At 39.3% G+C, this 72,089-nt stretch overlaps 4 protein-coding genes and 1 long non-coding RNA gene across 6 annotated transcripts in view; 2 read left to right on the top strand and 3 right to left on the bottom strand.

Moving 5' to 3' along the window:
* Positions 1-2,952: 2,952 nt before the first annotated feature.
* On the bottom strand, positions 2,953-4,596 carry LOC148850868 (uncharacterized). The gene is made up of 3 exons (XM_088943372.1): positions 4,133-4,596; positions 3,923-4,017; positions 2,953-3,747 (listed from the first exon to the last, which is right to left on the bottom strand). Exons 1-3 carry the CDS (start codon positions 4,324-4,326, stop codon positions 3,167-3,169), a joined length of 870 nt encoding a protein of 289 aa, XP_088799498.1. The 5' UTR covers positions 4,327-4,596; the 3' UTR covers positions 2,953-3,166.
* A 13,360-nt stretch (positions 4,597-17,956) lies between these two features.
* LOC148850867 (uncharacterized) lies at positions 17,957-25,175 on the bottom strand. Its single transcript, XM_088947018.1, has 8 exons — positions 24,534-25,175; positions 24,326-24,421; positions 23,657-23,767; positions 22,931-23,240; positions 22,132-22,222; positions 21,161-21,503; positions 19,939-20,087; positions 17,957-18,861 (listed from the first exon to the last, which is right to left on the bottom strand). Exons 1-8 carry the CDS (start codon positions 24,810-24,812, stop codon positions 18,351-18,353), a joined length of 1,890 nt encoding a protein of 629 aa, XP_088803144.1. The 5' UTR covers positions 24,813-25,175; the 3' UTR covers positions 17,957-18,350.
* Positions 25,176-32,872: 7,697 nt separating this feature from the next.
* Positions 32,873-47,392, top strand: LOC148850865 (uncharacterized). Its single transcript, XR_016099068.1, has 2 exons — positions 32,873-32,962; positions 46,961-47,392. It is a non-coding gene; the product is annotated as an uncharacterized LOC148850865 (long non-coding RNA).
* On the bottom strand, positions 33,302-34,943 carry LOC148850866 (protein RADIALIS-like 3). The gene is made up of 2 exons (XM_088946190.1): positions 34,418-34,943; positions 33,302-33,637 (listed from the first exon to the last, which is right to left on the bottom strand). Exons 1-2 carry the CDS (start codon positions 34,687-34,689, stop codon positions 33,610-33,612), a joined length of 300 nt encoding a protein of 99 aa, XP_088802316.1. The 5' UTR covers positions 34,690-34,943; the 3' UTR covers positions 33,302-33,609.
* A 15,003-nt stretch (positions 47,393-62,395) lies between the features above and the next one.
* The window catches only part of LOC148850864 (U-box domain-containing protein 5-like), a 10,143-nt gene continuing 449 nt past the window's right edge, over positions 62,396-72,089 (top strand). The window contains exons 1-6 of one of the 2 annotated variants that reach the window (XM_088943242.1): positions 62,396-62,899; positions 63,602-63,676; positions 65,753-65,938; positions 67,785-67,892; positions 69,573-70,756; positions 71,290-72,089. The exon at positions 71,290-72,089 is cut by the window's right edge and continues 449 nt beyond it. In XM_088943242.1, coding sequence (XP_088799368.1) covers positions 63,623-63,676; positions 65,753-65,938; positions 67,785-67,892; positions 69,573-70,756; positions 71,290-72,058 — 2,301 coding nt within the window. In that variant the 5' untranslated portion in view covers positions 62,396-62,899; positions 63,602-63,622 and the 3' untranslated portion in view covers positions 72,059-72,089. The remainder of the gene's footprint in view (positions 62,900-63,601; positions 63,677-65,752; positions 65,939-67,784; positions 67,893-69,572; positions 70,757-71,289) is intronic. The other variant, XM_088943243.1, reaches the window with a different exon arrangement.

Below are 72,089 nucleotides of genomic sequence, written 5' to 3'. Positions count from 1 at the left end.
TTTGGTATATAATATGTAAATATATTATATATTATATAATATATAATATAATGAAATTTGATTTTATAATATAGTATATATTATTAAAATTCGGTTTTAACAAAAAAACTGAAACAAAATTTTGATTTCAGTTATTTTGTTCTTTATATAATTCGGTTCCAATTTGGTTTTTATTTTTTTAATTCAGTTTTTAAAATTCTGAATTATTCGGTTCAGTTTTTAATTGAATAAACCAAATGCTCACCCTTATACTATGGGTCATATAAATACTATATATAATATATTTTACAACTTTTGATATATTTAAATATGGTGGGCGGATAACAAGTTCCTTAATTTTTAAAGTAAATGACTAGGGTTCAAGTTTCTTAATTTACATTTTATTTAAAATACGTGCATAATAAAATAATATGTACAATAACACTCATTAATTAGCATAAGTAATGAAATGGATTAGTGGTAATTAAGCAATATCTGAAAATAAGACTTATGGGTTCAAAGTATTTTTATACACATTTTAAAATTTAATTATTTAAGGACCTAGATAGTTTCATGAAACAGGGACCGATTCATCAATTTTTTTGTTAAACCAGCCAATTGACCTATTTTCACTAGATTTTTAGCAAATACGATTATTGGGTGTAACCAAACCAGTCAAGGTCTTGGGTCACAAGTCAACTGGTCTGGTCCGATTTCTTAAACACTAGATAAGAGAGAGAGAGAGAGAGAGAGAGAGAGACCTTAGTTGTTATCTCTTATTTTGATCCCCATACTTGTGTTAAAACACTTGAATGTGGGGGCTTCCTTATATTTATCATCGCGCACTCCATTTTGACCGTTACACTCACTTTGCTCGGAGTTCAAATAGGCACCCCACAAAGCACACCCCACAAACCCCTCACATGCACATCTCAGGATGCATTAGGAACATCTCTGGCCCATACTTGTCATGGAAAGATATTCCTTGGTTGGAGCAGCAAATTAAGGTTGTGTTTAGTATCATTGTTGCTTCTTCTAGAAAAAAAAAAGTTTATCAATACATTTTTTTTTTATAAAATATGCCATTGTTTACATATAAAAAGTTCAATTTTTAGTATTAAATGCAATTACCATTGCCACTTCTCGATGAAATGCCACTTGATGTTTCTATGATAAATACCAAACATTAATCCATTGCATACATTTTTTTTTTCACTTTTTAGTGGAAATGGTTATCTAATATGATGTGACAAGTTAATCTGTACTATTATAAAAAGTAAGAATGAAGGTGTGGAATTCATTTTGGCTAAAATGTCCATAATTTGGTATTTAGTACATCTCCAATTATAAGGATTGAAAATATAGTTTCAATTAATTATTTTTACCCCATTTAATCAACTCTCATTAAGTCTTATATTTAAGGTATTAACTCTTATTCTCACTTATTAAATCCTATATTTAAGTTATTTTTTCACTAATAAATGCTACTTACTACATATATATATATAAACATTTTTGTAATTTATAACATATATAAAAAACACTTTAATATTTATAGGCCAGACAAAAAAGTAAAAAACCAATAAGTCCAATCAAATTCCAGTAGTTTTTCTTGGTGTTTTAAGAGAGATCAGTCCAAAAGGATTAATCAAGTTATTAGTTTCGTTTGGATAAATCAAGTGAGATTTTTCTTATTATTCTGAATGTAATGTCCCAATTTTGTTATTTTTCTCATTTCTTCTATCAATGGATCATTTTTCTAATTAATAATAATTTTATTATTATTAATTAATCAATATTACTATTATTGTTATCATAGATCAAATCAATTAAGTTGTTTCATTTCTTTTAAATTGGTTCTTTGCATGAAATGAAAAATGTTTATAATTGTTATTTGATTAGTTATTATTTTATCTAATGCTTAAATGCCAAAACTTATTGCTTAAAAACCTCTAGTTTATGGATATGTATACTTTTTATCATTTATATTAGGCATATTATATGTTATTTTCATTAATTTATAAAATTTAATTAATATTTTTTCCTAAACTTTTAGGCTTATACCTCGCCTTCTTAGGCCATTACACTTCAACTACACCTTTAACATTTTAAAACCTTGATAATGAAAAACAAAAATATAAAAAATACATGAATTTTATAGAAAAATTGGATATATTATTACTATCATTATCATCATCTAGAATTGTCATGTAATGAACACTTACTAATTTCTACAAAATTTGTATTGATAAACTCCAAACCTTTCTAGTAGAAACAACAATGATACCAAACAGAACCTCAGAATTCGAAAGCGAAGAACATGGATGTGGTACCGTGTTTGAACACTCAACATATCTCATTTGGTCTGAGTCGTAGTCCATAGGTCTTTTTTTTCTTTTTTGATAAAACCAGAAAAGGCTACACTGAGACTCAGGATTTGACTTGATCAAAGAGGTTAATTAAGGCTTCATTTGGCTTTCCTTATTTTAATTATCTATCTCCTTTTTATAGTTAAAAACTAAGTATTCATAGGAATGTTAACCAAGTGTTCATAGGAACATTTTAATTGCAAAAAGAAGATGAGTGCTTAAAATAAGGAATGACAAATGCAGCCTAAGAGGTTTTGCTTGGGCCCAGGTGAATGGCTCACACGCGTTAGTTCGGGTCAGGTAAGTGTGATGTTGTAAGCACGTTAAATAAACACTTGGAATTTTTGTTGATACTTGTTCCTTAAAAATACCTCTAACCTATTTTTGAAAAAGATTAATACCCACTTTTTTAACAGTTGTGTTCATTTAACGTGCTTACTAGATCCGGTCCCCACACTCGTCCCCGCCAACACCCACTACGCCGGCACCCTTATTATTTCGGCCAAGGCAAGCGGCAATTAATATTAATTAGTTCTAATCAAAATTTAAGAGCCGGACAGGACACAAGATTTTGAAAAATAATGATGAGAGAGGCTCCAAGAAATTATTAGAAATAATAGATTTATATTTATATCCAAATTAAATTGTTGGTTTTTGAACAAAACTAGAGCATCGCAACTCTAGAGATGATCAAGAAGAGCAACTACAAGAGATTGAATACAGAATGGAACGAATTAATTAAATAGAAAAGAGCTCCATCAGTAAAGTAGTTCCTCTTCGCAGTTGCAGGGTTGGATCAGAGGTCCTAATTAATTTAATTAATTGCCGGCTTTGTCTGAAGCCTTCTCCTTGGCATCTTCCACCTTGTCTTTTGCTTTATTGTAAGCATCAGCTGCCTTGTCTTTCATATCACCAGCCTTTCCCTTTGCGTCCTCCATGCTTCCTTTGGCTTTCTCTTTCAAATCGTCTGCCTTTCCCTTTGCGTCCTCCATGCTTCCTTTGACTTTCTCTTTCAAATCGTCTGCCTTTCCCTTTGCGTCCTCCATGCTTCCTTTGGCTTTCTCTTTCAATTCGTCAGCCTTTCCCTTTGCGTCCTCCATGCTTCCTTTGGTCTTCTCTTTCAATTCGTCAGCCTTTCCCTTTGCGTCCTCAAAGCTTCCTTTGGCTTTCTCTTTCATGTCGTCAGCCTTTTCCTTTGCTTCCTTAATTTTGTCTTTAACGACCTCCTTCACTTCCTCAGCTTTCTTCTTAATTTTCTCATGGTGTTCCTTTCCGTCCTTCATTTTTTCTGAAACTTCGTTTTTCATCTTCTCAACTTTCTCTTTAACATCTTTATCACCGTCTTCCTTTTCTTCCTTAGAGCCCTTTTTCTCATCCTCGTCTTTTTCCTCTTCATCGTCTGCAAACCCAGAATTATATTAATTAGGGGCATATATCAATTGTTTTTCTTTTTCTTAGTTAGTTGTGATTTCCATTCCAAAATCAATTAATGAAAAACCTGTACTTTGAATTTTGAAAGACATGACCATGCCAGACCAATTAGCAGTGTGTAAATGGAGATGAAGATTAATTACCGGTAGCAGCAATGCGTTGCACAGTGTTCAAATGTTCTACTGCACCCGCTGGTGGCACCTCCTTGTCTTCCTCCTTGTCTTTACCAAACCACGAACTGAAATTTAAAGGTGAAAGCGCCACCAAAATATATCAACCAAAAAAACTTCAAACAAATTATAAAAGAAATTAAGGAAGAAGAGGAGGGATGGATGGATTGATCAATGTCATACTCGGAAGAGAAAATTTTATCTTTAGCCCATTGGGTCCATGTGTCGCCCTTCTCCTTTGCCTCTTCCACTTTGTCTGCCGCTTCCTTCTCAGCATCCTCCACCGTGGTCGGCGCTGTCTCCTCGCCCAAACAAATATTAGTCACCGCCAGCATGACTGCCATCCATATAATCACGATTGCAATTCTTTTCGCCATATTTTCTTTTTCTCTGTATCTCGATCCCTTGCAAGTATGAATGAATCAATGAGAACCACGACCAAACTGTTTCTGCTCTCTCCTATATATACATTTGCAAGTGAAAGATGGGAAGAACGGAACCACGAAAAAGGCCGGACAGTTAGTGCAGAAGCTTGCCACGTGGACATTTCAGACTCCAGAGGTATAGGAAGAGTTTTGACCAATCAAAATTCATGGGTGAATTTTGATAAATAACACTGATTGAAGTTTTTCAAATATCATATTTTTTCCATATCATAGTCATACCCTCTTTCAAATAGTTTTGTTTGTCCGTTTTTTTTGCACACGAAATAACGAATACGATACGACTTCTTCTTTCCCCACCAATTTTGGCAAATCGCGGTTTCGGTTTGTATTATATTAATAATAATAATAAAATCTTTGACCAATAAGAAGCCCATGTATATAACATTGAATGAATACCGGTTGGATGGTTATTAGTTTCTACTTACTACGCTATTTATCTTTTCAATAATTTCACTTATATTGATGAATTTGCTTGCTAAGACGATGCAGATTTATTACGATGATTGATACATATTTATCGATCAAAAATCAAGGATCAAAGTATCGATATCGTGTATTATATTGGATAAATCAGATATGGATAAAAATGTTTGAATGTGTTAAAAAATACATGTGAATCTCACAAATATAATAATAATAATAATAATAATAATAATAATAATAATAACAACATTAAATTTAAGGTCAAGTAACATGTATAAATACATAGGGAATATATATTTAATGATACATATGAAAATATATTGCAGTTAACAGCGAAATGCATAGATATTATGCAATATTAATTTTATTGATAACGCATCAATCAAGAATCCAAGACAAAACATAATATTATATTTTAATTATTATCTCAATTTCTTATTTGTAAGATTATCAAAAAAGTCAATTAAATATAAATTAAAATTTTATAAAAATATAATCTTAACTTATAATATATCAAATTTGTTAAAATTTCTAAGATACTAAAATAATTGTTCCATTATTAAAATCTTTATTTATATAGATGTTTTGAAATAAAGATTCGTTTTTGATAAAATTGTAAGTTATTATATTTGATAGATTCAATTTAATATTAAACTCTTGAATATTTGTAAATAATAAATTTATTATTATTTGAGGCAAATTAAAATGCTATTAATAATTTATAAGGATATATAAAAAAATTTAAGATAATATTGATGGTGCGCAATCTAGATACTCCTAGCTGGAAGATGATCCAAACTTCAGTTGCACGGCGAGCTAGACCAAGCTACAAAATAATAGATCAGAGAACCCGGGGTGGCTAACCCAGCTAGGTCACTCCGATGCTTAAGTCAGTTCTATATTGTGGATACAAACTGATTACTTGAATGCTTAAATGCTAGTGAGTAAATAATCACGCGTACCTTCGCCTTAAATACTAGTGAGTAGTCGTGGAACTTACGAAAGAGCTTTGGGATCTTCGAGCTATGCGGATAAGATCTGTTTCGATTTGAAGGAGAGCAATGCATTAGTTGATAAGGTTTAACGTTTTCCTCCGGTTCAGGTGGAGTTAGGATGAGTCTCGTCGTGATACTAAGAAATTTGGGGTCCGTTGGGGAGGCCTTTGGAGTCAATTATGTGGCATTTCGGCTCTTTAGCTCTGAACTAGTACTTCAGTTCTTTAGTCCCAAATTGGATTGGGTGTCGAGGTGTCTATATGCCGAGGTAGTTTTTGGGCCGAGGTGACTGAATGCCCGAGCTCTGATTGTTGCGAACTGGGTTCCTTTGGCTGAGTTGTCACCTTTCAAGCAAATCGCGTCCACGTGACCCCTTCTTACTAGGTCGTGCTAAATCACCCTTCATCAATTGCTCCCCACTCCTCGTGCCAGGGATCCTAACCCAATGCGGGGAGTTCATGACGAGTCCAGGTGGATTTGGCACGAAGTCTAGGAGACTTGGAGGGTGGACCGTTGGTCGGACCTGTTCAATCATCTGGCTCAACCATGAAATGACCCAGGTTGCGTCTCGGTCATGCATGAACATCACACTGTTTATAAATTCCGCGGATGCCAAAGGGCGCGCTCAATCGATTTTGTCCTCAGGTAGCATATAGCCGATGGTTATCATGGGAGTCGTCGGATTGCACAGATCCCAACTGTCAATTGTCGGGTGTGATGGATTATAAGTAGGGGCCGAAGGGCCCATTATCCTTGCCAAAAATTGTGTAACTGAGCTTTCTTGAGATCGTGTCAGAGTCCTTCAGCTCGTCATTCTATCCCCTTGTGTCTGAGGTCATTATCGCCTTCTTTGATGAGTTCGTCTTCTTTCACTAGTTGTTCCCTTTTCCTTTTCCTGTCCAATATGTCTAGTGCTAGCATATATAGTTTACTTAGTGATTCTAGCGAGCACAGGGGTGTCGAGGTGCGGTCCTCAGCTCCCGCCGGAGGCCATCTCTTCGCTAGAGAGCTCCTCTTTAAACCTTTTAGGAGAAATGCCTTTACCTGATGCCGGGACATCTTGGCTTGAGGAACCTGAACCTTAGGTAGAGCAGCCGACCTCCGAAGAGGGGGTCTCGTCTTCTACTCGAGGTTGGGATCCGGACAACTTCTGCCCTTCCACGATGACCTCGAAAAGGTTGTTATCCTTGATAGCTCGTTACCGTCTCCCTGACACTCTTGTCTTCAACATTCCTTTGCGTCAGTACCCTTGGGTCCATGACCATTACGAACTCGTGATTTTTGAGGAGTAGCTTGTAGATGGGTTGTGCTTCCCGCTCCACCCCTTCATCATAGAAATTATTAAGTTTTTTAACGTACTATTGATCAGTAACACCCAAACTCCATCCATACTATTGTTGGTACTATCTCACTCTTCCACGAGTATAACCGACCTCTCACCCTAGACATCCTTAGCTCAATTTGTTCCATTAAGAAAAAATCTTCTTGCCTGCACAGGGACATAAGTAGTACCTTCTGGGAGTGACTCATTGTCCTCTCTCCAATCGGTCGTCTTTTTTGACCAGTTCGGTGGTCACATGGACTTAGAGAAAATTTTCCTTCGAGTCACGGGCTCATAAGTAGTACATTCTTAGGTTATTGATGTTCCATTTTCAAGGTACCTGCTTCCCTTCCAATGTCTCGAGCTCATATGTGCCTTCCCCGAACACCCGCCTTACACGGTTCGGACCTTCCCAATTCAGTCCGAGCTTACCTATGCCGGGCTCAGGTACCATAACTTTTTGGAGAACCAGGTCGTTGACACAAAACTGTTATTTTCTGACACGGGCGTTATAGTACAAAGCTACTCTCTGCTAGTAGACCGCGATCCGAATGAAAGCCAGGTATCACACCTCCTCTACCAGGTCCAAGTTGGTACGAAGCTCGTCATCGTTTGTTTCCTCATCATAAACCTCAAATCGCAATGTGGGTACCTCAATCTCTGCTAGGATCACCGCCTCTGTGCCATATGTGAGGTTGAAGGGGGTTTCACCCGTCGAGGTCTTGATAGTAGTTCGGTAGGCCCAAAGGACATTGGGCAGTTCGTCCACCCACAATCCCTTTGCTAGAGTTAATCGACCTTTTAATCCACGAAGTATCGCCCTATTAGTTACTTCTGCTTGTCCATTCGCTTGGGGGTGTGCCACTGAGGTAAAGTTTTGTTGAATCCCCATCTCAGCACACTAGTTTTAAAACTTAACATCTTCGAACTGTTTTCCATTGTCGGATATCATCACTAGGGGTAGTCCGAAACGGCATACTATGCTTTTCCAAAAGAAATTCTGTATGTTATGGGTTGTGATTGTTACCAGGGGTTCGGCTTCCACCCACTTCGTAAAATAATCTACTGTTACAAGCAAAAACCTCATCTACCCTGTTGCTTGCGGGAAAGGACCAAGGATGTTGATTCCCCATTGCGCGAAGGGTCACGAGCTGGTGAGGTATTTCAAATCAGCAGCTGATTAGTGGTGGATGTTGGCATGCCTCTGACATTTGTCACACTTTTTTACGAGCTCGAGTGCATCTGTCTTCATTGTGGGCCAATAATAGCATTGCCTTAACACTTTCTGTGTGAGGGCTCTGCTCCCCAAGTGTCCACTGCACAAGCCTTCATGGGTGTCACAAAGTACGTGCTCAGCTTCTGAGTGTCGCAGGCAGCGCAAATAAGGGAGCGTGAAGGATCTTCTGTACAGTTGTCCGTCTATGAGAACGTACTTGGCTGATCAACGCTCTAACCTCTGAGCCGCATTGCGTTCTGCAGGTAGGGTCCCGTGGAGCAGATAACCAACGAGTGGGTCAACCCAGCTCAGTTCCGCTTGCGACACGGGAGCGACATCTTCTACCCCCCCTCCGCGAGAATGTTAGGCCGAGGTAAGTTTTCTATGTACATAGTTCGCATGGTGTTGTTGCTTGTGCTTGCTAGATGTGACAAGGCATTGGTCTCCGCATTCTCGGACCTCAGAATTTGCTTGACAAAGCAGGAGATGAAGCTATGCAGGATCTCTCTAACTTTGGCCAAGTAAGCCGCCATGGTTGGGTCACGGGCTTCGTACTCATTAGTGACTTGGTTGACCACTAGTTGTGAGTCGCTGCATACGATGAGGTGATTTACCTTCATTTCCCTTGCGAATGTTAGCCCGACGATCAGCTCTTCATATTCATTCTGCTTCATTATTCGATGCCTCAAATCCGAACCGGAGAGCATACTCTAGCTTCACCTCGCTTGGGTCGTACAATATCAGTCCCACACCACTTCTCTATTGGTTGGACAAACCGTCGATGTGGAGGATCCAGGGCTCCTCGTCCCAGGTCAGTACCACTCTGACTGGAATTGGTAACGTACTGGTTGATGCTCCTGTCGTATGAGCGAGCTCGTTCAACTTAGGGGTTGCTACGTCGAACGTGCACTCTGCTACAAAGTCTGCCAAGACCTAGGCTTTGACTACTGGTCGTGGCTCATATCGGATATCATATTCGCTTAGCTCAATGAACCACTTCATTAATCTTACAGAAACCCCAGGCTTGAGCAAAATCCACCTCAAGGGTTTGTTGGTGAGAACAACAATAATGTGGGCTTAGAAGTATGGGCAAAATTTCCAGGCTGCTATGACCAGCACATATGCTAGTTTCTTAATCTCCGAATACCTTGCCAACATAGTAGATGGGTTGTTGAACCCTTCTACTTCTTTGATAGTATTGAACTAATCACTTCATCGCTTGCAGAGAGGTATAGCTTTAACACGTCCCCTTCTTCAAGCCGAGTTAAAACTGGGGCGGTACTTAAGTACCTTTTCAGCTTGTCAAAAGCAAGCTGACACTCTTTAGTCGATTCGAAGTTCTTGCTCTTTTTATAGCCTTAAAAAATGGTAGGCACTAGTTTGTCAATTTAAACAGGAAGCGGCTCAGTGCAGTTATCTGGCCAGTCAGCCTCTAGACTTCTTTTGTTTCCGGGGTGGTCTCATATCTAGGATCACCTTTATTTTGTTTGGGTTGGCCTCGATGCCACGTCGGTGACTATATAGCCTAGGAATTTACCCAAAGTGACTCTGAAGACGTATTTATTCGGATTTAATTTCATGTTATATCTTTTTAAAATTTGAAAAACATCATTTAAATCATCAAACAAAGATTTTGAAAACTAGGTCTTCACGACCATGTCATCAACATAACATTCTACTTTATTGCCGATCAACAGCTCAAAAACTTTGTTTACAAGGTGCTAGAATGTTGCCCCAACATTTTTCAATCCGAAGGGCATGACCCTGTAACAATATAACCCAAGCTCAGTTATGAAAGCGGTCTTGTCTTCATAAGTGGGATCCATCCTAATCTGGTAGTAATCGGAATAGGCGTCCAGGAAACTCAACAACTCATGCCCTAAGGTCGCGTTCACTAGGCGGTTGATTTTGGGCAGTGGGAAGCAGTCTTTCGGGCATGCTCTGTTCAGGTCAGTGTATTCGATGCACATGTGCCACTTGCCATTGGCCTTCTTCACCAGGACTGGGTTGGCCACCCAGTTCGGGTAATGGACTTCCCAAATGAAGTCTGCCGCAAGGAGCTTCCCAGCCTCCTCATCGACTACCCTCCAACGTTCCGGGGCGAGGTTGCGGTTCTTTTGTCTTACTGGCATGACTAAACGGTTGGTGTTAAATTTGTGAGTTATAATTTTTGGATCAATCCTGGGCATCTCTGTAGCAGACCAAGCAAAAATATCTAAATTTTCAAGTAAAAACTTACTAACTGGGTTCAAAGTGGTTCGTTGACTGAGGCACTGATCTGAAGAATTTTGGCTGGTTTGGCAGTGGAGACTGGTATGTGGATCGTTTCCTCTTTCGGGGCAGCTTGCTCGTTGATATACTTCGTCGGTTGCTCAAGTTTGACATCCTCTTCCAGTTTTACTTTTTCCTTTTAAGGCAGCCACGTAGCACTTGCGGGATTCATGTTGGTCACCTCGCACGACTCCCACCCGGTAGTCAGTTGGAAATTTCATTGCTAAATAGTAAGTGGACATTATCGCACGTAAAACGTGTGACAGGCCGACCTACTATCGTGTTGTATGGGGAGGGATTCGTGACTACCAAGAACGTGTACTCAAATCACACAATGTTTGGCCTCGTTTCAACTTTCATGGATACTGTGATTCGACCAAATGGTCTGACTTCCTTGTCACTGAAACCTATCAAAGGCGTATCTACCGGTTTCAAGTCGCTCTGCTGTAGCTGTAATTTGTTAAAATTCTCTTTGAAGAGTATGTCTACTGAGCAGCCTGAGTCTACTAAGATGTGTTTCACCTCGAAGTCGTTGATCCTTAGCTTCACTACTAAAGCATCATCGTGCAGGTACTGGATCCCGCACGCATCGCCCTCTGTGAAGTAGATTGTTCTTTGAGTCGATGTCGCTTTGGCGGGTTTTTGCCTTAGTTCTCCAATCCGCGGACCGAGGTCCTCCTAATTGCCGATGTACATCCGACAATGATGGACCAGCCGGTGATCATATCGATCACCCCATAGACTGGTCTTTCCTCTAGAAGCTATCGAGGTGATTGCTCATTCTACCTGTTGGCCTTGGGGTCATTCCTCCTCTGGTTCCCTTATCGATCTGCCTGTCGGTCTACTTGTCCCCTCTCTTCTTGCAATATGTAATTCTTCAGGTACCCGCGGCAGATAAGTTCCTCGATCTCGTCACGGAGATTCTTGCAATTCTCTGTGTTATGTCCATGATATCGGTGGAAATGGCAATAGACATTTGGGTTTCTTGTTATCAGGTCTCCCCTTAACCTAGGAGTCCATTTGATGAAGGAGGAATCCTTAATAGCCATTAAGATCTCTCCTCGCTTAGCACTCAAAAGCGTATAGCTTGTTCTCTCCACGGGCGGGGTCCTGGAGCACCGACCTGGATTGTGCCTGCGTGAAGGGGACCGACTTCTTGACTTGCTTCTTCCCTTGCTCGGGGACTTGCTCTTCTTTCTTTTCTACCCACCATTGCTCGTCCCTTCATTCTCTCTCTTCCTCTTTTCTGGGGGTGGATCGTTAGTCTTTTGGTTGATCTCCTCCTCGGTACCGATGAACTGATTCTGCCAACTTGAGGAATTCGGTGATATCTTTTGGTTTGTTAGCTACCACATGCCACTTAAACTCTTTATGGGTGATTCCTTTCTTTTCAGCAATGAGTCGAGCTGCTAGATCGAGGTCTGGTATATACAGGCAAGTATCATTGAAGTGCATTATGTTGCTTCTAATTGATTCTCCTTCCCTCTGAACCACGTTCAAAAGGCTTTCTTGTAACTTCGAGCACTTCTTACTGGTAATGAAATGCGTAGTAAACAGGTCGACAAGTTGGGACCAGCTTGGCTAGGTGCATTTGATACTGGAAGGAATTCACATGATCGTTGGGGTCAAACAACCCGTCATACTTATCTAACGGGGGCACCTTGAAGTCTTTCGGCATCGGAGTTGCTAGGTGCTCGGGAGACTGAGGAGATGACCGAAAAAGAAATGGAGGTGCAGTCTTCATCACCGCCAAGGTCACTTCTTCCTTTTCCTTAGCTTGCTCTACTTGTTGGCTTGACTTCACAGGCGGGTTGTTTCTAGCCGAGGAGCGACGTGTCTTGCGACATCGCCGCTACTACTTATTCACTGACTCGGCGTTTGTGCTGCTGATTTCGGTCTGATCTGGTATCTCGGCATCACTACAGACATTATCGCGAGGTGGATCCTAGTTCCTTCTTGTCGAGTTCTCTTGTTGTGGAGTTCACACCGGCTATCACGAGGGACAGAAGGATCTTGCCTCGAGTTTGCACCTCGAACTCCGGGCTAGTTGTTATCTCCTCACGAACTGTTATTTTCCTTCTGGGAGTGTTGAGCCGGATTGGCCCTGTTCAGCTATCCCCGGGCCTATTTCTAAAATTTCCTTGCGAAATTGGAGGAGTGTGCTAATTGTCTCTCCTCCCACGTGGTGAAACCTGAGCCCTGGGAGGAACTAGCGCCTGTGAGATCCCCTCACCCCGATGGGGGGATCGGTTGATGTTCTGGCTAGTTCTAGGTCGATTCAGATTCTGTCCCTAGCGCAACCCTAGGTGCCGAGGTGGATTTGGCTGCTAGTTCAGCTGCAGTGGTGGGAACTGCTGCTAATGTTGTTGGTACAAATAGTACTGCTAATACTGTTGGAACTGTTGGACCCGCTACATCTGGATTTGTATTATCCAAATGCACTAAATGAGGTCATGGAATTAGGAGTGCCCGATTCTAGGAGGGACCACAGATGACTCAAAGAAAGTTACGCCCACTGGGGGTAGAAGGATGCTCACTTGCATAGTGCCCTGTGGTACGGACAATGACGGGACCCCTAAAGCTATAAGGGGAATAGTAAACTGGTCGATACATACCGTGGGACCTTGAGGGAAGGTTGATTATTGATCTTTCCCCCCGGTGACGTTCATCTCGATGCTTTTCCTAATGTTGCTAGAAGAATCCATTGGGATAAATTGAAAGCTAAAACTGCAATTGAGATTAGGATGACCTTTCGATCGTTTCCCACATACGGCACCAATTGATGGTGTGCGATCTAGATACTCCTAGTTGGAAGATTATCCAAACTCCAGTTGCGCGGCGAGTTGGACCAAGCTGCAAAATAATATATCAGAGAACCCGGGGTGGCTAACCCGACGAGGTCGCTCCGATGCTTAAGTCAATTCTATACTATCGATGCGAGCTGAATACTTGAATGCTTGAATGCTAGTGAGTAAATAATCACGCGTACCTTCACCTTGGGGTTTGATGTCCTTATATAGTGTAGTCATGGACCTTACGAAAGAGCTTCGGGATCTCTGAGCTGTGCGGATAAGATCTATTCCGATTTTGAAGGAGAGCAATGCATTAGTTGATAAGGTTTATCGTTTTCCTTCGGTTCAAGCGAAGCGAGGATGAGTCTCGTCGTGATCCCGAGAAATTCAGAGTCCGTTGGGGAGGCCTTTGGAGTCGATTACGTGGCGTTTCGGCTCTTTAGCTCCGAACTGGTACTTCGGTTCTTTAGTCCCGAACTGGATTGGGTGTCGAGGTCTCTCTATGCCGATGTGGTTTTTGGGCCGAGGTGACTGAACGCTCAAGCTCCGATTGTTACGGACTGGGTTCCTTTGACTGATTTCTCACCTTTCGAGTAGATCGCGTCCAGGTGGCCCCTTCTTACTAGGTCATGCCAAATCACCCTTCATCAAATATCATGTGCAAAATTATAAATTTTAATTACTAAAATAATTATTTTATTTGTATAAATTCTTGAGATTAAAAAGAATATTTTTATATAAATGTGGATTTGATTGATTATTTACTCTATTAATTTATAAAATACAAATTTTGAATATTATTTTTTTTATTTTTTAGTTGAAATTAATAATATATGTTATTTGTTTGAATTGAATGTAAGCATTAAAGTTAATAAAATTTATTTTATTTTATTATTATCATAGGTTGATTTAGTGGCTTAAGATTGCAATTAAGATGTAGTCATTGGGTCATAGGCTATTAGACGACTTGAACTGAAACCATGCTATATGCATATCTTTTAATAGAGGGACGTGGTGTATGAAAACCAAGTGAACAGGCCAGTGACGCATTTGAAGTGATTGGTTGAAATTTTAACTTAGCATGTTGGGTTATTATGAGATTTTATAAAATGGATAAGGACAGTTAAAACTTCAATGAAATGAAAGTAGAGTAAGGCGCTGTTTGTTTTTGCGTAAGTTATTTATTCGGATAAATGCAGTTATTATCTGAGTAAGTTTTTCTTGAAAAATATTTATCCGAATAAGTCCATTTATCCATGTTCTTTTATTTTTTAGGTAAATAAGGTAATGATCAAGGTTCAAAGTATTGGAAACGCAAAGTGTATTGAAAAGGTAATTTTAAGAGACATAACGAGATACACTTTGGAAACGTATAGGTACAAACAAAAAATCCAAATACGCATGGATACACTATAAAATCCTTAAAAATATGAACAATAATAAAAATGAGTTTTATGTGAGTATAACTAATTTATTTAAACATAAAAACTATTCTTTAATGATTTATATAAAGTATTGGGGTATAATTAGTAACCATTAAAAATAATATATCTAAAATATGAGTATATATATACTAATATTTATTAGTTAATATTTTTTAAATCATTTATTAGTTAATATTTATTATATATAGATTTAGATAATATTTATTATGTATACAAGTTAATATATACCTCAATTTTTAATAAATAAATATAACTTATATTCATCTTATTATTATATAAATATTAATAATCAAATTTATAGCATTTGTTGGGAAACATCCACCAAGGCAAGAAATATTACTTTTAAGTATAAAAAAACATGTCATTTTAATAAGTAATTAAGGTTAGCATAATGGTTAGTTAATTATTGTTATACTAAGATGACTTGGGTTTGAAACTTGTTATTTTGGTTTGTGATTTTTAACAAGTTATTTCACTTAAATAACATTTAATGACATATTAAATGTTGAAATCAAAGGTAATTTAAATGAGCATTTAATTAAATTATATTAGCATTCAGTGAAGTCTCAAACTTTAAGACTTAACTAAAATTGATATTAATGAGAAAGAGAAGAGATAATTTAAATTTAAAAAGAAGAGGGAAATTAAACTCGGTGTGCATTTCGGGTTGTATCGAACGATACATACCCAAAATGGTCTGATACAAAGCCGATACGGATGAAAAAATACAAAACCATGTAATTATACATGTTCTGTGTATCAAAACTCTTCTGAAACGGTACGTATCGGTCTGTATCGACCGATACATTGCGAAATTTAAAACCTTGGTAATGATTATTTTAACCATAAAAATCCATTATTAAAAGAGGCATTTTTGTCTCATTCAAGTGTTAGCAACTTTCCCCTTAGGTGGGATAGTTATTTATTCACCTAGGAGATGGGTATCACTAACACGGGTAAGTGATACACAGAAAAATAAACCTTCCCTAGTCCCCACATAAATTTGAAAAACAAACATGGGATTTTTTATCAATAGAAAGCAAAATCCCATTGACCAACCTTTCCCCCCTCTCAAAATCCAAAAAAAAAAAAAAAACATGCCCTAAAATTTAAAAAGCATTGAAAATATTTTTAAGAACAAGATCAAAACATCCTCTAGGCTCCATCGATCTACACAGGGGGAGCCAAGGGGCTGGAGGAGCCAGGGCCCCCCTTATGTCTTCAAAATTTTCTTAAAATCCATTTAAGTTTTACTTATATTTAATCCCCTTACCCATGTTTTATAGCTTCCCCTTATCCATGTTTTCTAGGTTTTGGCCCCCCAATGAAAAAATAAAAAATCCAAACTCGTTGCTGTTATACATGTATATACTATGTATACTTGACATGGTTTTGTTGCAGGTCATAAAGTTAAATTTAATTTTATAATATAAATTTGTATCTTTATACGTTCACACGTGCCATCTACACTATTTTATAATTTATGCTGAAACATTAACAAGAAACACAGAAGCTGAGTCAAATAACGCCAAATAAGTAATTATAATATAATATAATAAATTAGTAAAAATTGTTACTGCACTACAATTTGCTTGTGATTTTATGATATATGCAAGATAACAATTAGGATTATGAAAAAAAGAAAAATGCACGGCATCTTAAGGATACTATCTAGTTTGCAAAGATACCATAATTTTACAATAATCTACTCAGAACGGGACAAGCTATGCAAAATAGCTTTCAGAAGAATGATAATATTGATACTTAAATTTGTTTTCAACGGCAACACAAGAAAAACATTTGACATGTGTGTACAAAGAATGAAAGATAATCTAGAGAGATAGGACTCAGCTAGATTGGCAATATAAAGCATCATTGTCCATCAGAAGCAATGGTTACAACGTGTCAAAATATGAATACGCTCAATAAATACGTCACTAGAAACGTATCAGGCAGTATCGACAGCTTTTTTTTTTGAAATCTGATTCAAAGAGCCGGTTTAAGGTCCATCCATCTCTTGAACCGGTCAAAATTCCGAAACACCTTATAGAGGGGTGTATCGGGAAGTTCATATCAATAGATATAGCCTAATATATATCAAAATTTTGAATCTTATCTCAGGCTAAGAGAGGCATGTGAAGGAAAAATTATGCATAACCTCTCATGACAAGGAGTGTGGAACCGCCCTAGAACCTTGGCCAAAGACCACCCCAATGCATGCCTTGTGTCCGGAAAAGTGAGGAGCACCACAACATCCCCCCTCAGGTATTTAAGGGCACACCACTCAGGTGTTTCTCTCTTCTGCTTTTCACCTCCAATTCTCGCTCTCCTGCTTTTTTAAGTTTTTAAGCTCTGTTCAAGCAAGGTTCGAAGTATTGATACTAGTTCATACGCTGGTTGTATTGGCCCCTTTTTTTTAAGTTCCACTTTTTTTTTTCAATTTTAGTTCAGAGGAGCCGGTTTAAGTCCTGGCTAACCTCCGAACCAGGCCCTGACCTGATACAACCCCTGTAGGGGCGTATTAGAAAGGACCCGATACAATACGTTTCAGCCGATATATAATGATTTTTTGAACCTTGCGCTCAAGTACGACAGTTCAACCTAACTGACTCCTCAAAAAACCAGCTTGGCCTCTGACAGTTTTGTAAGTTATTGGACTCTCATCAGTTCGTCCTACACAACTCACAGCTTTTGTAAGTTGTGAGACTTATCTACGCTGGTCTACCTCAATTTGAACAGCATCAATGTCTTTTTGGCATTATAGTCGAATCCCCAATTCCTCGTACCAACACTAGGTAAAATAATAAATTAAAAAAAAATTATGAGGGGAAGAAGAAAAAACGTGAGATTATTTATTAGTTGGAAGTTAGGAAATGTTTATAAACCCAACAAAGGAAGATTAGGCCTATAAGAAAATGCAAGGTTATAAATAAGGATAATATTGCAATACTGGAATTAAAAATGTTGAGCGGGGATGCTCGGTTTGGAAAAAGTACAAATATAAATATGTAGTATAAATACATACAAAATATAAGGTTTTGTAAAAAAAAAAAAGGCAGTACCTTTTTTAATGTAAAAGAAAAGGGGTAGGTAAATAATGAGGGCAAAAATATAACCGAAACTATGCCATTTGAAAGAATTATTCCATGCTAATACAATGAAACAAAAAGAGAAAAAACATTGCAACTCAGGTGGTTCCCTGTATTAAGTCGGCTCGATTATATGCAGACCACATTGCCAGAAGCAGAGTCCCGGTTCATGTCGTCCGGCTGTGTATATGAGAGATTATTTTTCGGGTGAATTAATAAGATTTCTAGATTCACAATAGCCCATGCGTTGATTCCCCAGCCTGTGGAGCCCATTTAACATGTGTAGATTTCCCACATTCTAAAAAATTGATTCTTGGCCAAACAAAATTGAAACCAATGAGCGTTTGAAGGGCCACTGTTGGGTGAATGATCTTAAAAGAGAATATCTGGCACAAACGCAATTCTAGGCTAATTGACTGCCTTCAGCTGCAAGTTTTATTCGTTGTTGATGCTCTGCAACCTTATAGTCTACAATTTCCATGAACAACTGCAAATCCAAGATGCAATCCGGACCACCATAGACTGCCGCTTGGACACTTGCCATCAGCTTTGCTATCTCTCTACCAGAGAACCCTTCTGTCTTCCGAGCAGCCTCAAGAATTACATCCTCAGAGATATCCTTTATGGTAATGCTCCGTTGGTTCTTCTTGAATAAAGATCCCCACCAGGATTCAATCTTGTCTCCACTGGAGAGGTACCTGTTCAAATAGAGCTTCAGCAGTTTTACACGCTCCTCCTCCCCAGGGAGCGGAAACTCGATAACCTCATCTATACGGTCCGTGATGGCACTGTCAAGATCCCCTGGTCGATTAGTGGCAAGGACAAGTACTATGTCCCTTGACTGGTCTCCCGTTCTAAAGAGCAATGCATTGAGAGCACTCCGCTGAGCTTCACTCATATGGATGCTGTTACGCCTGGCATTACACCATAAAAAGAACATCTGAGTTCACTTGTTTTACTTGACCAAGCAAATAAACTATGCATGGGATAGAAACCATCATCTCTGTCATACATAAAGGGTACGTTTGTTTCATGGTTCCTTTTGTGTTTCATCTAGTTCATGAACGTGCCACAGTGGGAACCCATTTGCTAGTTCTAGAACCAGCAAAATGGGCTTTTTCGTAGCTTTCTAAACCAAGCAACATGGCATGACATAGAAGTCATATCATATGGTGTTTCACAAACCAATATAGCTCCAGTATCTACTCAATTGTAATCATACCATCAAAAGTAAATTGTGAAGTACATACACATGAATCACACGATCTGTTGAAAAAAATGAACCACTAACAAGTTAAAACTTCCATGTATTCAATTCAAGTAGGACTTTTGAATATTGGAAAACCTGACGCTTTGTTAGATTCCAACTAACTTGCATTTATAATACTATACATGCATAAATCCTTGAAACTTTGGTTGTAAGATCCAAATCACTACATATTTATCAAAAAAAAGATCCACATCACTACATGCTTATGAGCTTGGGCATCCATCTGTCATATTTTCCAAAGTCATTTTTATACAACGAAACTGGTTATCCGTTAAAGACGTAAGAATGTAGAATTTTATATTTCTTGAAGAACATAATAGCCTACAGTACATATACACCTGGATATCCATTTCTCCTAGACATTTTTTGTAAAATAAAACTGGTTCTGTCCTTTAAGACATGTATGAATGTGATATTTTATGTTTTCTGAGGGGCATAATTGACTGGTAGTCATTTTGGTCAATTCATAATTCACCAATTGATGTTCTCAAATCTCAACCTTGTTTTTCTTTTTTTTTTTTTTCATCATTGTGTTCTCAGCCTTGTTATGAACTGCCTATACAAACTAAGTTCTACTTGAATAACTCTTTGAATACATTAGAGAATTAATCAAGTACCCTCTATCCACTGAAGAACATTCACCTACCTAAAATTACCAGAAGAAAATTTGAGGAAAAATATAAAGAATAAAAAAAATAAGTGTCAGTAGAAGATAACTTACTCGCACAAAAAAGCATCAGCCTCATCAATGAAGAGTAGTAAACCTTTCTTTGACTTTTTAGCCCAATCAAATATTTGATGGATTTTAGTGACTGCCTGTGGGCCCAGAGGTGCTACATCTCCCCCCGTCATCATTGCATAATCCAAACCCTGTAGAAAGTTATACAGACCCAGTGGGAAGAAGTTAATACTAATTTTTAACCTTCAAAACTTGCTTCCTATAAAGTTTTCTAGTTATTTGGAATTTTATTGATTCTCCGAGTTTTAAAACCACAAACTCTAGATCTCTTGGACAAACCTACGTCAGTTTCCAGGATGCAACTCCAGGGATTAGTGTCAACCCTAGACCAACACATGATTTGTCTTTTTGAATTCTCTGGTTCAACCTTAACCATACCAATGCAATCCTTAATTTGATTACTCAGCCCAAACTTAATGAACAAACTGCAATGGATAGGTTGGCTAGAAGTTGGGACTGTAGTATTCAAATTCACTGCATGTACCACATATTAATGGCATTGCTAACACCACTCTTCTCCCTCAGCACAAATATATATAATGTTATATGCATTAAAACATGTATACATATAATAAAATTCAAAGTATCAAAACACCCCGATGCAGTAGAAGGGGTGTATTGATACTTTAAACCTTCCGCCTTTACATTTTTAGTTTTTCTTTTCAAAATCTCATAAAATTATAATATTTTATATACTTCATCTATTAGAGAAAAAAAAAGGATTTCTCAAAACTCCCTTTAAATAGGCATATTGGGAGTCAAAAGATATGATACGACATGCCCGATATAGGGCGTATTGTATCAATACCTTGAACCTTACATATAAATACAACACATCAGATCTGGGTTTGGTTAGATTGTTCAAGTCATAAACCATGTAACTAATCCAATTTTAATTTGGCTTTACATTTCCTAACCTTAACCTTAACTGAATGTTGAACCTGACCATACATATGGGTTCAGGTTGGTCTAAGCCAAGTATATCCCAATCAATTCTCCAATTGCTAATGGATAATTAGGTTATGTCTCCCTTTCTTCTCTTTTTATCTTCCACCCATTTGGCTGGTCCAAATCAGATGGAAGCTCCTGCTTCACAGGCTCCACAAAATACCATCAATCGTATGGTAAAAAGAAAAGACAGAAAAAATAAATCAATTGCATGCCATGGTATGAGCACGTTAAAAATGAGAAGTCAACATAATACCGATTTCCGTGCAATTTCTCTTGCAACCATAGTTTTACCAGTCCCAGGAGGCCCGTAGAAAAGCATGTTACGGAAGGGTGCCTCATGAGACTTGGTATTTGCTGTAGCCCGAGCAAGTTGTTCAATCCTTCTCTGCAATGAAGGGTGGAGTACAATCCCCCTAAAACTGGATTTACTTTCCAATGACCTTGTTGCCCCAGCTGCGGTGCTGTAACTGAGCACCTTATTAGAACCTCGAGAAAGTAAGCCTGACCATGGAAATTTGGCAATTGATGACTCTCGAATCAAAGAAGGTTGGCCCAGTATACGGTTGACATAACCCCAGATCACTCTAGCACCCTCTCTGTAAAAACAAAATAGAAACCTCAGGATCATATTTAGTTGTATTTATCATTTTATCCATTAAAAAAAAAAACTTGTGAAAATGGAGGATGAAAAGACCCAAAACAGTAAAATCCAAATTGGACATTACAAATATGGCTTTGCCTTAAACCTGTATTTCCCATGGTTTTAAAAGGCTTACATCTTGAGGTGAGGCGCTCAGATTTGCCTCAAGACTTAGCCTCATAACTTTGGTCTGAGACTTAAGCCTTTGTCAGAAAGAGGCATAAGCCTCAATCCTCAAGAATGAAGCATAGAAAGGCATAAGCCTCAAAAAACCTACGACAATTGAATTATTTAATGTAAAAAGATTGTTTTTAAGTTTAAAACACATGAGGACACTTAATTATGGGCCAAATAAAAAGATAAAAATGAAAAGCTAATAGAACAAATAGAGATTATACTTTCTCTTAGGGTTTTAGAAGAGTTTGATGCAACAAGGGCCAATAAGAACCTTCATCATAGGAGAATAATTACAGTGCAGGCAGAAATTACCCCTTCAAGGTTTAAGTTATGGCATGCAATCCCACGGGGTAATAGCATAACAAGATGTTGAATTAAAAATGCAATGAGATTATTAGCTTATAAACCTAGTAGTATAAACTCCAGCAGCTAATGCAGTAGCTCCTCCAACAGCCACAAGCAATTTATTCCGGTCATTCAATAAAATCCTGAACCCCCCTGCAAATTACAGCTGATAAACCATTAGATCAAATATACAAGTAGGTGCAGTCCATGTCCCAATCTAAGTAACTAAAACTAAGATTATTAACAACAATTAGGATCAAGATCAAAAGAATATCATCCCTAAATCCATGCCAACACTCGTGAAAATTTAGAAATCTGATCACGAGTTAAGTACGTAAATTTCTATTAGATGAAAAGAACAAGTAATTCCAACAATCAGAAAATACTATGAGATGAAAATAATAAGTAATTCCAACACTCAGAAAATACTATGACACAATCTATAGGCATTTTTAACTCAAAGAAGCATCTGATGCTAGCATTAAATGCGAACATTGTGAACAAGAAAATGATATGAGGTTTAGCACTCGAACAAAAAAGGCCAACCAGGCAAGACCAAACTCCAATATGAGACTAGACAAGTATGTTGAGCAACTGGAGTTACAAACCATTGATCTCATCATTCACATGACTTCATCCAATAAGTCGTATACCATGTGATTTCAGCTAAAAGGATTTGTGACTTAAATGGGTACCAGTGACTTCAATACAGTTGAACAAATCACCAAGTTGTACCAGATGAACCAATACCACAGGAATCATGATGCAAGAAATAATTCATCCCAGAGGCCAGAGCAGCTTATCATTTATTTTATTTTCAGTCGGCTATAGATACAGCTATAAACTTCTGCCCTTGTGTACCTTCAATATGACTAAAAGTAGTATTGATGGCAGCAAGCCACTTTTCCCTTTCACCATTCATCCGTTCCAAAAGCATTCTCCTGTTATGATCTTCAGTCAGTTTTGCCTCATGGGCACGACCTTCAGCCTCAGCCATAGCCTTTACCCTTATTGTTTCACGTTCTATCTCAGCTCTCTCTTTCTCAGTCTGGCGTTGTTGTGCTTGGATCTGTTCTTCTGTAGCACGCCTAGCTTGTTCTTTTCGTATGGAGGACTCCTCTTGCATTCTAACCAATTCAGCATTTTGTAGCCTTTGAGTTTCATGATCTGTCTGCAAAAGAAGAACAGATAAATGGAAGGACATACTTAAGATAGACCAGGCAGAAGAATGTCTTGCCCAATTAATAGCATGCAAATATGAACAGTGCCCAGAATCATTGTGTTAACCCATAGCCTATTCTTCTAAACTTGCTGTTGACCTGATCAAAGCAATAATTTCAAAAAATATGCCAAATTATATTAAAACTTCAGAATCAATCAATGGTGCAACCAACATCTTCATCATCTTGCCAAGTAAATTATAAGTTCAGTCGAGTAAATGTTCCTTGGCAAGGTCGATGTTTCTAATATTATTATATCAATTCACTATCTCCTTCAATTTGGTCAAGTATTTTCTTGGCTACTAGTCCATTTGTCCACACCTCCGACTAATTCCCTATTATGGTTGAGGATTGAAATGACAGCCACCTGCATTCTTTTTCTAGCCAATTCATCTTCGTAGCGAGCCATTTGTGCTTTTGCCTGTGCCTGTTGCTGAATTAGATTCCTCTGTTCTTCAGCCATTTTCCGTTGCTTCTCCTGCCAATGCAAATGACTGATTGTAAGGGGGAAACAGTTAATGAGTAATTATCTCATTCTACAACAGTGCAATTGATAAACAAATTCAATTTTTGCATATCTAGTTTGCGCAATGGAAATAAAAGTACCGATAAGTCAAGTCATGACAGTTGAGTGATTCAACCGGGTGAAACTTGAAAGCCTTATCTGACTTAATACAAAGACATAACAAATCAAAAAATGGACAGATGGTGTCATAAAGGGATCCTCACAAAAATAAATGCTTTGATTCCAATAACTACATGAAAATGCATAAATGCATCATTCAATCATGAATTCATATACTCTATAGACTAAATGCATTAGTCAATCCTGTTGGGAAAAAAATGTATTAGTTAATAAAAGCATATAATGAATCCAGATAAATAGAAACATAATACCTTTAAGGTAGTAATTAAATAACAAAAAAGTTCTAGCATAATAACGCCGTTAAGCATTCTCATTGATGTATTTAGAGACGTAATATAAGTTCAAATGCAACAGAAATTCAACAAGCGGTTTAGCATGTAAAACACTCACAATGTCAGCCTGAGCTTGGATAGCTTGATATTGAACTTTCTCTGCGTCCAACTCGGCCAGACGAGTCTCTTCCTGCTTTCTCATCACCTCAAAAATCTGTGAAAACAAACAATGAGGAAGAAAGGTGAGAAGCAAGATAAAAAAGAATTTAACTATAGGTCCAAAAAGAAAAATAGCCAGACAACATCATACAAGGAATATCAAATACCTGTTTGGCATGTGGAGAGCTGTTTATTTCGCGAAGGGCTTTTGCACCTCTTTCTAACGATTCGGGATCGAAGCCCGACGAACTGCCTCTTGACTCCTCGGCCGCCGCCTTGACTTTCGAATTCGGACTAGCTGTTTGAGCAGGCTGCGCTGTCGAAGAAGACGAAGAGAAAGGAGAGAAACGAAACGGGCCGTCGGCGTACGCACGATCGGAAAATGCGGAGAGGGAAGCAACGGTGGCAGCCACTGCTGCGCAGGACGAAATCCTTAAAGCAGCCATGGCTGGATTTCGAATCCCGAGCTGTGGTCGGATTAAAGAGTACAGAATTTTCTTAAATCTACAGAAGAAACGAGATGAAGACCATGACGAGGGAAAAGAAATTCGCGCGAAAATAGAAAAATGTAGGACGATTCCGTTTGATGGCGGAGCGAAGCATAAACCCCTGTATCATGGCCCCTAGGGTTTAAACATTAGTCAGGACCAAAAAATGACCAGATCCCTAGGATACCGACTACCGTATCCTTAAGTCCGTAACTCGACACAAACGTGGGATATCTATGGCCTATTGGATTCAACGCGTCGGGTTTGGTGCGAGTTGCATTGACCCGACCAGATTTAACGAGATGTCAATGACCGAACCTCTGCCTGACCGGCAGACCCTACAAGGCTTTAACCTCTTCACGGGCCGGGCTTTGCCTCAGAAAATGACCAGATCCGACCCTGAGCCCGATTCTATTTAAAGCCTGAAGTCTGGGCCTGAATCCGAAGCACAGGTATTTTATAATATATTAATTATATATCTATTTCCGGATGTAATTGGCACGTTAGGTAAGTTATAGCTGTGTGAAAACTGTCTCAGTTAATTCGCCTTTCATCTTAACGTTTTTGTTTCGTTAGGAGTTCTCTATTGTTTTATTGTTTATATCAAAATAATTAAAAATAAAAAAATCATGAAAAATGAAAACTTAAACGTGTTGGGAGTTGAAAGTACTTGGAACTCATTGGATTCTCTATCTCTAACTTTCTGTCGTTTAAGTTTCAATTATAAAGAGGGTTTCAATTATAAAAAAATCGTTCGATTCGAACAGTCGACCCGTTTGACTTAGTAACCAGACCCCTAACTGGTTCGGTCTCCGGGTTGGTTTTAAAAACTATGATGTTATGTCATTCGACTATGTGACTCATATGATCCAAAAATAGAACCATTCTTGCCACCAGTTTTTGAATTGATAGTTCAACTATCCGGTTCAAACGGACGGCCTGTTTTGACAATAAAAATTTTTAAAAAAAGTAAAACAAATGGCTAAAAACCATTGAATGGGTCAACGAGTTGATGATTCGACCACTCGAGTCAATGAGCCATTGACCGATTCAACGGTTTATTGCCAAAGATCAGGTCAACGGGTTGACAGTTCCATTCCAGCCCCTACAAAGCAGGGCCCCTCTACTAGTTTATATGTATTACTACTAAAGCTCTCCGTGTGCAGGAATCTTCTTTATTTTTTAAAATTTTATAATTTATACACTTAATCAAAGCTATCTATTATAAACAAAATAACAGTAGAGTAAAAATTAGTTTCGAAACTTCTGAAGATAATAGAGGATGAAAAAAGATTGTAATTAATAGAATTAAATGCAATTTTTATTTTAAGGGTCCTTGAAAAAACACAATGCAAATAATTGAATCCACTCCACCCAACCAAGTTGAGTGCCTACCCCAACCAACCAGTTGTAGCGACTGAAGGTCCAGAGGTGGGATAATCCTAAATGGCGGAAGGGTGGAGAGAAAGGCACATTAAATGGGACATGTTTTCCTTTTTATGATTTTTTTTGTTTTTAATTATTTTGACACAAATAACAAAACAATAGAGAACTCCTAACGGAACAAAAACGTTAAGATGAAAGGCGAATTAGCTAGGATAGTTGTCACACAGCTATTAGGTGCTTACTTAGTGTGCTCATCTATTGTGCCTACTACATTTGAACCCACAATATTCTTATCAACTAATCTATTAATATATTAAAACAAAAATGGATATGTTAAACGACCTCTCCTTTCTCCCTTAACCCAACCAAACACTCCTAGTCCCTTTACATTATACCTTTCCAAGCTCTCTCAAGTAGGGATGGCAATTTTTCTTGTAAAACCATGGTCCTATCCCAAATGGGGCGGGTTTTCCCCGATCTTAAACGAGGATGAGATGGGAATGGGAAAAATTGCCCCGAATTGGGGATAGGATCTGACCCCGCCCTAAACCCGGTGGTAAATTAATAGAAATCCCTAGATTTAATACTGGTTTTTTAAATATTTCTAAGTTTTCTCCAATTTATTAAAACCCTAAGATCCCATAATTTCATTTCTAAAATATCTACAATTTATCATAATCCAATTTCTAAAATATTTCTAAATTTTTATAGTCCTATTTGTTAAATATCTATAAATAAATTTAATTTTAGGTGATTATCTTGAGGTAGGGAAAATCCAAGAATTCCCCATCTCTGACAAGGAGTGGCAGCCCTGCCACTAAAGACGGGGTAGATTACATTGACTATGGGGTGGGGACAGGGAGGGGGTGTCCTGCCCGTTGCCATGCCTACTCTCATGGTGCCACCTTGGTAGGCCCTCTACTTGAGAAACTCCTCCAATTACAAAAATGATTTTCTGTGCTTATCCCACCTCTCTCTCTTCTTCCTATATATTGTGTTTTTAGATTGTCTCTTTCAAACTTAAAACTAATCCAATGATTGTGAGTTTACTTTTTTTTTTTGGTTTTTAGATGTTTAGATGTGGGGAACACTATTGTCAAATAGACATTTATTTTGAAGATAGTATTAAGATGGTGTTTCGTAACGTGTGTTTTTTATGCCCGATTTACCCAATAAAACGCCCACGCCCAATGACACACATCTATCCGTTTTTTGGTGTTAAACTATTTGGAACCATTTTTTCCATGTAGGACAAGCACAAAACGTTTTTGTTGTTTGGTAACGGAATTTTTCTTAGGTTATGTTTGGTTTGAAGGAAAATGTAGAGAAAGGTGGGGAAACCTTTAGGCTCTGTTTGGTTTGTGGGATAGGGATGAGATGAGAAAAATGTGAGATGTCAGATCCCAAAATCGTGGATTTGGGGTCGCACCAAAACCGTGTAACCCCAGTGGAAAAATTTGAGAAAGCACCATTACCATTAATGACGAATAGAGGAGGCAACCAACGACGACGAACTGAGGAGGCAACTAGCGACGACGAACAAAGGAGAGAGAGAACTAGTGCCTTCCCCGTTATAATCGGAGATCAACTACCTCCCTTTTCTGGTTCGAACCTAAAAGTAGGAGCTGGTTCGATGAGATTTCACCAACGACTCTAGTAGCTCTTCCTAAGTTTAAGGCGAATTGGGCAGAGCAATACGTTCTATGTCTGGCCTGAACTCAATTGGTGTATAGAGGAGATCCGAGCTCGATTCGATTTCAGAGTACCTCTCCTTAGACAAGAATGATGATTTGTGGCCGGTTTGGAGAGATTCCATTAAGAAAACCAAGTTTATCAACTGTAGCCTTGAGAGTGTTGGGATTATGTTGAAAACGATAAAAGAAACACGGTCTACTTTGGTGTACTTCCCTCGCCGCCGACAAAGGCGTTCGATAGAGAACTAGTGAACGGAGAAGAGGATGGAGGGAGGAGAGGAATATGCGAGTAAGATTTAGAAATGGAGAGAGATGGGGGTTCGGTCTGCTGCTACCTGTTAGTCCAAAGGTAGGAGATGATGAACAGTCACTCCCCTTCCTCCTTTTTCTTCTTCTTCCAAATAGGAAAATTATGTTTCTCTTTAGTCTGAACGGTTTGCTACTACTTGTTAGTTCGAACTACAGTCTTCAGTGGCATTATTCACTTTCCAATGGTGACCAGCGACACTATTCATAGTCTTCGCTTTCCGCAGGTGAACTACTGTTCGTCTTCCTCTTGGTGAAACAAAGCACCCAATAGCGAAGAAGTAGCTCGTCACAATGCTTTTTCCCATTATTTTCCCATATAGTAACCAAATAATGCAAGTGTAAATTTTTACATTTTCCCATCCCACCCAAATCTTCCCACAAACCAAATAGAGCCTTACAAACCTTGTATTGGTTTCCTTGTCTTTCGCTTCCTAAGTTCATTTCCCTACTTTTTCCTTCAAACCAAACATAACCTTACTGTTTTTCATGCACAAGTAGCCGATATAGTGTTGGGCGTGCATCTCTTTTAACCCAATACCATCATGTGCTTGATGAGAATCTAACAACCCTTATGCTATTTGGATGAACTCGAAACCAAACAAAAAGAATGAGAAATACTTGTCGAAAAAGAGGGCGGGTTCGGAATGTTAAACATGTTCATAACAAAAGAGAAAAGAAAATAAACCCTAAGAACACAACATTTAAATTGTTATTAGGAATGGCAAGAGGGTAGGTTCGGGGCGAGGATCATATTCCCCGTCTCCCGACCCCAATTTTGAAATTAACTCCATCCCCGTCCCCAATCCTCGTCGGGATAAAATTTATCATCCATCCACAATCCTCGACGGGGATGGGTTCCTTGCAGGGACCCAAATCCCCAGAATTTTTTCGATAACAATATTTTTTTGAAAAATAAACTTATTTAAAATAAATAAAAAATTTAAATTATAAATGATGTGTTAATGATATATATAATATAAATAATATAATAATATATATTTAATATAAATAACATTTAATATATATAATCGATGCCAGGGTGAAGTGGGGACCTCAATCCCCATCCCCGACCCCAATCGGGGATTCCTATTAATCCCTGTCCCTGTTGTCCCCTTACCAAAATAATCCCTATCCCTAAGCCCATCGGAAATAGGAAAAATTGCCATCCATAGCTGATTCCCATGACTTATCGGTGGTTTCTAATCGTCTTTAAGTAGCAATAGTTAGATACCGGCAGGTGTGGTAATGAAGAACAAAAAACCCTTGGTGAGATAGTGTCAAGCAGTGGCAATGAAGAACAAAAAACCCTTTGTGAGAAATCAATAGGTAGTAATAGGTGGTGATCGGTGGTTTCCCAGGACTAGACAAACCCTCGATGTTTTGTTCATTCGACCATCCTTTCACGTGAATGTTTAGTGCAATGTAATGCACATTATCATTTTGAATTCATGCTACGTTGGATTCATGTAGGTGCCATGTCATAGAGCTATTGGGGGCAATGATGGCACATTGGGGGAAACAACAATTTCAACATTTTTCACACCGTTCGAATTTTGATTTACGAGGCATTGTCATTTTTCAACATTTATTGAAAAATGTGTTAAACAAACATAACTTTTTGAAAAAAAAGGCATGTTGAGGTGGATTTGACCTGACACCATTTTTCAGAAAAAAAAAAGTTATATACATTAAAATTTTCATGGGCTCCTAAAATGGGCTCTACCCCATAAATTCAAATTTGCTAATGGGCCTCAGTATGGGTCATTCAATTTGGACCATATCACATACTCTCAAATATGTGCATGGGCCTAACATTTGGCCTTTTTTGTTTCAAATACATTAACATGGTGGAAGGGTCCATGTGAGACCCACTTTGTTGTCAAACTAAAATTCAAGTTTGAATTACAAATCTTATTGATTTATGAAAATAATCCAACTAATCTCAAGTCCAAAAAATGGAAATCTAGCCAATAATTAAAGAGAGAATAATTGATTAAAAATCATTATCTCCACAAACGATAAATTGCCAATTTTCTTATTTATGAAAGGTAACTATAGCCAATCAAATATCTAGTTAATCAATGCATATATTCCTATATATGGAAATTATCTAATGATTGAAGAGACAACAATGGATGATAAATTATTCTATCCAAGAATGATAGTAATTACAATCTTTCACTCTCTAAAAAGAGTTAAGAGAGCTAACCAAATCCTTAATTAATGAGATTAAGAGATTAGACCAAGAAATCTATAAATAGAGGTTCTCATCAAGAGGGAGGGGACTTTGGGGGTCAATAAGAAGACAGTAAATGAAATAAGAAGGCTCTTGGGAAGAAGTAAGCACATACACCATCTTCTGGAGAACAAAGCAATAACAATCCTGAAGTCTTGTGGAATCATTTTCTTGATCAAGATTTCAAAACCCAATTGAAGGAAGAAATCTCCATCACTTTCTGAAGTATGGGAGCATGTCATTTGACCCTCAGCTTTGACTCAAATCAAAATCCCCAAGTTACAAGAAGCAATCTCATAGAATCCTTATTTTGAACAAGCTTCCAAAGTCAAATTGAAGGAAGCAATCTCTATCGCAGTTTGAAGTACGAGAGCACGTCATCCGATCCTCGACTTCAACTCAAATCCAAATCCTCAAGTTGCAAGGAGTACCATTGAGAGAGAATCAGAGGTTCTATCTCTTTTGTAAGAGAATTCAAATCCAAAGAATTTGTATTTCATTTATTTCAAATATATATAAAAAAATCAATTTATTTGAATTTGTCTTCACTCTTCTTGTATTAGGATTTATACACAAAATTTGTGTTGACAATGGCAATGAAACCAAACACCTTTTAAGATTTTATCAAATGGGGGCACTTTAATAAAATTCCCATTTTTATTGATTCATTCTCTTCAATTAACAAAACTCCATATTGTTACGTGGCCACATGAGGTATAAATTAACAAGTAAACCCTATGAGAAATCTTAGTATTTGACCAAAATCCAAGCGAAGGTATAAGTAAATCAAGAAAAAATAAGTAGAATTGCTAGCTTAGTGATATGTTTCATTTCATTGTGAGAAAAAGTTTTTTTTTAATTCATTTGTAAAAACGAGTGCAATATATAGTGTTGAATGGTGAGGCTGCCCAATGCTAAATTGCAACTAGGAGGCATAGTGTAAGCTTTGATACCATTTTTTATATGCCTTAAGAGAATTCATTCTTAAAAGCTAGCTATTAGAGGAAGGGAACTCAAGCACATATATCCTACAACAGCATCCCATGCTAATGTGGGATACCTCACATTAACATCACATACTACTAACATAACATAGCTCTAGTCTTTTTGAGGCGGGTACACGCAGAAAAAAGCTTATGCTATAGGATAAGGAATGACAAGAGGGCGGAGACTATATTTTCCATCATTGACCCTGATTTTGAAATGTTTCAGACCTTAATCCCCAATTCCTCATTGGGTATAAAAGTTGACTCGAATCCCAAATTTTTAATTAAAAGCATTTTTGGAAAAATAAATTTATTTAAAATAATATTTTAAAATCAAGGCAGTACTTGGTGTGAACCATGAATCCAGACTTGGTCCAGCATGCACTCTGGGCTTGATATATAAGTCAGGCGTGGGAAGTGGGATGAGGCAGGTCAGGTTCATGGGCCTACAAATTTAAATTCATTTTATGTAATATATATAATATATATGTTATATTTAATATAATACAAAATATTGTATTGGGCCAGACCTAAAGAATTGAGCCCAGAGGTGGCACAAAAATCTGCAAGCCCTAATATGGGCTCAGGTCGGTGTCTGGACAGAAAAATACCCCCTTTTCTTTCACTCAAAACTAAAGCATAGAACCAAAACGCAGGCACAGACACGCTTGTCTCTGAACACCATTGCCAGATAAGGGAACAAATAGAGGAAGTAATCCAGCTGAAAGTCCCAAGCAAAGCAAATGGGTTATGGCCTTATGGGATATTAGAAATAGAATATTTACCGGTTTCGCTTTCACACGAGAGTTTTACACAAGGGCCTAGTGATAACTGATAACTGAATGAGGGTCCTGGCAGCCTGGCATCATGTGGCATGTGACGAGGTATCGATTATCAGCCGTTGGATAGGTATCAGTGCCTTGGTGGAGAATCATGCCAACCCGTTGATAGAATGATAGGCCGTAAGTTTTTCGGGTATCATAGTCGATCCCCTGCATCAAAGGTTGCTAGTGTTAGATTCCTCTCAATGAGATTGAGGACTGTTGATTCATCCAAAATTTTTACCTTCCCCTAGTTCGCTTTCTTAGTTCTTATCTGGTTGATTAATTCCCACAAATTACAAAGAAAAAAGAAAAAAGAAATTGAGATCTGAGAAAGTGAGAATGGTCTGCCGCCTGAGCTGAGCTGACTGTTTGAACCGGTACAACGGCCAATGGTTTTATTCTCTAAACCACCTGTTCCAACTTTCTGATCGGTCAAAGTTCCTCCGGTATCATACACTTCCGACATCATACAAATCGCCTTATTGTTTAATTATTATTTATTTATTTATTTATTTTAATTTGAAAGACGATTAAAGTTTCCCGCCTCTGGTGGATGTTGATTGTTGACTACTACTCATCCACAGGAACTATGTTTTCATTCTTGAGCATCGCATTCTGTGGACGAATTCGAGAGTCGAGAGGAAAGTTCTTGATCCCAGAGAGAATGTACCAGGTCAGCCATTTTAATTTACTAGGACGGCCTTCGATCCATACTCCATTGTTCCTCTGTTTTGATTATCGCTTGTTCTGTGCAATCTCTAATTTTTAGATTTTTGTTTGCTTTTACTGTTCTGATATCTATGCAAAAAGAATGTGCTTTTGATATCCATGTTGATAGCTATTTAGACCGCTAGCACCTTTGAATTGGAGAATCAATTGCAGTAGACTATGTATATTTGATTATGTTCTCATAATCTGCCACCGTAGGAATTTGATCATATAATACTTATGGTTCTCTTTTCGGTTTCGTTTGCTTGATTTTAGTTTAGAAAATAGAATTTGCATTCAGAAGTACAGAATACTGCATATTTGCATTACAGACCTTGTTACAATACAGAGACAAGAATAAGGAGAGACCATTGAACTAATGGTTCATCCTTGTTCCAACCACATATATAGTACGAATAAGGACTTTCAGAGATTAATAACGGAAAGAAAAGATAAAAAGGGAAAAAAGAAGAAAAAGAAAAGAAAAGGAGAATCACGGCAGAGTGATTAGCTTTTCCACGCTTCTATCTGCATCTGCTTTTTCTTATATAGATTTGCTGATAAGTGATAAGATTTACTTTACTATAGATGCATGAGCATGACTGTTCGACTTCACTGAAGTTTTAGGTACTTCAACAGCCTGTACAAGAAAAAAGCGTTAGAACCAAAAGTAAAATTAATTACCCTTACAAAGTCCCATCTAGATTGGAAAAGCATTATTCTTGAATAACAACTACAGATAATAAAGTTGCTTATTAGAGAGAGAGGGATGATAAAATAAAATAAAATAAGATTAGAGAGAGAAAGAGGACCATGAACAGGAAAAAGGTTACTGAACTATTCTTGTTGGACCTAACCTAGGAGGCTTGGAGCTTGTTGTACACACGGAGCTAGAAGCATTAAGTTAGAGCCAAGTACACGTGTGCAATCCCTGGTGAATGATCGAATGGCATCAAATCTGACGGGGGGAAGGAGAGGATAGAAAATTGAATGCATTGTGGATAGACCTGTTTCTTTTGTTGATAGCTGATATACATAAACACTGGTTGGTTGAGTATATTGGGAAGAGTAAGGGGATAGAGTTGGCTCCATGGCCGAACTGAAACATTCGATGGACCATAAAAGGTTAGGATTTTGAGGGGTCTGTTTTAGGCTTTTAGCCCATGGACCCACCAGGCTGCATCTATAATAGCAGGATGATGGCTGGGATTTTTTGGACGACACTGTTTGATCTCCTCAGGCATTTCCCCGAATGTCTGTGCCCGGGAGGAAGACGGATCACTTCTACTGATCAGTTAGAGTATCTTATAAAATCATGGTGAGAGAATGGAACATTAGGTAACTGGGACCAGGAACCAAAGTACCAAAAAAGTAATTTGTTCGGATAGAATAGTAGGTAATGGAGTCACAGGCATGCTACCTTTGCTCTTCATCGCCGATGCCTTTGCTGTGGCTTCGAGAAGACCTGTAATTAGGGAACGGAACCTGGCCAGACTCGATATACTTGAGATCCTCTATAAGGATCTCATAGTGCCTCTTCACTTCCTCTGCAGATTTCCCACCAACAGCTCTGGCTACATTGTGCCACCGGTCTGGGGTGTCTTTGTCATATAAGGCCAGGGCTTTCTCGAATAACTTGTTTTGTTTGGGTGTCCATGATGAGCTTGAGCTACGCAGGGAGCTCGATGCCATTAGTTTGGTGAAGGATGAAGGAAAAAATTAGACTCTAGAAGAAGTAGGTAATATGGTTGTTGGTTGGCAAGTAATTAGTTGTGGATGGCAAAGTGTTTCACGTGCGTTGGAGTCTGGAAAATGGTGGGAGAGCCTAAATGCAAACACAGAGACGGAAACAAAGAGTCAGACACGAAAGCGAAGAGAAGAAAAGACGTATCCAGGGAGAAAAGACTGCAGTCAAGGATGGTTTGTTGAGCCAGAGATTGCCTTGCCTGCTTGCTCCTTATAAACCGGAGGAAAGCGTGATGGATACCTTCCAGTTGGCGAATATATTTTTCCAGAAGGGTAGAAATAAATACGCCAATACGCTGTGACTGTGACTATAGGAGCCACAAGATGAAGCAGGACAAGCAACCACAAGAGGGAAGGGGAATCGGGTATCAAAGGACGGTCTCTTTCTTTCCTTATTTCTATTTTTTTTGTGTCATTTTTCTTTCCTTTATAACATCAACAACAAGGTGGATTTCCATGAGAATTTACTAGCAAGTGGGATTATATACTATGATACCCACATAATAGATTTGGCAAGAAAACAAAACCCTCCCCTTCCCAGTCTCCCCCCCGCCGAAACTATGAAATTAATTAAGATACCTTGTCGTCTTTCAATGGGATTCTGTTTCTCTTATTGCTAATTGCAGCAAATTCGCGTAATCTAATGTAAAAGTTATTCACTGGGAAAGAAGATCCAAGATAACTATGCCCAAGTGGTCTGGATTTTGATATACAATTTATTCTGATTTTGTCCTCTGCCTATCAGGAGGATGATGACTCTCTCCCATCTTTGTTCTATTCTATCCTTCACGTGTCAGACCCTGATCCTCTGCCTGTTACTACAGTAGTATTCACCTTTCTCAAGGGTGTGGTAGAAATAAAATGAAGTTTCAGCGACAGAGACATGATGGGTTTAGAACTCCGTTTTATCTTGTGAGATGGGGGCCGACAACATAATAGACTGTTGGAGATTTACCGTTGCAAAGATACAAAAACTTTGGTGATGATCATGCAGAAGCGACCGCTCTGAGTAAACTGTATTAGCCATATTGTGTTCATCACTCAATGGTTCAGAAATTGATGCTGTAAGCTTTTCAAAATTTTGGGCCAATGAATAGTGAACAGGGTAGTGATCGTACCATTTGTTCAGCTTGATCACTCAAGCTGAGTAATCACCCAATAATTTTAGCTGAGTCGGCAGAATCGACAGAGTTTGCACTTTTTCTAGAATTCATTGTCATTTCATGGAGGCTGGAGTTTCTTTCAGACTACCTGATGGTGTGCAATCCGACAGGTCCTGCCTGTCAAATATCTTGCTTCGAGCTGGAGCAGAAGGTGCCTGAAACAAAGGGGAAAGTGAGTAACCTCAGGGGAAGAATCTGGTGAGTATGCTCTGAAGCTCAAGTTAGTATTTTCTCAAAAGCAAGATAAAACCAGATGTCGTAAAGTTCACAAACCTTATTCTTGGGGGGCAGAGCATTTTATAACTACTTCGCGCACTCTCTCCTAAGCTTCTGTCAGGTCGGGTATGATTACTTCTGTGCTTCTGCCAGTTCGGGTGTCATCACTTCTGTTGGGGCAGAACCGCCACTGCTCTCTTTGTCGGAGCCGTCTTTGTAACTGGAGATAGCGGTGGCAGGTGGCCGTTGAAGTGCGGCTGTCAAGCATCAGATCCTAAGTCAGTCAAACGCACCGCCCCTGGATACGGACTCCTTCAGTGTCAGGTATGATGCAGTTTGTTTAGTTCGACGTCTTGGAGGCGAAGTGCTAGAGTGGTTTGCGAGGTTAAGTCTTGAGTTCGGATAGAAGTGTGGTCCGAACTGCCAGGGGTCGGGCCAGTTCGGGTTGTTTCGTAAGGCTCGGGGCCTAAGGGAGAACCCGGGCTCCTTGTGGGGAGTTTGGGCTCTTTGTAGGGAGTTCGGATCACTGGTTGCCTTTGCCACGTGTTGAGTGGTTACGAGGTCGTGCTAAATCTTTCTTCATCAATTGCCCCCCACTCCTCGCGCAAAGGGACTTGCCCTAGCACGGGGAGTTTGCGAGGTGGCGGGTGGATTTGTCTTGTACTTCGAACTGGCTTTGACTGATAGCGCGAAGCGCGCGTTCGTTAGGATCTTTTCGGATTTCTTGAGCGCCAAAAAGTCGGGAAAACACTCCAATTCGTCTATAAACATTGATAGACGTGACAACGCATGCTTTTTCAAAATTCAAAAAAGCGTGCCACTGGGAGACGTGACAACGAGCATCTTTTCAAATTTGAAAAAATGCGCCACAACCGCCTTTAATGCGAGGCGACGTATGCTGGCGCTCTTTCAGTTTCAAAAGATGTGTGGCCAGTCACGTCTCAGTCTCAGGAGACGTGCGGCCAGTCACGTCTCGGTCTCAGGAAACTTGCGGTCAGCGTGGTTGCGGGCCGTCGGATCTGCTTTGATCATAACCGTTGATTTTTTGTTTTGTGGGTATAAATAGTGGGGGACCCCTGTCACTTTGTCACTTCTACGTTTTGCTTCTTGAGCTCGCGTCCAAGTTTCAGCTCGCGTCCAAGCCTTTAGCTTGCATTCAAGCTTTTTAGCTCGCGTTCAAGTTCTCGTAGTCTGTTCAAGCCATTTTCCGGGTGAGTACTTTCCTGGAATCCATCTTCTCCTCTCGATGTCTAGCTCGGATAGTTCTTCAAGGGGGTCAGATGCAGGTTCTACGAACCGAGTTGCATCCCCTGACAGTCCTAGCGAACCGGAGGTAGAGCTCGAGGAAGAGTTTGAACCCATAGGAGTTGCCTCGGGTAGTTTGGCGTCCTCCTCCCACCGAGGTCGGACGTTAGAAAAGTTTGGGCCTTCGACCATGACGCCTGAGGGGCTTCACTCCCTTATTACCCAGTTTAACTTGCCTAGGGAGTACACCTATTTTATACCCTCGGGCAGTTTCCCTTGGGAACACGGTCCTGATGAGATCGTGATATTCCAGGAGTAGCTCGCTACTGGGTTGCGCCTGCCTTTCCACCACCTTATAGTCGAGGTCATGAACCACTTCGGCGTTACTGTTGGCTAGCTTCACCCGAATTCTATTCGTAACTTGGTGGGGACAATCTCCCTATTTTGCGAACAGATCTTGCCCTTAGACTTGGAGATTTTTTCTTATATTCTGATGCTTAAGAAGCAAGCGGGTCCCCTTCCCGGGCGTAGGCGGGCGTATTACCTGTCTCCTCGCCCGGGTTTTAAGCTTTTGCACGATCTTCCCAACAAGGTCCCGATGTGGAAACGGTACTACTTCGGGGTGCGAAGTGCATTGGGGTGGCCGTTCCAAACCGGGTGGGGGATGGCTGCCCCTGATGCCGGTGTTACGCTTGATAAGGAGACGGCGAAGGGCCTCCGGGAATGGGCATGGCTTGGGCTAAAATGCCACCATTATCTGACGGAGGCCAAGCTCATCAAGGCCGATCTATGTTCGGGTAGGTTCCTTACTCAGAGGCTTACCTTTTGTTTTGCTTTGTTCTTTCGTTTTTCTGATGCCAAGCTCTTTTTGCAGGTGTGATGGACTCAGAGAAGACTTGTGGTGGGAATCTATTTCGCACCATGAAGAGGAGGAAGCGAGTCGCCAAGCGAACTCGTGCCGAGCTGCCCCGAGATGCGGAGCCCGATGTACCAGACTACCCATCAGTGGATCCGCCCAGGGAGCCCGAGATGGCCCCTCCAGTACAAGAAGTGGCAGGGGCCCCTTATGCTGAGGCTACCTACACGGGGGCTCCCGTTTACTCTGAGTCCGCTTATACCCGAGCTGGCATTCAGGCTCGGGATACCAAGGCGAGTTCATGAGCGTGTTGTTGCCGAACTACGCTCTTTAGAATAGTAGGGAGGCCATTTATCCGAGGAGGTCGCGGCATGGACCGAGCTCCCTCTAAACCAGGTGGCTTGTCGTGCTGCCACTCATGCCACGGTGGTAAGAGCAATTTTCTTGTCAGGAGATGGCCAACGATGCAGACGCTGAACCGGACTCTAAGGATGAGGCAGGTCCTTCGGGTGTTGTTGAAGTGGCTTCTGATGATGACAAAGTGCCTCCGGGCCTGTGTGTGTATATATATATATTGGAAATGTACACTCCCTTATTTTGCAATGGAATGACTCTTTTGGTTAAGTGTTGGTTGCTCTTTCTCCCGAACTGATCGTATTTGCCGAATTGTTTTTTGCCCGGGTTACTGCACTCGCGCGGCTTGTTTTGGTGTTTAATACTTAGCCTCTGAGATGCCCGGGTTACTACCATATTAGTTCGTTGTCAGCACTTTGCTTGAGCCTTTGGTTGGCACTTTTTGCCTTTGCTTACCTATGCCGAGGTTCTTTGTTAGCTCGACATCCTAGCCCTTAGGCTCTGGTAGTGACTTTGTCCACTTCGCTTGGTGTCTATAGGTAGTATCATCTTAAGTTGACGACGTTCCACGCTTGGGGTACTTGTTTGCCCTCTAAGGTTTCGAGCTCGTATGCCCCCGCGAGTGCTCTCTTTACTCTATAGGGCCCTTCCCAATTTGGTCTAAGTTTGCCCACACTGGGTTCGGGTGCCATGATCTTACGGAGAACCAGGTCGCCGACGCGGAAGTTCCGCTTCTTTACTCTGTCATTGTAGTACCGAGCTACTTTTTGCTGGTAAGCTACTGTCCGGATGTACGCGAGGTCTCTTACCTCGTCTAGTAGGTCGAGGTTGGTACGTAACTCGTCTCCGTTTGTCTGATCGTCATATGCTTCTAGTCGCAATGTAGGTACTTCGATCTCCGCCGGAATTACTGCTTTAGTGCCGTAGGTGTGGTTAAAGGGGGTCTCTCCCGTGATGGTTTTTTCTGTAGTTCAGTGAGCCCATAGAACACTTGGTAGCTTGTTCGCCCACAACCCTTTAGCTCGGTCTAATCGCGCTTTGAGTCTGCGGAGGATAGCTTTGTTCATTACTTCTGTCTGACCGTTTTCCTACGGATGTGCGACCGATGTGAAGTTCTGCCGAATTCCCATATCTTGGCACCATTCCTGGAACTTGATATCCTCAAACTGCTTGCCGTTGTCGGAGATTAGTACCCGAGGTAACCCGAAGCGACATACTATGTTCTTCCAAAACAAGTTCTGTATGTTTCGGGCTGTAACTATTGCCAGAGGTTCAACTTCTATCCACTTTGTGAAGTAATCTACCGCCACCACTAGGAACTTCCTCCCACCTGTTGCTGGCGGGAATGGCCCCAGGAGGTCAATGCCCCATTGCGCAAAGGGCTATGGACTGGTGAGGTACTTGAGGTCGGCGGCAGGCTGATGGTGGATATTGGCATGCTTCTAACACTTGTCGCATTTTCTGACGAGCTCGACGGCCTCTGCCTTCATCGTTGGCCAGTAGTATCCTTGTCGAAGTGCCTTTTGGGCGAGGGCCCTGCCTCCCAAGTGTCCGCCGCACAGACCTTCATGAGTGTTGCGGACTACGAGCTCGACTTCGGTAGGTCGCAAGCAATGCAGGTAGGGGAGCGTGTAGGCCCGTAGGTACAACTGTTCGTCTATTATGATGTATTTGGCTGCCTGGCGTTGCACCCTCCTAGCTGCATTGCGGTCCGTAGGGAGGGTTCCATCTAGCAAGAAGCTTGCGAGTGGGTTGATCCAGCTCGGCTCTGCTTCAAGGACGGGAGTGACCTCCTCTGCTCCATCGAGAATGCTAGGCCGAGGTAAGTCCTCTATGTACACGGTTCTCATGGCGTTGTGACTCATGCTGGCTAACCGGAACTAGACATCGGCCTCAGTGTTCTCTGACATTGGGATTTGCCTGATGAAGTGCGACTGGAAGTTGAGCAGAGCCTATTTTACTTTGGCCATGTAGAAGATCATAATTAGCTCGCGTGCTTCGTATTCGCCTGTAACCTGATTGACCACAAGCTGGGAATCACTACAGATAACTATGTGTTTTGCTCTTACTTTTGCACTAGGTTCAGTCCGGCTATCAATGTCTCATACTTCGCCTCGTTGTTGGATGCCGCGAACTCAAAGCGTAGTGCGTATTCCAATTTCGTGCCACCCGATCCACGCAACACTATTCCAGCCCCGCTGCCCTACTGGTTCGAGGAGCCATCTACGTGAAGGATCTAGGGCTCCTCATCCAGTTCGCATTTGGCCTAACTAGGAGAGATGCCACACTGGCTGCTACTTCACGGGGTTCAGACTCTATTGGCTTGGGAGCTCCATGCTCACCCGAACTTGGGATCTTGGGCTCAACCAGCCTAGGGACTTTGAGGATGAACGTGGACTCGGCGATAAAATCTGCTAAGGCTTGGGCCTTAATAGCAATTCGTGGCTTATACTGGAGGTCGTACTCGCTGAGCTCGATGGCCCACTTCGTTAATCGACCGGAAACCTCGGGCTTGAGTAAGACCTGCCTTAGAGCTTTGTCAGTCACGACGGTGATAGTGTGAGCTTGGAAATATGGGCGGAGTTTCCGAGCTGCAATTACTAGTGCGTATACTAGCTTTTCTATCTACGGGTATTTCGTCTCTACTCCCTGCAATATTTTACTAACATAATAGATGGGTCGTTGGACCTGATCTACTTCTTTTATTAGTACCGAACTGACCACCTCGTTGCTTGTCGAGAGGTACAATTCCAAGACCTCACCCTCCTCGGGCCGGGTTAAGATTGACACACTAGCGGGGTAGTTTTTTAGCTCGTCAAATGCGAGTTGGCAGTCTCGGGTCCATTCGAACCTTTGCCTTTGATTGCTTTAAAGAAAGGCAGGCGGTGGTCTTCCGATTTGGACATGAAGCAGCTTAGAGCGGCTATGCGGCCGTTTAGCCTCTGAACCTCTTTTACTTTTCGGGGTGGTCTCATATCTAGGATGACCTTTATCTTGTCCGGGTTGGCCACAATACCGTGCCGGTTGACAATGTACCCTAGGAACTTACCTGAGGTGACACTGAAGACACACTTGTTTGGGTTCAGTTTCATGCTAATTTGACACAGAATTTAGAAGACAGAATCTAAGTCTTGTATTAATTCCTCTGAAAACTGCGTTTTGATGACCATGTCGTCTACATAACATTCTATTTTCATGCCAATTAAGGGCTGAAATAGCTTATTCACAAGTCTTTGGAAGGTCATCCCAGCATTCTTCAGTCCGAAGGGCATGACCTTGTAGCAGTAGGCCAAACTCGGTTATGAAACTGGTTTTTTCCTCATCGAACTGGTCCATCCTGATTTGGTTGTAGCCCGAGTAGGCGTCTAGGAGGCTTAGCAACTCATGTCCCGAGGTCGCATCCACTAGGCGGTCAATTCTGGGGAGGGGGAAGTAGTCTTTCGGGCAAGCTCGGTTCAGGTCGGTGTAGTTGACGCACATGCTTCACTTGCCGTTTGCCGTTTTCACTAGCACTAGGTTGGCTACCCAGCTAGGGTAATGAACTTTCCTTATGAAGTCTGCTGCGATGAGCTTTTCGACCTCCTCGTTGACTGCCCTTCAGTGCTCCGGGGCTAAGTTGCGTTTATTCTGTCTAATGGGTCTGATTACAGGGTCAGTATTAAGTTTGTGAGTTATAAGGCTGGGGTTAATACCGGGCATATCGGCCGCGGAACATGCAAAAATATCTAAATTTTGAAGTAAGAAACTCACTAGTTCGGTTCGTAGAGGTTCCTTGACGGAAGCACCGATATGTAGTGTTTGAGTCGGGTCTGTAGCCGAAGTTGGGATTGCGACCATTTTCTCTATGGGCGAAGCTCATTTCTCACCCTGCTCCGTAGGCCGCTCCAGTTTGAGGTCACTGGCTGCCTTGGTTTTTCCCTTCAATGCGGCAACATAACACTTGCGGGACTCAAGCTGGTCGCCCCACGCTACCCCCACACCGAAGTCTGTAGGGAATTTCATTGCCAAATAGTAGGTGGAGACCATTGCCCGTAGGATATGCATAATTGGTCGCCCTATTATGGCATTGTATGGGGAGGGGGTCACGACCACCAGGAAATCGTGGTTGAGTCTGACCGCACAAGGCCATGTGCCGACTTCCACAGGTACTGTTATTTTCCCGAGGGGCCTGACTTCCTTAACGCTGAAGCCCACTAGAGGAGTGTTCGTGGGCTTCAACTCGCTTCTCTACAACTGCAGCTGGTCAAACGCCGACTTGAAGAGGATGTCTTCCGAGCTGCCCGAATCCACAAGTACGCGCTTGACCTCGAAGTCGTTGATCCTTATTTTTATGACAAGCGCGTCATCGTGGGGGTAGTGGACCCCTTGCACATCGTCTTCCATGAAGAAGATCGGTTCTTCAGTTTTCGGCCTCTTTGGAGGGTTCTGTTCTTCTCAGGCTGCTTCGCGAACTGACGTCCGGGCCACTACCGATGTACAACCTGCTACTACCGAACCTCCCACTATCACATTGATGGTTCCCCAAACTGACCTCTCTTCCGAAGGCTGTCGTTGCAACGGTTCGGTTGGCCTGTTGCTGGATTCGGGGTTATCCCTTTCGTGCTCCCCTTGCCGACCTACTTATTGTTATTATTATTATTATGTTGCACAAAATTTCTCAAGTATCCGCGACGGATGAGTCCTTCTATCTTATCCCGGAGATTATTACACTGTTTGGTACTATGCCCGTGATCTCTATGGAAACTACAGTACAAGTTTTTATTTCTCTTGTTTGGGTTCCCCTTTAGGCGAGGTGACCATTTTACGTATGGGGCGTCTTTGATCATCATCAGGAGCTCGGTCCGCCTTGTGTTTAACAGTGTGTAGTCCATCCGAGCTGCTAAGGGAGCTCGGAACAACTGGCTCGGCTTTGTCTACCGGGCTAGGTTTTTTCTTCTATCAATTGGGTTGGAGGGCTCGCCTTCCCTCTTCCTTTTCTCGATCCTGCTTTCGGTCCTTTGGTTGATCTCTTCCTCTGTTCTCATGAACTTATCCGTGAGCTTGAGGAATTCGGCTATGGTCGCGGGCTGGTTAGCTACCATGTGCCATTTGAACTCCTTGTGTGTTACTCCTCTCTTGGCCGTCGCGAGCTGCACCACGGGATCCAATCGCGGTATCTGCAAGCACGCGTCATTGAACCGCTTGATGTAGCCCTGGATGGACTCTCCTTCCCTCTGGACTACTCTGAAGATGCTTTCCTCGGTTCTGGGGCACTACTTGCTGGTAACGAAGTGTGCGGTGAAGACCTGCACGAATTGGGTCTAGCTTCTTATTGACCCGGGGGCCAGGTTTCTGTACCAAGTGCAAGCCACCCCCCTGAAGGTGGTGGTTAAGGTCACACACATGCACGATTCACTGGCCCGGGCTAAGTGCATTTGGGACTGGAAGGCATCGACGTGGTCATTGGGGTCGAATGACCCATCATACTTGTCTAGAGGGGGGAACTGAAGTCTCCGGGCATGGGGACTACAAGGAGTTCTGATGAGAGTGGGGAAGGAACTGAGAGAATAGGGGCAGCTTTTACCTCGTCTGAGCTTGTCTCTTCTTTACCTCTGAGCTCGGGCAGGACACAGGTGGCAGTTCGGCGACTTCTCCGGCGCCTTCGTTGTTGAGTGGGCTTGGTACTAGCGCTGCTGGCCTCTGTGTTGCCGAGCTCGATGGGCCCAGACTGTTGGTAGTATGCTGCTAGGACGCTGAATTGATTTTCTGTCAGCAGGAGCTCAGACTTGGAGTGCTGAGATACTGACTTGGCGGGCGAGGTTCCTGACCCGCTGGCGAGCTGTGAGGCGGAGGTGATTTTTCTTTCTTCTCAGCCCAGGGATGAGGCATGGCTCTTGTGGGGGTTCTGAAGTTGGGAGGCTTCTCCTCGGTGATGGCGTCCACCCTGAGGGGAGGGCTTAACAGACTTTGGAGCAGGGTGCCGAGGTGGAAGCAGTGGTTGGTTCAGAGGCAGTTGGGGGAATTGCTGCTGATAGTGATACTGAGAGATGTCGTGCAGTACTTGGTGCTGCTGGAGCTGATGTTGTTGGAATTGTTGTATTTGGGCTTGCATTGCCCGCATGCATTGCATCAGGTCGTCCAACTGGTTCTGGCTGGTCGCCAGGGGGACAACAGTTGGTTCAGTAAAGGTTGCTTCGACAAGGAAAGGAAAGGGGATGTTCATGGCGGGAAGGTTTACGGGTGCCACTGTTCATGGCGCATTCAGGCTGGGGATCCCATCCACCAGAAGGGGGATGGTGAACTGTCCGATGCACACCACGGGGACTTGAAGTTGTTCCTCATTGGTGTTCATCTTTGTGCCACGCCCGGCATTGCTGGAAGAAGCCATGAGTGTTGGGGTTTTTTGGAAAAAAGAGGTTATGAGAGTTTTAGAGGGAGGCTTTTAGAAGCTTTCCCATAAACGGCGCCAATTGATGGTGCGCAATCCGGTGGGTCTTAGCTGTCAAAGATCTTGCCTTGGGTTGGAGCAGAAGGTGCCTGAAACGAAGGGGAAAGAGAGTAACATCCGAGGAAGAACCCGGTGAGTATGCTTCGAAGCTCAAGTTAGTATTTCCTCAAAGGCAAGATAAAACCAGATGGCGCAAAGTTCACATACCTTGTTCTTGGGGGTAGAGAGCCTTTTATAACCACTTCGCGCACTCACTCCTAAGCTTCTGTTAGGTCGGGTATGATTACTTCTGTGCTTCTACTAGTTCGGGTGTCATCACTTCTGCTGGGGCAGAACCGCCACTGCTCTCTTTGTCAGAGCCGTCTCTGTAACTGGAGATGGCAGTGGCAGGTGGCCGTTGAAGTGCGCCTGTCAAGCGTCAGATCCTAAGTCAGTCAAGCACGCCGCTCCTGGATACGGACTCCTTCGGTGTCAGGTACGGTGCGGTTTGTTTAGTTCGGCGTCCTGGAGGCGAAGTGCTGGAGTGGTGTGTGAGGTTAAGTCTTGAGTTCGGATAGAAGTGTGGCCCGAACTGCCAGGGGCCGGGCCAGTTCGGGTTGTTTCGTAAGGCTCGGGGCCTAAGGGAGAGCCTGGTCTCCTTGCGGGGAGTTTGGGCTCTTTGTAGGGAGTTCGGGCTCCTTGTAGGGAGTTCGAACTACTGGTTCCTCCCTTCGGAGCTCGCGCCTTGGGCGTGCTGTTGTGCCGAACTGTTGCCTTTGCCACGTGTTGAGTGGTTACAAGGTCAGGCCAAATCTTCCTTCATCACTACCTGTGCACAAAGAACCTGCATGTTCTTTGTAAACAAAAGCAAAAGAGCAATTTAACAGTGACCTATAAGTATCAAAGCTTTGTCAAGAGAGAGAGATTGTCTTGTGCCAACTAAAATTGAAGACAGGACTCGGGTGTTTGGCTAACAATTTGGGGCGAGAGTGTGGGCTATTTTGAAGGGTTTTGTGTTTGAGCCTGCATTTCATTTACTTTGAAAGGAAAGATGAAGGAAATGCTAGTGTTATAGTAGTACCCTCCAAATCCTTTGTGGGAGCTGCAAATGGTACTCGACAGACATTTGAATTGAAATCTGGTGAAGATTGATTCGAGTTCAATCTGTTTATAATTAGATCAAATATGAATCCACTCCTATCCGATGATGTTTGAATGTATGTGTATATCCACATGAAATTCATATTGCTATCTATTTGTAAAGTTGTTTGAATTTTGTATATATATATTTACTAAAGTGACATAAGTCTTATATAAGTTATTTTCAACACATTTGGTATGTCCAATATTAAAATCACTTTTTAGTTCATTTTATTGATTACTATTTTGATCACTTTCAATTTAATTTATTAACTGCCTTCAATATCCAATATCAGATTGAATTCAATCCAAACCGCGTAAATTGGATGGATAAGAGTTGATTTGAGTCCAAACAAAAATAGATCAAATTTAGATATCTTTATATATATATATATCTGATTTGATGAGATCTATTTGCAGTCTAATCCCTTGAGCCTCTCAATTAACTTTAGTTATTTTGTGCTTCAAAGCCTAATTGTAGAATATAAGATATTAGAGCTAACATTCATGAATTTTTCCAAAAAGAAGAAGAAAAAACCAATATGGACTACATCACACCTATCTGCTATATCCGTTAAAGATAATTCGTTGAAAAGCTCCTACTGAGAAAGAAAAAACTGCCCTTTTAAGGAGGTTAACTGATTCTGTTTGTTAAAATGAAAAACAATATGGAAGACCCCTTTGACCTCTTCAATTGATATTTGCAATTATAGCTTCTTCACATATGACAAATATCATATTATAGTATTGAAAACGAAGCTTCACCACTCACCAGTACCATTACACTAAAGAATTAACACCGACACTTTGATTCACATCTTAAAACTGATGTACCAGGAAGACTTGAAAGCAGTGGGGTACTAAGGTACTGATGCTAGTACATGATGTGGAATAGACAGAAGGTACATATTCTTTTACATCTGAATTGCACCCACCACTCAATTGGTACCAAGCGTTGTAATATGTGATTTCGTCCATCAAATAAACAGATCTTATCTTATTTGAATACATTATTTTAGGGTTCTAAGATGATGGTTATAAACTGTTTTATTTTTTTCTTATTAGTTCAGGAATTAGAACTTTTTTTCCTGCTGCTTGGGCTTTGGTTTCTACAGGGATTTCCCTCCATTAGCATTTAGGATCTTCTTTCTCTCTCTCATGCGTCCCTCATGGGGCCATAGTTTTATAATTAATTTTAGGATTAGAATTAGCTCCAAAATAGCCAAACTGCTTTTATCGGATTAAGCAATTTTCCAGGTATGATTTTAATTTGGTGTTACAAGGCGTTTATTATTATTATTATTATTATTATTTACTATAAATATGAATAGGGCTACTTCCTGGTGTAACCATCAAATATCAAATGTGGGGTTGACAAGACAAGCATGGTGACGTAGATTCGAGTTTGAGAACGGCCCATTCATGTCAAAATCCGAGACGTTACGTCCGTACATGGCTCAGGCCCACCACTTCGTTCAAGATCCTTAATTAATTTATTTTTTTTGGGGGTAGGGTAATAGTTCAAGATCCTGGTTAGTAATGTTCATAAATAAACTTTTTACCTACATTTTAGTAATTACTTAAAAATTAATTTTAATATTTTCAAGTTTTCCATCGCAATATAAAAAAATGAAATCAACGTTGTGGATTTGTTACGAACAAAAGTGTACAAACACAGCTGTGAAATTCAACCTCTCTTGTCCAAATGCTATCCACACAAATTGACAGCACACTACAGTCAAACCAATTTCCTGTCCACTACTCTCTACCCTCACTCTACCCGTTTTGAATTGAAATCAACATCGCCATTTTATATTGTAAGATGTACAGCTATAATGTACTGTTGATAGAAAAATTGATTAGAAAATATGGGTTTCATTACATTCGCGTATCAGAAATATCTCCATAATGACAACTGAGATGTTTCTGACGTATGTGGCTGTATGATCTATGGGTAGCAGATGCAGACACAATGGTCTTCTAAAGAGCTTTGGGCCTTTGGCCGATAAAATCATGTGAATTTTGAAGAATGTTATCTGATTGGTTACCACTTTTTTTGAATTTTGAAAAATTTTTGTAAATTTTTCTGGTATCTAAAAATCTATTAATTGGATGTATTTCTTGTTCAGCACAAATTAAAACATGATACCTTGAGTTTTATAAATAGATTTAAACAAACCCCAACTTTTTTGAATTGACTAAAATATACTTGTGGACTGATCCCATTACTTAAACATATCCTCTTTTTGTAAAACTTTACTTACCGTTTCATGAACCTCTTTTAGGTTTTAATATTTCAAAAATCCTATTTCAAAGGATGGACCTCTTTTAAAAGAATATACCTCCTTTTTGTTTATGCAACCGCAACAGAACTTGATCATCCCTTTTTAGTTTTTAGGTGCGTTGATTATATGAGTAGCTAAGATGTTCAGGTTGTTGGATTTGTATTTTGCTGTGATTTTGAGGATTCGGATCATTTTAGAGACACTGATTTTATGGCTTTGCTTGTGGATGAATCTTGTTGTATGGTGGATTTGCTTGTGGATTGGTCTTAATTTGCTATAAAATTTTGGTATTATATGTGGATTTATTTGCAATATTGTTTGGAACAATTGTTTCTGAGAGTTGGGAGTTTGTATATGGATTTGTCAAAATAAAAACGTGACATTGAAAGGTCAAACAATTTGTTAACAGTCTACACGAAAAATGAACACATGGAGCTCAACGATTGAATGACAACTACTGAAAATCACCAACCAATGCATAGAATTCATGTTGATGAGTAGAAACGGATAGGGGTGGATTCGAGTCGAGCTGAATAATATGAGGCTCGAGGTTGGTTTAAGCTACAACTTTGAGCTTGAGCTGTCATAACCTCGTAAGCTTGAGCTTGGCTCAGCTCGAGTTCGATTTGAAAAAAAATATTTTATAAAAATTTAAAATTATATATATAAATATTTTTTATTTGATATTTAAAAATAAGAATTATAATATTTTTATTATATATATTATTTTCTATATATATATATATATATATATATTTGATCTGGCTCACGAACCTCACGAGTCAAAATCTATTAAGCTGGAGCTTGAGCTCAGTTGAAATTGAGCCAAATCAAACTTTTTACGAGTCGAAGTCGAATGGCTTGTGAAGAGCTTGGCTCGTAGCCACCCCTAGAAATGGAGGACCAGAGTTTAAGCCATTCCATCCTTGTGCAAGACAAAAGAATATAGGTCTCTGGTAAAATTTGTACAAACGGTTTAAAATGAAAATGGGGAAGCGAGGATTGTATGAAGATGAAAGTAAGGATTTCTTTTGTTTCTGATTTAATCTTCTCTCTGGTTTTCATTAAAAGTTTGAAGAATAATAAAGGATAAAAACCTTTTATTTGATTCTGTCAAATTCTAACAGTTATAAGGTCGTATATTTAAGACTATTTGAAAACTCAGGATGTTTTTATGAATTTCACCCTTCAAATTTTCAAGACAACAAGGAAAAGCTCTTTCAGACTTATGTTGTCAGACAACAAGGAAAAGCTCATTATTCTTAGGAATGAAAATAGAAAACTCAACACGTTATGCAGATAAATAGTGGGCTTGAGTTGAGTCTTGACTGGCAATCAAATTTTCACTTTTCATGGACTGGACTCCTTCCCCAAATTCTTTTCAGGCTAGTTTTATTGCGTCATGGCGTTATTTCTCTTTATATAAGTATATAGTTTGTAATAATAATAACAAAGGCGTACAAGCATTATAGTTTATCATAATAAGGAAAGATTAGGTATTTATGCATAAGAGGTAGTTGATGTGAAGCATACCATAGTTGGAAATTGAAAGAAGCGGAACCCATTCATTTTTCCTTTTACTTTAGAAGGATATTCCATTAACTGAAGCATGCTAAACTTTGCTCTACGCGTCGAATACACGCCTAACAATTTGTTTGATGTGATTAACACATCTAAGTGCCTTTGGGTTTGGTCTCTAATTTTTATTGGACGTTGCCAGCAATTTGGACCTGTGGCACCCCTTTTGAATGGTCAGCAAGATAAAAGATACTTTGTGGATTAGACAGATATGGGAATCGAATTAGGTCTCAGTATCTAGAATCTCCTTGTCGCCGGATTCATCGTGGTGGGTCAGGACTCAGGACCCTCAGCTGCACGAGCTAACCCGCTATTAGAATTTACAACCGGAATTATGGATTGTTTTCTGTAGAGTAGCTAAAATCTGTCTAGCTTTCATTATCATGAAAAGTCGAAAAGAAATAATTGTTTTTTGTTGGTAGAAAAGATATACTTAAAAACTATATATAATAAATCTGAGTCGAATCTTCTGCCAATATTAAAATATCAACGCCCGGACTAAATTGGTTGTCCGGCCGACTCTAGAAACCACATCAGATGCTTAATTGATGTCAAGCAAGTTGGTTAATTGTTGTCTGCAAGTGTAAGTCGAGTATTGTTTATTCTCTTCCTTGCATCCTGCTGGGTTACCATAGCTTATGCTTATCTGTTTGAGTTACTTTTGACAGACTTCTGTTAATTGTTTACCTGTATTTTCTTTCATAGAGATACAGTATCACGTCTAGTTTATCTTTATCTTGTTCTAGTCCCATTGTATAGGAACTGCATGCATGCTTTACTGAAAGGACGTGCGTGCCTGTTGGGATATATGCATGATTGCTAGCTAGCTGTTCCTATTTCATAGCTTCATTAAAGTTAATTTCTCTCTCTCTATACTTATATATGATGATGCGTATTTTGGCAGCTCCCTGGCTGGCAGGTGACTCGGATGCCTGGCTGAATATTCTTACTTGGAAGGTGATTCTGACGCCTAACTGAGTGGTGACGATCTAGAGAGATGGCTCTGTTGTTTAGTTGAATGGTGATGAATTAGAGAGATAGTTTTGATGCGACCTGCAAGGATACAGTGCCAGAATACCTGGGTTTCTTTACCCAGGGTGGGCACTCCGATGTTTAAGTTAGCGAATTAGAGATTTTAAGATACTTAAATGTGAGAGAACTGGAGAGTTGTGAGAACTAAATTATGCATCTACCCCCTGGAGTTGGAGGTGAGGCCTTTATATAGGCATTGTTTGGCGTGAGCATCACACAATACATCTGGGATCTCTAGGAAGACGTGCCTAATTGCTCTAAAGTCTTTGGAGGTAGTTGTGCACATAGGCCAATCTTTGCGCTTTATTCGGTTTCTCCCAAAACATTCAGTATGAGAGTTGACTTCCGAGAGACATGGGAGTGATGGGATGCATGTAGAAATCAACAGCGAGCACGTCTCGTAGGTCATCAGGTCGGCGCTAGAGGTAGGTCACTAGGTCGACACCAGGGGCAGGTCACCAAGTCGATGCTAGGGGTAGGTTGCCAGATCGACACTAGGGGCAGGTCACAAGGTCGGCATTGGGGACAGGTCACCAGGTCGGCATTAGGGACAGGTCGCCAGATTGGCGATAGTGCCAAGTTGCTAGCTGGGACTCCATCATTTTGGCTAAGACAATTTATCGTCTAGGTGGTTCTGGGTGTCGCCCAGTTATTCCGAGATGCCATGTGTCATGATGTTAGTAGAAGACCAAATCTGCCCTTATCAATATCCATCCATGATCCATTCACCATTACAATGTTTAATTGTTTAGTTCTGATGATGTTAGTGCATTGGGGCCCAATTATATTATAACCAAGAGAGGATAGGAGGGGAGTGATCATTTGTTGAGGAAGACATAAAATGGTGCTGGGAATCTCTGAATTAAAAAGCGGTCCTTGAGAAATCAGATATACCATCATACTGATATTTAGAATCCTTATCATCATCTCATCTCACATCCAAGCTGAGAAAGCAATGTTCATAGATTCCTGCCTCACTCATAATAAAGAAAAAAGATGGTTCTCTTTTGGTTGGTTTTCGGTCCTTAGTCCTTACAAGTTGGAGTTGGATTGCTGCGGTTTTGAATGATAGATTTGAGTATAATCTTTTTATCAAGAATCAAAGTCTGTATTAAGTCCTTTAATACTTAGTTGTTGATGGGTCATTGCGAAATAATGAGTTTTCAGGAGCTGGAAAGGTCCGGCACCCAAAGTTGGTCTATATTCGTACATACATGAGGAATCAAAGTTATGAATAAAGAGAGCCACCTCTAGCGGGAGCTTTGAACAATGGAACAGTAGTTGAAGATGTTGAGGGAGACATTTCTAATAGTGGGACCTTGTACCCGAAGGGAGTGGAAGGATCTTTCCGGAGTACTGATGGTACATTTGCAAGGATAAGCACACAATTGTATTAGCTAGTTCGGTTCACTTTGATCATATACCAGCCAGCTGGAATTAGGCACTCTCCCCATAAAGAATATAGATTTTTATTTTTTGTGCATGGAGTCGGACTAATATATTCCAAACCCATATAAAGATAAAAGTTGATTGGTAAGGATTTGTTGCCTGAAAAGTTTGGATGGGACATGATGCAAATATTAGGTGGCGAAGCAGGAATATAATATTAATACGATCGATCGGTATATGTTTCAAATTTGAATAGATGGAAGAATGCTAAAATGATGAAATAGTTCAAAACACCCAAATATTTAATCCTCTTTTGGTTAATTAAGGTTGCAAATTTGCAAATCTGGTCATATTAGTTTCCATTCTACCAATTGATATACGTACCAGAAGTTTTTCTGATTGTTGGTTCCCATCATGATATGGTGGTGATGGTGTGATTTGATCGATATATGTTTTTGAACTCTAGGCACCATTTCGATTTAGAATTGGACAAATGGATGGTATTTAAACGATGATCAGCTCTACCGTCTACGGATCCAGTTTCTTACATGACTACTTATTTTTGTCTATCAAATCATTATCATCATCTAATAATTAACTTTAGTTCTTCCATAGTTTCTTTTAAGTCAGTGTGACCGTGGTTAGCCGGAAATCTACTTTCTTCTAATGTCAAGCTTAGATGGAGAATGGTTGGATGGCATTTTTTAAGCCTAACAAGGCGAAATTCATCAACAATATTCAGATACAATTCAAGCCAATACAGTCAGCGAGAAAGGACAAGTAAAGCGGCCCTGTTAAAGATGGACAAAATTTGGTAACATCATTTCCATGAAGTTGGATTGTTAATACAAAAATGGGATTGTTTATTTAGCCAGTGACACATGGTTAGGATAAACTGCTGCTCATGCTGACAGCCTTACAATGATAATATGATACGTGATGTTACTTCTATGATGAAAGCCCAAATCAGAATCCTAAGCCCAGATCAACTGGGTAAACCCTACAATCTCTTTTCAAGCCCTAAAAGCCAATGGGCCGTTTCCACTTTTCTTTCAATTGAGCCAAATTCAGGATCAGGAAGCCTAAACTCAAGAAGCCTAGAGGGCGCAAAAGGATATTTTTCCATTTTCCCATTTCATTTGCTATTCGATGTTGTTTTTTAATTTCTCTTGTTAAGTTGCTTGGGCAGCAAGGTCGGATTAAGGTTTATCATTAAAAGATCCTTGGCCCTCATTTTGAAATTCTTGTGCTAATCTTTGTCATAATTTTCTTCTCGGTAAAACAGCGTCATAACCAAATCTGGATCTCCTGCCCAGAGAACTCTGCCCATGTTCATCCACATAACATTACAGTCACATATGGAGAATATATCATCATCCTACATAGTATTATACAGGGGGAGATATTCCCAATTCGCAGGGGTAGTGTGTTGTGAGGGGACATGGGCAGATTTCTTGTGGGCATGAGATCCCACGTCGACCATCTTGCCCTGATTCCCATTTCTCTAGTGCAAGGCAGCAGAGGGGCTTTCTTTCCTTTGGACCATTCAGCCCATGGGCTAGGATGTTATCTCTAAGATACTTCAAGGATTTCAGAATTTGTTGAATCAATGGTATTGAGAAAGCAGAAGATTTTTTTACTCTATGTTGGAATCTAATATAATGTTGATGTCCCTCTAACTTGATATGAGATGCTGTGTTTGTTCCATATTATTGGACCACTCTTTTTATGTGGGATCATGTCATTGATTGGTATGAGAAAGTACTCGTAAAGGTGTATGCATCGAGATCACATCTCCGCCCCACATCACATCCTGCCGTATATTGTGAACATCTCCCGATGATGTCAATCTTCACAATGCACGACGGGATGTGCTGTGGGGCGGAGATGTGAACTCATACGTATCAGTCGAAGTGACCCAACCTCTGAAGTATTGGTATTGTAACTAGTGTAAAGAGTATCAGAAATATGCACAAGGATAATACCTACTTTGAAAATTCATGGATCTGATGCAAGAGTATACATGTGTAGGAATTCCTTGAATAAATTTAAAAAATTACATTGATAAGACTAAATTAATCTCAAATGACTATAAAGTGTCGTAAGGTACTTCCAATTTTACTTCTCTTAGTGATCATGGGCGGGCCTGATTCCGGGCTTATGACTTTTATGTATAAATTATGTTTTATACATTAGATGAAATAAAATACATTTTATTACGAAGTGTTAAATATATGTTTTTTACCAAAAAATATATTACAGGTTTATATATGTGTGTGTGGGCTGGGCCTGAAGTGTTGTACCCAGGTTTGACCCTGAAATCTGCCGGTCTGTTGAAGTTTCAAGTTGGGCTTGGGCCTAAATTTCAATGTCACATTGAAAATGATCACCCCTATTCTTATTCTAATCGTAGGAGATAAAACAATGTTAAGTTTAGAACAAGAGTAAAAAGAAAATGTGGCATGTGCATTTTCATAAATTTACTAGGCTCTAACAGCTTTAACTGATTTTAAAACGCTGAACTAGACTAGACTATTAAAACTTAAAAGTTGAGTTCATGTCAGGTGGCTGAAGAGTAGACTGTTCTCTGATAAAGGTTTATAGGAGAAATATATATAAAAAAGTTGAGGTAAAATACGAAAATTAGATAAAAAACAGGGGCACGTGTCCAATTTAACTAAGTTATGTTTGATTTGAAGAAAAAGGTAGGGAAAAGAAGGGAGAGATGGGGAAGCCTATACAAGATTTCTAAAAGTTTCCCTACATTTTCTTACTTTTTCCTTCAAAACAAACCTAAGAGGAAAAAAGTGGGTAATTAATTAATACACCCAACCATCATTCATTCATCAACCAAAAAAAACCCCATCATTTATTGATTCCAATTTTCAACTCACCAGGTCCATTATATTATATTTATGACTTGGCCCTCGCCAGTGTTGGGTAGATGTGGATGTGTTCATGTGAACCGGGTAGTGTTAAAGAGCATTAGCCTCTCCAGAGTCCAGACCAGGTTCGGTGAATCGGTGTTGGGTCGTGAATCGTGAGTCTTGAATTGAATTGAAGGATTGTGAGTCTTGCCTCTTTTTAATAGCGGGATTTGAAATTGCACCAGCACTGAAACAATTCATCCAGTGCAGCGGACTATCCCGAAGTTTATGAATAATGTATTATACTTAGTATGTGCGTAGGTAGGAACAATTGATTTGGTTTTGGGTTGCTTTTTCCAAATATCAATCACACGATAATTAAGCAAGATCAAGTTTAACAAGTCAATGAATACCTCGAGGCTAGGTTAGATAAATGTATAGGATTAAATAATGAGGTTGTTGATCAGATATATCAATAAGCCGAGTCTGGATTTTCTACACTTCCTATAATGAGCAGTCACTATATATGAAAGCAGCAAGAACACACTGGTAAGAGTAACTGAGTTTTATACTGAATCGTGTTGTAAAATTCAGTTTCTATCATATGCACGTGTAACATAACACTTTTCACGCAGTGATTGATTAATGTAGGAAAAAAAGTGTAGTAATTGAATTTGATTGATAGAGATCTCAAGGAGACTATACATAAACCCCGTGATGGGGTTTTGAAAAGGGAGATCTGGTCCAACCCACCAGGTCGCCACCCATCCACGGCATTCACCCACAGGCCACAACACAAGAGGTCACAGGTTTAGTGTTACAAGGTTTAATTGGGCGTGTTTGTGATTATCAATCACTACTCACAATAGCTAGCTCAGGTTGCTAATTTTTTCTCTTCCCTCCTCTTCTGAACACAGGAGGGTTATCTCCTTACATGGTAATGACTGAGGTGAATCAACTCGGTACACCCTTTGTTACTTGAGAAAGAATGCTTCTTTCTTCTTAGATTTTACAGGTTCATTGTAGCAAGACTTTTGTTAATCAAAATAGAATTAATGGAACGAACAGCTTGGTGGTGTTTTTCATGGCTGCAACTCTAACAAAGCAAATTCTAGCTGGCCGTTATGCTTTTTTAATCTAAGGCAACTAAGCCAACTATCAACAAACATTAGCTTATGTTATTTATGCAACTAAACCAAAGCAGCTTCTTCAAAACAGCCGAAACAATAGCTGTATCAAAAGCTTTTATCTTCAGCTCAGCCCTCTTCAAACGGGCCCTCATTCAAATACCATCCTCGTACCAGGACTCGAACCCTAATCTCATTCTCAAGTAACAAGCTAACATACTAACTACCATGCTAAAACAATAAATTGTAATTATTTGGGCTTGAAACTTTCTTAAAACAAAAGCCCTTATCTATACTATGTAAAGCATATACTTGCCTCTGTTTCGGTGCAGGTCATAAAACTTAAATTTAATTAATACAATATTAATTTATATCTTTATTCTGTATTTATACTTATAAAACGTCAACTCCATTATCTTGATTCCTGCCCTAAAATGTGTGGCTCCAGTGCGGATCAGGTGAGCATGGTACCGTAAGCATGCTAAATGAACACTTACAAAATTTTTTAACACCTGTACTTTAAAATACATCCAAACCATATACCTTTGAAAAATATTAAAAATAACTTTTATCCCGTATGATTCACCTTACAAATTAGTTTTTTCTATCTCTTCATTAACTTGACGGTTTCTTCGTAGACCATCACCACTTAATTAATCTCTTGCAAATCCACACCTGATTTTGGCCGACAGCAACCAATTAAGCGCTCAACAATGGAGTTAAATTCCGGTTTGAGGATGACAAGTGGAGGCTTGATTTGTCACACTTAGCAAGGATTTAGCTTGTCACCTTTTAATTATAGACTTAACCATATAAAAGAAGGTCCCAGCAGCTGGCTCATCAATTGGTATGTCGGTTGTAAGGGAGACTTGAGATTGAATATACCTTCACCAGGGGCGGTTATGGTTGTGAAGCGACGAGCCATCCATGTTAATTTGGTGAAATTATTTTTGATAAAGAGAGCAGCTAAGCTGAATTTGAATTTGATACCTCTATCACAAATTGTGAAATCGATCATTGCACCCCATAATAGTAATAAAGTGGATATGGTCTACAACCATTCAATCTCTCTCTTCTCTTTTCATTTATAACTTAATTGAGGTAGAATGATTGATCCCAGTATCCCACAGCCCATGTCACCCAGCTATCAATCCATTCTCAATGTTTGAATGCTCATAAAGATAATTTCATTTCCCTCTTTCTCTCTTGCCACCTGTAAGTTGCTTTTTAACTTTTTCTAACATTGACATGACGTTGGGTGGAATCAGTGCTAAGACCAATAACGTGAGGTTTGTCTGAATAGCTAAGCCCAACATGGATTGATGCTTCCACGACTCACTACCCTCAAACCATGAGCGCTGTATAATGTATGTACTCGCTCCAAAATTCAAACCTTCTAACTTAAATCACTCTCTTTCTCTTAGCTAAATCATTCACTGTATAATGCAGACAGAAGAAGGGTTATGGGGCTAATGGCCAACTAACTAGAAAAACAACGATCTTAAACATCATCACAACCATCAATCCAACTGCATTGGCTGGGTAATACAATATATAGGGCCCAAAACATTACCAAGAATTAAAATATTGATATTATCTCTACCGGTGCAGTCTGCTATATATACGTATACTCATACACTGATATACCTTTTAAAATATTTGGGTATTTTGGGATATATGCCCCAATTCTCTAATAATTATAAATTATAAAATAAAAAATAGAACGTAACATACGATATATTGTTAGTTGATTCCAATTCCAATTCTAAATGAACCAAACAACAACAGCTGGAACCCAATTATTATGTATACACATATATTATGTATAACTATATTAAGTTTAATATTTATATTTTCTATTTTCATTATATTATACATATATACTTTAAACATTATTGGTTTTTTAAAACTTGTTAATTTTTTTATCATTTTAAACACAATGAGATGGTTGTAGATTAAATGCAAAGATGACCCAAAACACAACATAATAATCAGATGCGAATGTGAATTTAGATTTCATAATCAAATGCGGATGTGGATGCATGTGGTTCTGATTTAAATCCAAACCATTTATAATCCTATTATCTACATTGTGTGGGGTTGGTGTAGATCTGAGCTAGACCTTGCTCAGAAGAAAATAGTTGCTTGAGCCTGAAAATTTGTTGGTCTAGTTGGGTTTAAACTAAGTTATAAATTATCATTCCTAAGTAGGAGTCTTAAGACATTTATAATTAGCTCATTATTAGTTTTAATATTTTAATTAAATTTTATAGTTTTTATATGGAATGCTAGTGGTTTATTTCATTATTTTTAATATTTTTTTACTTTTTATTATTATTTTAGGAATTACTAATTTTTATTAATTTCTTTATATAGTTGCTAGATAAAAATTTGCTAAAATTCTATTTTATTTATTAGGTTTCAAATTATAGTTTTATGACAACTAACCAATTAATAGGATTCGAATATGAATAGGGATGGCAATGTTGCCCATTCCATTGGGTACTCAACTTCCACGACCCGATGGGGTTGAGGATGGAAATTGCCTCGGCAGGGATGGGGATTGATACCGATACCTAATCAAGGATGAAAACGGAGATGAGGACGAGGATTTGTTTCATAGTCTTAAACTTTGAGCTTCAACTTTGATTAATTTAATTATGACAAAAAAAAATTAATCTATAGATTAACTTAATTATAACATTTAATGATTAATAAAGTAAAATAAATAAAATATAACACTAATAGATAATATAAAAAAAAACAATTATTTATTGAGTAATTAACAATAATTTATTATTTTTGTTAAAAATTATTAATATAATTAACCTAAATTATTATATTATTTTTATAACAAAGTACTAAAATAAAGATTATTAAATTATTAATATATTATCAGTTTATATTGTTTCACATTTTCATAACAAATCCTATGTATCGCATGGGTCCATGTTAGTAATAAACGCAAATACAGGAGTATACGGCCAAGATAAGATGTGAGTTCGTTGTTAGGCGCGCCTTGTAAAGAGCAGGACTTGTTAGTTGGTATCGTTTTTATATTTCAAATTATAAAAGTAAGCTTAGTTGAAACTGACCAAAATTCCACCAACCACAAGAAGGGTCAACAACTCAACATAATATTTTATTTATTCATCCAAAAGGAAAAAAGAATACCAGAAGTTACCACAAAACGCCAACCCTCCAACTACCGACATCCCTATCGATGGCCGATGGGTTGGGACTGAGATTGGGAAGGGCTTTGACAAAGACAAAAACCTTTCTCTCTCTCTCTCAATGGATTTAATCAACACGATGTATTCATCCTCTCTCATTCTCTCTCTCGTCATTCCTCACCTGCTTGGTTGATTGCGTCCTCCCCTCCCATTTGAGAAGGGGTTTTTTTATAGATAAGAAGGAGATTAAAGACTAGGGATAGAACAGGGTGCACGTAAGATTCAATAAATAGCATACAATTATGCAAATTTGATCCTATACCTTTATATTTATATTTAGAGGTTTCAAAATTTTTAAGTTGAACAATTCCTTGAAATGGCTTTAAAATCTTTTTGTTTAGTTAAAAAAAAAAAAATTATTTGACCAAATGGTTTAGTTGTATATTGTATGAAGAGACGTATTAAAAAATAAAAATCTCAACCAATAGCTTAATCTTTCGGGTTTAACGATTCTTTGAAAGGAGGAATGACAATCATCTCAAGTACGACATCATTGAACATTGTACTCACTTTCAAAAAAAAAGCACATATCTACAAAATGGAGACCTAATAGCCATAAATTATTATGATGAAATAGTGAATAAATTTACAAGTGTAATTTCTTCTGTACCCAAAAAATAATACCTTCTATATTAAATGTAGGGCCCGTTTGAGAGGGGTTCAGCATTGATTAAAATGCATTGGTCGAACCTAATTGAAGGGTATTGATGAGGGGGGATTTGACCCTCAAATGACATTGTGACACATAGCACCCCAGAACAACTAGGTGACACCCGGAAGTACTTAGGCAATAACTTGTCAAGTTGATGGTATCAACCTAGCGGCCTGGCGGCCTGGCACATGCGCCAACCTGGCGACCTGTGAGACGTGCTCACTGACAAGTTCGGCATACATATCCTAACACTCTCATGATCCTTGGAAGTCGACCTACATGGCGGTTATCTCTAGGAATCTCGAACCACTTAGATGAACTCGCAGAAATCTCAGATATGGTGCGTGAAGCCCACGCACCTGGCCCTGACGTGACCTGGCAGCCTGGTCCAAGCACCGACCTGGTGACCTGGCCCAGGCGCAAACTGGTGAGCTGATAAGGTGCAGAGCTGATAAAAGACATCGACACCACATAAGTCCCAGTCGCCTCCTCGACATGGGCATATAAGACTCAGTCGCCTCTTCGGCATGGGCAAAATCAAGGGTAAGCAAAGTGGACTGCTAGTCACTCCCAGAGCCTAAGGAATTGAATCGATGCTTACGAGCTCATTGAATTAGTCATTTCAAGCCAAAATGAGCAATCTACTCCCTTCGTCGAGTTACTTTCGGCTCGAGAGTGGGGGGCAAATGATGAGGGCGGATTTGGCCCTCCAATGCCATTGTGACACATGACACCTCAGAAAAACTAGGTGACACCTGGAAGCACTCAGGCAACAACTTGCCAAGTTGATGGTGTCCAACTTGGTGGCCTGGCCCAGGCGTAGCTTAGCCCAATGCGAGCTGGTGGCCTGCCCCCAGACCCGAGTTGGCGGCCTGGCCCAGGCGTCGACCTGGTGACTTGCGAGACGTGTTCACCGATAAGTTCGACATGTATATCCTAACACTCCCACGATCCTTGGAAGTTGGCTCACGTGCCGAACGATCCAGAGGGTGGTCAACGTGCATGGCGGTTACCTCCGAGAATCTCAAACCACTTAGACGACCTTGTAGAAATCAACCCCAATGGCAAGGAGGCAAGTAGGCAAGTAAACAAATTCTAACTCTCATACTTTGTGATTTTTAGCTCGTAGTCTACTACGACCTCGCCGGGTTAGCCACCTCGGGTCATTTGACATTTGGTTCCTTGTAGGTGAGTAATGAACCTCATCAATCCAGCTTGTCACCAGGCAACTCGCTACCTAGGCAGCCCGACACCTCACGGGCAGCTCGGCACCTGGTCAGCCCGACACCTCACAGGCAACTTGGCACGTGGTCAACTCGGCACCTCACAGGTAACTCGCCACCTGATCAACCCGGCACCTCACAGGCAGCTTGGCACGTGGTCAGTTCGGCACCTCATTGGCAGCTCGCCACTTGATTAGTTCGACACCTCATAGGCAGCTCAACACTATAGCCAGCTCACCACCTAGCCTGCCCAGCTCGACTCAGCTAGGCAACCAAAGTCCACTTTAGCTTGAGTCATCGGCTACTTGGAAACAGACCAAATAAGGAGATACTTAACTAAAAAATCCATGCATCAATAAAAATCGATTCATCAAGTATAATCGTGAAAATGATATTTTTGTATTTTGAGATTTGACATAATTAAATCAAATTATAATGATTTTAAGTATGATAGCTGGTCGAAGTTGGATATGAATGAAACGTATACCATATAGTTTATTGAAATATGAGGTGATTTGTTTGATAATGTTATTTCTTTATTTCGAATTAATTCGGACATGACCGGATTGGCCTTTAAGTGCTAAGTTCTAACACTACCTTTCCAGTTTTCCTCTTTTTACACTTAAACAAAAGTAGGCTCCACCCAGACGACGTTCCACGTTTAACGTTTATTAATTAGTGGGCCATGTCATGTCGTTGCTGTGTTGTCCCTTTCAAAGGTATATTTACGTAAGTGCTCTCAATACGATGCTGTATGTATTGTATAAGGGGGCTACGTAATCAATCACGAGTGAATAATACACTACACCTATGATGGGACCACACTTACGCTTACAAAATGTCAGCGGTTGATGAGACCTCCTCTCTCTCTCTCTCTCCTGCATCGACCATGTCCAAACAAAGGAAGATCTAGTTGTTTGAAAGTTGAAACAGGTCCCTTTCTGCACGGGTAGACGGTTTGTTTGAAGTTATTTGTAGGTGTCCCGGGTATGTTATGGTTCTATGTTGCTTTTACTTTTGATGGTTCTGGCTTTTCAATGAAGCTTGGTCACTTGGACAGAAGGATTATGTTCTCAGGGTTTAGATATTCTTCGTTTCTTTGCTCTGCTCATGGTTTAACTTGGGAAGTTCTGCTCGGAAGATACTATGAGAGCTGAACTTTTAATTAAAAGCCCATTTTAAGTTGAAGGAGTTGTTTTGGTTTCGTTAAAGTATAGTGAATTCGCTTAATTGGGTCATCTGCTGGAGTGGTAATTTTCTCTTTATTGCATCGCTGTATTAAGGAAGAAGGAGTTCGCGAGGACCTGGGTTGCCACTTTCGGGAAAAAAAAGAAAAAGAGAAACTTGGAGAAAATTCCCTGCCTTTGGATTCTGATTTTCAGTTAGCAGGGTAAGTACTTATCTTGATGTTTTCCATATTTCTCCTGTGCAGCGATTAATCCTAATATTTTCCATACTTATCTTTTTTATTGAACTCGAACGCGGAAGGTTATAAAATCTGATTAACCTGTTTGTCGTATTGTTCTTTTGGATATGCTTTGAATAATCCTGACTGACAAAATATCTTTTTTCCTGAATCATCTCCCAAGTATTAATTTGAATTTTCTGCATGTATCTCGAGGCCCAGGAGCCAAGTGATGCATTTTTTTGGCATTTTGTATAAAAAGTGTTTTTGTTTTATGTTCTCGGAAGTTACTAATATTGTATTAAGAAGGACAAAAGAATATTATTATACTGGAGCAAGTTTTTAGATCTGTTTTCTGCCTGCAATTGGGTTCCCATACAACTAATATACTTCTAGTAATAGATCTCAATTTGAAGAAACATTATAAGGATTTTTAGAACGTTCTTACTCTTAAAAATATATTTTTATAATAGAAAATCATAATTATTTTAGCTTGATCTATTTATGAGTATTTTTTTCCTGTACTGTAGAGAGTTACAGAGCAATATACTGAATAAACTGTATGTTGGAAGCTTTCTTAACAAGATTTTTAGAGGATTAAATAGGAACTGTTGTTTATATGAATGGATAGGTAATGTTTAAACAATGCTAAATGTGGGGCTTTCAATTGTTAACTTGAATGTTCAGGATCAAAGATACTTTTGTGTGATGGGGAAAGATGTTGCTGAAGTTACACAATTGCTGTCATGCTCCAATGTTAAGGTAGATATAACTGCCATAGCCTTTTCTGTGCATATCAGTTTGAGCGTGTTGAGTTTTCCCCAAATGTAGATTTTTATCATCTTGTCTATTCAAATTTTCTGTATCTTTAATCAATTTTATGAAAACCATCTTGACTTCCTTGTAATAAGTTCAGATTGAAATCTGGGCCAGAATAGGATTTTGAATTAGTTAATTACATCCTAATGTGGAGTAATTATAAGAAGATACAAAAATTCAATTGACAACCTGAACAAAATTCAATAAAGAATGCAAAGTTTCAGGAAAAAGGGGATCAAAAAATTCCTTCCTCTCATTGATCAAGAGAGTAAGAAATGGATATAGTTTCCTCTCTGAAAACCTAATGAGTTTTCTTGCTTTTTACTTCTTTTTCATTTTTGGCAATGAAGACAACAAAAATAAAGATAAAAAGAATATGAACCTTCACGTGGAGGGTGGCAATGGGTTACCTTTACACTATTGAGGCTTGAATGTCGGGGATCTAATGATTACATGCCTGGTAAAAAGTCAAATTGGGTAGAACTGCATGATTTCATTCCTTCCCAGCACTATATACCCTTTTAAATATTTTATAAGACTATTTTCATGTAAATATATATTCCAATAGAACTGTGGAAATGTATGATAGGTAGGCTCGTTGTGGTTAACTAAGGTATTCAATAAGACAATGAAAGGAAAGAAGATGCCCAATGAATGGAGAAAGAGCAGTATGATGCCTATATTTAAGAATAAAAGATGATATACAAAGTTGTAATAACTATCGAGGGATCAAACTTATGAGCTACACCATGAAACTTTGGGAGAGAACAATTGAGCAGAGGTTACAACGTCCAAAAAAAATATTAGAGACCCAAATTGGGTTTATGCCAAGGAGATCAAGCATGGAAGCTATCTTTCTTTTGAGATGATTGATAAAAAAAAGTTTAGAGAGAAGAGGAAGGATCCTTATATGGTGTTCATTAATCTAGATAAAGCATACGAAAGAGTCCCTAAAGAAATAATATGGTAGATCTTGGAAACAAAAGGGGTTCCTAATGGGTATATTGACTTAACTAAGGATATATATGCATGAGGGTGCATCAACCAAGGTTAGAACACCTGTGGGAGAGAAATTAGATTTTACAATTATGATGGACCTTCACCAAGGTTCAACACTTAGCCCTTATTTATTTGTTTTAACAATAGATGAATTGATTGAACATATTCAGGAGGTGGTCTCATGGTTTACGTTGTTTGCTGATGAAATTGTTTGATGAAACTAATGAAGGATTAAATGAAAAATTAAATTTATGGACAAATACCTTAGAAACAAGAGGTTTAAAATAAGGACTAAAACAGAATATATGATATGTTGATTTAATAATAATAGGAGTACAAATCAGGGTACACATATGATTGGAGACCAAGAGATAACTAAATGAGCCACACCATAGAATGAGCAAAATGGAGGGATGCATCCAGAATCTAATGTGATAGATGAATACCACTTAGATTAAAAGGAAAATTCTATAATACAGTTGTAAGGCCAGCTATGTTGTATGAAGCAGAGTGTTGGGCAGTCAAGAAACAATATGTCTAAAAAATGAATGTGGCTGAAATGCATATACTAAGATGGATGTGGAAAAGTTGGAAAAGATAGGCTCAGAAATGAAGTCATTTGAAGGAACCAATGAATGTTAAGGTGTGATGTGGAGCGTTCCACTACCTAGAGGCATGAGGCATAGTTCAAAATGAAGAGGCATAAGCCTCCTAAAGAGGAGGAAGAAGAAGAAGAGAAAGGGGATCTCATTTTGTTTTTTTTTTTTGTTTCATTTTTATGAAAATATGTTTTATATTAAGAAGAATGAAGATGCATAACACTAGTTGAAGGGGGGGGGATGATATTATCAAACAACAGTTGTGGATCTGTTCTCGCGAACTTTAAACTACCAAAACTAGTTTTTTTTCCTCCAATATCCTTTTTTTTTCATCTAAATATTTATGAGTAGCAATGTTTCTCAGTTTCTGTTTTTATATGTATTTATTTATTCATCTTATCTGAATTATCCAATGACACAGGTGCATCGTTTAATGTGCATGGAGCTTATGAAATCTGTGGATCAAATCTTATGGATATTCCCATACATAGAATCTTCTCGACCACGTTGCACATCTGGAATAGAAGCCCTGTGCTCAATAAACGGTGCAATAGAGAAAGCCAAATTACTCATTCAGTATTGCACTGAAGCTAGCAAGCTATACTTGGTACGATTTCTAATGAATAAATAAAGAGAAAAAATGCCAATGCATTTAGAACAGCTTTTGATGAACAAAACCTACATAGATCATTCAGACTTGTATTATCTAAGTGTTGGGGAAAGTATTTGGAGGTAAACTTGGCTATTAGAATGAAAGCTTTAGGAAATGGATCATTAGCAATTGGAACATTAATCTGAAAATGATATCAAATTCTAAAGAGGCTATTGAATTCATTAGTGAGTGATCACCACTCCTTGTATTGACCTTATCCATCTCATGTCTTTCTACTCATTAAGTGTTTCACTTTTAGGATATTTGCTTTGGTTTTAACTAGTATATAGGGAAGCTAATCTGCCTATGGATTATGATTACTTGCTTTTGTTGTGATGTAAATCAATATATGTGGATACTACATGGATTCCCCTGAGATCTCTTATCATTTGCATTGGAGGATGCCATGGGCTATGCATATGGGTTTATGCAATTGGCAACCCTCCCTCATCTTTTGCCTTTCCCTCTAATATAGTTTTTCTTTCTTCACCATAATAATTAATTAATAAATAAAATAATCACCATCACAATCTACCTTATCCCAACCAAATGTGGTTAGCAACATGAATCTTATACTTAACTACCTGAACAGAGGTTGTGCCTCAATTTAAGGTCATATCTTCTGTTAAAGAATTGAACCGAGAAATCTTGCCTCGCTAGTCACTACGTCAACAAGGTTTTTTTTTTTTGTTCTTCCCTTTATCATTCTTGAACTTTCAACCTGCACGAAACATCTCCTTCTCTAGTTGGAATTCCTTTGGTTTTACCATTCATCCATGTCAATATGGTATGTATGCATGTAACTTCACCTTCAGCTTTGGTGTATGTGCAAATGCATAAGATTCCTAAAACATATTTGTACTTTATCCATCCAGATCTAACTCTATACTATGATTTACATCTTCTCAACCTCTTCTTCCTATGGATAATTGATCCAAGACACTGAAAATTGGAGTCCTGTTACACTATACTCTAAAGAACGAGAGAAACTGATGAAATGTGTCCATTCAATTACTTGATAACCTGATTTTGATCATATCATGTGTAACAATTTAATGGGGTTGTGGATTCTGATTTGATAATCTTTTTAAGCATTCTGGTGAATTCTGTAACCTCACTTTGCTGTTTGCTTCTGACATTGTCATAACTGTGGTAGAAATACTGACTACTTTTACAAGGCAACCGGTTCTTTTGTTGTGACTGTATATCTCTTTAAGGGCATAGACATAAAAAAGGCAATGGACCCAGTTTAACCTGCTTTGAACTGAAACCAAACTGAATCAAACCAACAATTAACCCAGAGTGCGAGATGGCAATTTCGAGCAAACTATAAGGGCAGTAAAGGTATATATTAGTGATTGACAACTGGCCACCCACCTATTTTGAAGTGGAAAAGTAACTAGAAGTTATGGAAATCCTTTTTTCTCTTTGATTAATCACCCTGGTTGAAATTTCTGTTGAGATCAATTTGCCTCTATATTCAGAGCCTGTCAAGTGGTAAGCCAAGCTAACAAAATCATCATAATGGAATTAAAGATTTCATATTGCATAAAGTTGTACAAATTACGGCATTAAATTTTCCTGGAAACTATTTTGTTACCATGTCTGAAGCTACATGTTTAATTTAAAGTTACTGATTCTGGTAAATTTCTTTTGTAAATAAAGGCATTTTATATGTATGTTGTGGGCTTTTCCATGTTCCCTTTTGTGGCCTATTACCTATTTGTCTTCATTCATCTGAAGTCTTTGAGATTGTTTGCCATTCTTTAAATAACTTGTGCTTTCCATAAACCATTTTCAGGCAATTAGAGGGGAAACCATGGTTGCAAGGTTTGAAAGAGTACGTGATGAACTTGTTAGAAGTTTAAGTCAAATTCAAGATATGGTTCCAATAGTGTTGGCAGTAGAGGTTTGTCAGTCTCTATTCTCCTCTAAGGACTTCCTATTTATTATTTTTTGTTGTGTGAAATAGGAAATTTTAGAACAATAGGGGTCATTACCCAATGTTGGTCCTTGTTATCTGGGGTCTTGGGAGGGGTAGATTAGTTATGAACCTGATCTTTGGAATTTTCTTGCACTAAGTGGCCCCTCTCAGGCTCAAACCAACATTCTTACACTTGTCAGCCTGAGATTTTACCATTGCAACAAGCAATAGAAAGTTACAATGGGGTAATAGTGTAATTAAGACAATGTACAAAACTGTGATGGCATATTTGATATTAATAAAACCTCTAACCATTACTGGTAGAAAAATGGTGGCATGTTTTTTCCACTAAAGAAGGCATGTATCCCCCACTCAACGTCAACCAACAGAAAGCGTCATGCTGTTTTGATCTTATTCTGAGAAGTTAATGCTTTGAACTTGTTGGGGTTGCAATCATCAGTGTCCCTCCAATACCACATGATATTCTGCTTTCATTTTTTACAATGTTACAGCCACATGTCTAGATGTGTGGTATCTGTAAAACAAATAATACCTTTATCCCTCATGTTATTTTAACTCTTATATGGAACAAGAATTTATTAGGATAGTGACAATAAGAAAAGAAGAAAGAGATAACTTAGGTTTAGCTGGCTAAAAATAGGTTTCTCATGTCAGGGCAATTTTAACTCTTATATTGACAACAGATCAACAATAATTTTATTAATGTAGTGACAATCAGAAAATTAGAAAGAGCTAGCTTGGATATAGCTGGCTCAAACTAGGTTTATGGGAGCCTCATTATTACAAAATGTATCCAAAAGATATTACAACCATATTTACAGCAATGACACAACTGGATATGGTATTGGATACAAAATTTGCAATAAAAACTGAAGTATCAACACGATGCAGCACTCTTGTATGGGTATCCAGGTATCATATCCATAATTGTCAAAATCTTTCAATTTATGATGCAATTCATGATTCAAATCATGAATGGATTTTTTTTCAAGAAAATCATGAAGGGTTATGATGTTAATCTTATATCTGAATCCTTTTTCTGAAATAAAACATCTTGCGATTTTTGTTCTCTAGTCTCTACCTTGTCTTTCTCCGTTCCTTCTTAAAATATTCAAGGAGATTTTGTTCTGAAACCCTTTCTAGAGTAAGGTTTGTTTGGGATATTTAAAAACCTGTGTCCGGATCAGGTAGGATTGGTGAACACACTGAATAAGCACTCAATAAATTTTTTGATACCTGTCCCATAAAAAACCCCCAGCCTATTGGTGAACACACTGAATAAGCACTCAATAAATTTTTTGATACCTGTCCCATAAAAAACCCCCAGCCTACCATTGAAATGATTCAAAACGAAATTCTAAGACAGCTGTCAGAATGTTTATTGAGTGCTTGCTCAGTGTGCTCACTAGGGTGTGCCTACTAGATCTTGTCTCCTTAAGAGTTCTCCTTAAAATAACAGTGCTAAATGGTTTCTAAAAGAAAATTTGGAGATCAATTTGCCAAGAGCACTTGATTGGGTTATTCATAAGGTTCATACCTCTCAAATAGAATCCAATCGTTACTCCTAACTCTGCTATGACTATTTGATTTTATTTCTTTATCATATTCCTTTGGTATAATTTTGTAGTAAAATGTTCTCTGCAGATATCTGGAATCATCAACGATCTTAGGACTTCAGAGTTTCTGCTGGAATCCTCTGAAGAAGAGGTTGGGAAGGTTGTATTAGAGTTGATTAGGAAGGACGTATCTATGTCTGATTCAATGGAAACTTCTGAAGCTGAGGCATTTAAGCTTGCAGCTTTGAGACTGAAACTTACATCCCCAAAGGCTCTATTGATAGAGAGAAGAGCTATTAAGAAGCTAATTGATAAATTCCATGACACTGAGAAGAAGGAGAGGATCCTTAAGTATCTTCTATATCTTCTGAGGAAATATGGCAAATCATATGAGGGTGATGAAACAGAGAATGCCACTGCTCAGTATGAAAGTGTACGTTCAAGCGAAGACTATATATGCAGTGGTGCTATATGTGGTCAGTCAATTGATCAGAAAAATGATGTAGAATATGGGTATAGAGATGCTCGAAATTATAAATCTTGTACAGCAATACCTCCCAAGGAATTCAGATGCCCCATTTCTTCAATACTTATGCATGATCCTGTCACTATTGCTTCTGGAGAAACCTTTGAAAGGGCGTGGATAGAGAAGTGGCTCAATGAGGGCAACGGAACATGTCCAAAGACTCATAAAAAGTTGCCACATCTATCTATTACTCCAAACTATCTAATGAAGGACCTTATTTGCAAGTGGTGTAAAGAGCATGAGGTCACAATTCCTAGCCCATGTTCACAACCAATTCCTGCAGCATTTTACTCGTGGAAAACTTCATCTTCCAATTCCATTGCTAGCTTTGGCAGTTCTCTAAATGATGCACATCTTAGGATTGATGTCAGTACCATATCTATTGACTCTTCAGATGTTAGTTATGTTTCTGATTCTTCTCATGTTAAGGTGACAGATAGCTCAAGTTTTATATCCTCTCAAGGGAATTGCAATTTCCACAAATCCCAATCTTTTGAAAGTTTTAACAGTGAGAAAATTTCACAGTTGCTCTCTAAACTTGCTGCACTTCCGTGGGAATCACAATGCAAAGCTGTGGAAGACACTAAAAAGCATTGGAAAGACAATTACCGATCATGCTATTTTGTGTTATCTAATAGTTCTGTTGACTCACTAGTTAGATTTTTGAAGTGTGCATGTGATGTTAATGATACAAAAGCACAAAAGGATGGTGCTCAAGTGCTTTTGGCATTACTTAGGGAGACCAGGTAATTTGTCCTTCGCTTTTGCTGGTGGCTATGTCTAATAAGTCCTTCTTTCCTTGAAAATCCTTTATCCCCTATAGAATGCATACAAGATAATTTATTTTTCAAATGGGTTTAAAAATTTGATAGATGTCCCATGTGATTCTAATTTATTTGTTTTTATATGCTTCTAATTTTTGACTCATCCAGTGGGTGTAAAAATTGGTTTCTCTCAGCTGATATCATGTAAAACTGGCAGTCTGGCATGGTTGCATGGCTTAAATTTACCAAAGAACATGTTTTTTCCAGTCATTGCATGGCACCACCTAGTGTGTCTCTTAACTGTAGAATGTTGAAAAAAAATTTTCAGATGATGAAATGTTATATTCTTATCTTGTGCTTATGGTCCTTGTTCATGTTCCTAGTTTGTTTAGCCTTGACTATGAATGTTCATGCCTTCATGGTCATGCTTGCATTTCCTTTCACCTTTCTAATATATGATTTTAAAGAAGATTCCCTATTTTTCTTATTTTCACATTTTGTGCTGTTTTGTGCAGTGCAATACCACCTTTAAGTGAAGAGATGTTTCATTTATTGGTTAATTTTCTCAACTCTGAAATCACTGAAGAAGTTCTTGTGATTATGGAAGTTTTGTCAAGCCACCGGCATTGTCGATCAAAGATTGTGATGTCTGGTGCTCTTCCTTCCATCCTAAACATGCTTGATACTCAAATTAGAGAATTCCAGGCTCCTGCTACTAGAATATTGTATAACTTGTCCTTAAACAGAGACATTGGGTCCTGTATTCTGTCCTTGGGATGTATCCCAAAGTTGATTCCGCTTTTCAGTGATAGTTTACTTGCAGGGCATTGCATTAAAATTCTAAACAACTTGTGTGATATTGAAGAAGCAAGGAAAGAAGTTGCTGAAACCAATGGATGTTTAACTTCCATTGCAAAATTACTTGAGACGGGGAATCCTGAGGAACAAGAATATTCGGTGACTGTTCTCCTTTCTTTATGTTCTCAGTGCATAAAGTATTGCCAGATGGTCATGGACGAGGGCGTTATCTCATCTTTGGTCATTATATCAGTCAATGGGAATATCGGAGGGAAGGAGGGTGCAATGGAATTGCTTAGGATTTTGAAAGATGTAAGACATAATGATCATCTTGAAAGTTCGACTTGTCACCCTGGACTGGACCCTGACTTGTCACGGGACCCTGCAAAGCACTCCAAAGGGAAAAAGCCATCTTCCAAGGCTGCTCACTTTTTTGGAAGAAAGTTGGTAATATTCTCAAAGCCCAGATCTTTAGCTCTCTTATGAGCTTTGGCGACTTGGATGGTCTATATCATGG

The sequence above is a fragment of the Nelumbo lutea genome, chromosome 5 (assembly GCF_056320005.1).
Source record: "Nelumbo lutea isolate HS-2025 chromosome 5, American lotus-T2T, whole genome shotgun sequence".
Taxonomy (NCBI): domain Eukaryota; kingdom Viridiplantae; phylum Streptophyta; class Magnoliopsida; order Proteales; family Nelumbonaceae; genus Nelumbo; species Nelumbo lutea.
The sequence above is the reverse complement of the archived record's forward strand: the minus strand, read 5'-3'. Positions and strand labels throughout refer to the sequence as shown.

Coding starts and splice junctions, on each gene's coding strand:
- LOC148850868 (XM_088943372.1), bottom strand. CDS start 4,326: ATGGCGAAAAGAATTGCAATCGTGATTATATGGATGGCAGTCATGCTG. Junction 4,018..4,132: donor GATAAAATTTTCTCTTCCGA/GTATGACATTGA, acceptor TTTAAATTTCAG/TTCGTGGTTTGGTAAAGACA. Junction 3,748..3,922: donor GCAACGCATTGCTGCTACCG/GTAATTAATCTT, acceptor CTGGGTTTGCAG/ACGATGAAGAGGAAAAAGAC.
- LOC148850867 (XM_088947018.1), bottom strand. CDS start 24,812: ATGGCTGCTTTAAGGATTTCGTCCTGCGCAGCAGTGGCTGCCACCGTT. Junction 24,422..24,533: donor GCTCTCCACATGCCAAACAG/GTATTTGATATT, acceptor TTGTTTTCACAG/ATTTTTGAGGTGATGAGAAA. Junction 20,088..21,160: donor GAGAAATTGCACGGAAATCG/GTATTATGTTGA, acceptor AACTTTCTACAG/GGTTTGGATTATGCAATGAT.
- LOC148850866 (XM_088946190.1), bottom strand. CDS start 34,689: ATGGCATCGAGCTCCCTGCGTAGCTCAAGCTCATCATGGACACCCAAA. Junction 33,638..34,417: donor ATCGGCGATGAAGAGCAAAG/GTAGCATGCCTG, acceptor TTTCTTGTACAG/GCTGTTGAAGTACCTAAAAC.